The sequence below is a fragment of the Gossypium hirsutum genome, chromosome A08, assembly GCF_007990345.1.
Source record: "Gossypium hirsutum isolate 1008001.06 chromosome A08, Gossypium_hirsutum_v2.1, whole genome shotgun sequence".
NCBI lineage: Eukaryota > Viridiplantae > Streptophyta > Magnoliopsida > Malvales > Malvaceae > Gossypium > Gossypium hirsutum.
Window position 1 is genome coordinate 30,135,701 of NC_053431.1, and position 72,089 is coordinate 30,207,789.

General features: G+C 33.5%; 1 protein-coding gene and 3 long non-coding RNA genes across 6 annotated transcripts; 3 read left to right on the plus strand and 1 right to left on the minus strand.

Annotated features, from left to right (window-relative positions):
- Window positions 1-1,843: 1,843 nt before the first annotated feature.
- Window positions 1,844-2,998, minus strand: LOC107953156 (hydroxyproline O-galactosyltransferase GALT3). The gene has a single exon (XM_016888395.2). The coding sequence runs from the start codon at window positions 2,909-2,911 to the stop codon at window positions 1,952-1,954; it is 960 nt and encodes a 319-aa protein (XP_016743884.1). The 5' UTR covers window positions 2,912-2,998; the 3' UTR covers window positions 1,844-1,951.
- A 39,966-nt stretch (window positions 2,999-42,964) lies between these two features.
- On the plus strand, window positions 42,965-51,189 carry LOC107946149 (uncharacterized). 2 transcript variants are annotated; one of them, XR_005899553.1, is made up of 4 exons: window positions 42,965-43,150; window positions 45,340-45,460; window positions 45,533-45,679; window positions 49,604-50,974. It is a non-coding gene; the product is annotated as an uncharacterized lncRNA (long non-coding RNA). The 2 variants fall into 2 exon arrangements; XR_001696850.2 differs by having other exon boundaries at window positions 42,966-43,150; window positions 50,969-51,189.
- A 326-nt stretch (window positions 51,190-51,515) lies between these two features.
- LOC107953151 (uncharacterized) lies at window positions 51,516-52,796 on the plus strand. Its single transcript, XR_001699092.2, has 3 exons — window positions 51,516-51,718; window positions 51,787-51,879; window positions 51,956-52,796. It is a non-coding gene; the product is annotated as an uncharacterized lncRNA (long non-coding RNA).
- Window positions 52,797-54,223: 1,427 nt separating this feature from the next.
- On the plus strand, window positions 54,224-55,533 carry LOC107946141 (uncharacterized). Of its 2 annotated transcripts, none has more exons than XR_001696847.2 (4): window positions 54,224-54,486; window positions 54,629-54,929; window positions 55,050-55,110; window positions 55,193-55,533. It is a non-coding gene; the product is annotated as an uncharacterized lncRNA (long non-coding RNA). The 2 variants fall into 2 exon arrangements; XR_001696845.2 differs by having other exon boundaries at window positions 54,238-54,486; window positions 54,744-54,929.
- Window positions 55,534-72,089: the final 16,556 nt, after the last annotated feature.

Genomic DNA, 72,089 nt, shown 5'->3' on the forward strand with positions numbered 1-72,089 from the left:
ATATCTTTGTACGTATGTTAAGATTTGCTATATTTATTTATTTTTTTTATATATGTATGTATCTAATGCATGATCTTTATATTATTGCTATCATATTGTTTAAATTCATGCTTTTACTTACCTATTATGATAATATGCCATATTGTATGTCATCCATGCTCCTTCATGCGTCAGTTTTAAAAAACGAGACTTCAAAGTTTTCAAAAAAATAAAAAGGCAATGCTTGATGTTTGAAAACTTCGAGAAAAGTAGTGCCTTAACTTATTAGGTTGCAACTTCTCTCGTTGAGTTCGAATAGTCAAGTACCCTTCTAAAATTTTTTAGATTTTCAAAATACGAGCAACTATCTTGGAATTTCAAAGCGTTGTGTCCTAACTTATTGGATGCGGTGTTTTGTCATTTCGAGATAGGGATTTCAAAAAAAAAGGATAATTTAGTGTCAATATTTTGATACAAGTGAATCTCAATTTTCAAAAATCAAAATATTTTAAAGAGGATTGCATCTTAAAATTTTTTCCCAACCTTAAAGACATTTGATAATTAATTAGGTACCAATTTTTGGGCGTTACGAGGGTGCTAATCCTTCCTCGAACGTAACCGACTCCCGAACCCTTTCTTTTATTTCGTAGACCAAAAACTAATGATTTTAAAACAAAATGTTTTAAAGGTGATCCAATCACACCTAAAAAGGTTGGTGGCGACTCCCGTTTTTGTTTTTAAAGTCGATCCCCATTTTTCAAAATTCGATTTAAAAATGGTTTCGACATTTATTTCATTTCGATTTTCAATCGCATTTATATTAGTTTCTAATTATGTATTTATTTGTTCTTGGCCCCTTTTTTTGGCATATTCTTTTTACATTTCTATGTGTACATGTTTTTATTATTCCATTTCATCCATTATTTAGTTATTTGTTTATCTATTATTTTTTATGTTCTTTCAAAAACATAATTGTTTATAATCCTTATTGCGCCAAATTTTACTATTTTTTTTATCATTACCACTATTTTATTTTTTCTTTGTCACTTATTTTCTTTTTTACTTTCACGTTTATTATTATTACGATCATGCCATAAATCGTTTTTTAATACTTATTATCCTCTATGTCTTGAATAAATAAAAAACTGGTGTTCCCAACATTGTATTCGTTTTCACATAATCGCATAAATTTTTTCAAAACAAAAAAGATGATATTTCGTATTTTGGAAATTTGAAAAGTCGTTCATTAACTTACGGGGTTTTGATTTTCTCGATAAATCTAAATAAAAAAACTTTTAAAATGTGAATTCTAAATGTTCTCGGAAATTACGAAAAACCATGTTCTAACTTATAGAATATGGTTTCTCTCTAAAACCGAGATAATCAAATGTCTTTCAAAACCAAATAAATTTTTAGCGTTTATTCTCATTTCGGGGATTTAAGATGTTGTATCCTAACTTACGGGACGTAATTCTATTTTCCTCGATAAACGTGAAATATGCCCTTTTCTCAAAAAGTTTTCAATTAAGCGATATTTTAACAAAGGATCGTATTTTAAAATCTCTTCAAAATTCTCAACTTTCGGCATTAAGACATTTATTAATCAATTAGGTACCAATCATGGACGTTACGAGGGTGCTAATCATTCCTCGTGTGTAACTGACTCCTAAACCCATTTTCTGAATTTTGTAGACCAAAACTCGTTGTTTTAGTAAATCAAAATATTTTATTAAAACAATCAAATTACGAGGTGATCCAATCACACCTAAAAAAAAAGGATTGGTGGCGACTCTATTTTCGTTTTTAAAATAAAAGTCGACCCCTTTTTTAAAAAAAATAGTTTCAACAAGTGGCATTAATTCAACCAAACCTCGATAGACTTTATTTGAACCTGAAGAATGAATGAACAAAATCAAAATTTTGTGTGTGGGTGGACTTAGAATCAGAGAAATGAAAGAATAATAAAGAAGTTCTAGGGTATGTGATATAATTTAGAAGGTTTCAAATTGGTGGTAACATTGAAATACTTCAAGGTATGAATCCACTTCTCCTGATTCTTCAACAAATGCACAGCGATGGTGTCGGGCCATAGGTCATGCGTGCACCTTGTGGGCGGCTCAGGATAATTGTACATTGACCACTTAGCGTTGAACCTGTTTTTAGCCCGATGCCCATCTCGTAGCCACTCTCCAAAAACCTTATCCTCCGGTCCTTCCAAATGATTTTTAGGAATCTCCGAGTCTCTAATCCACTCAGCTATGTCCCATGATACCAAATATCCCATCCCAGACATGTAATGAACAAAAGGGTCCATGCTGGGGCATGGGATTACGTACCCGTAATACAAGTCTTCTCTTGGTAATGGCCTTAGTGACTCCACCAACTTGTCTAACCTCAAGTATGTATCATCGTCTCCTTTCATCACGTAATGGTAAGGAGGGTAAGGCCTATCCGAGGAGTTAAATATCTCCGGCAAGCTCGAAAAGAATGTGTAAGTCTTGCCCTTGTTCATATTTTCTTTACAGTTGAGGATTATGATATCATCGTATCGCATTATCTCAAGTGCAACCAATACCTTCTGGTCTTCTTTTGTGAGGTTACAAAACACGAACTTCACGTCCACTTGTGCCCCCACCGGAGTCTGCGTACCATATATGAGACGAAGGAAATGGCGGCGATGGTACTGATCGGGAAGTGTGAGGATTCCGATCAAAATCCGAATGTTATCGGATGAGGAATTGGGTACAAGTGTGGACATTTCTGAAGATGAGTTGAGAGGCAGAGGGGCGTTGGAAAGAGCACATCTTCCAAGCTTAAACAAGCTCTCGAATCTGATTTCGTTGATGGAAGCTAATGCACAGAGGAAGAAGATGAAAGTGAGAGATGAGAGAATGAATCGCTTCCCTTCTGATGGTTTTGATGAAGGCTTCATATTGTAATTTGATATTATGGAGTTAATTGGCTTCTTTAGACAGGGTTTAAGAGAGAGAGGGGGTGCGAGATTCAATAAAGTGTTTTCTTTAGATACAACGGATGTAGTAGTTGTGAGTTTCGTGCTATTTGGACTAACAAATTTGACTTTTCATCCCCTTAATGGCCTAAGAACGTGATTGAGAGAAGAAAGCTTGAATATTTTCAGGAAAAAGGCATGGGAAGCATGAAATTTACCCTTCTTTCCTTTCGACTTATCTCACAATATTGAAAAACTGAAACCGAGTCTATTTGAAGTTACAATTGACACAAATAATCCTAATCTAATTTTAATTAGAGGATACTTTATAGGTTTTACAATGAATAACAACACAACAAATTATTATTAAATTAAATAAAAAATATGAACAACTTGTAAATAAATGCTAATAATTTTATTTAAACATTCATCGTAACAATTATAAATAAACATTAATAACTCTTAGATTTAAGATCTCAAGCTTTTAGGATTTATTTATAATTTAATTATGTTTAAATAAAGTTATTAATATTTATTTATAAGTTCTCCACTATTTTTTTATTTTATTTAATGATGAGGTGTTATATTATTATTTACCGATGGTACACTAAATTTATCTACTGGCACTGCATCAAATGATTTATAATTAAAATCCAAACAATGAAAACTGAAATTTCATGTATAACTTGATTGTGAGCATGGAATTTGTTTAATAAAGTTAAGGGTAATATTTTCATTTTTGTTAGAAGTTAGGAAAAAGAATTCCAGTATCCTGGATTTGAACAGCTGTGAAGGTTCAACTATGTGTGTCTTTAACCCACTAGAGAGAGGAATGAGTTACAAATCTAAATCAGGGGCGGGGCCAATGGGTACGCAAATCTAATGCTTTCTCTTATAGTATGTGTCGACTACATTATCAACCACTAAAAGTGTATTCAAATTTGTTACTCTATCACAATAAATATATAATAATAAATAAAGCAAAACAATGTACTTACCTGCATTGTATATGAGTCAAATTAAGAATAGAAAGTTCCTTAGGTGGATTTGAGCCTAACGTTAGCTACGCAATTTTTGTTGGAGTCCTGTATGTAGCCCAAGTTTTGGTAATTAGGTGGAAATGCAATTTGCAAGAACATGGCAAACATCGATCCTTTTCTTGCGCTTATACTCACCGACCCATCCAATGCTTGGATCTAAAAGAAAGTGCTATTGACCCTGGAAGCATGCTGCTCAATACACACAGTCCCGGTGAGAATCTTGATTTATAGTGATCCAAGATGAACGGGAAACTGCTTTAATTGTTCATACTATATAGTCTCGGTTTTTTTTTCTTTTTTATATAATTCCTAGGATAGATAGAATTTTTTTTGTCTTTAAATAAGAAAATAAATATACTTTAGTGCGCTCGAACTTACATTCTTCTACTCTAACAATAAAATTGACGCTAACCGAGTTAAGAGTTAATCAACAATCTCGATTAAAAATTAAAATAATAGCAAGATTAAATATTGTTTTGCACATTTAATTGCAATTATAATTTATCTATTTTGTTAGTATATTTTAACAAGATTAAAAAGATTTTTTTTTTACATATTTTCGGAATTATTGATGAAGATATTCAATCAATGAAAAATATAACTGATGAAAATATCGGTCAAAACAAGAATAAAATATTTTAAGGAGTTCTACTATAATTTACCTATCTTTAATTAGATACTGAGATCAAAAAGTTTATATGAAGATCTCTTTTGATCTCATGTCAAGGAGTAATTAGGGGTGAAGCTATGTAAGGAGTAAATGGGGGTGAGACTTGTTTACTGCTTTTAGTATGCTAATTAGGAAGCTCAATTTGTTCATTTACGAGTAACATTCATGTGTTTTTATGTTTGTAAACAAACTTACTTATTAGTTTGGTCTAGGGAAAATTTTAATTGGAGAGTTTAATTTAAATAATTGTATGGGAGGAGGCTGCAATAAAATGAGTAAATTAAGCTCAAATCACATCTTATACAATAGAATTATACAGATTCTACAGGTGTAGGATTTGGATTCAAATTGCGTAACCAATTTATGTTTTTCCTCTTTATATTTCTAACTAATTTCTTATCACGTGTGACACACGAATTAATTGTATGTAATAATTATAATATATTAAACTTATTTATATATTTTCACAAATAATATAAAATAATATATCCTAAATGCTGTATAAAATATTATATGTTTTTCAACCCATCGATTGGTTGAATCAATAAATCTTTTGATAAATCTCCATAATATTTTTTTGCTCTTTAAATTTTTTATTGAATTTAAATTGCTCATTGTACAATGTCTTGTGCATGTCAATCTCGCACTACAGTTGTTCGATTATTCTCTCATCAAATTCATTCTTCAAATCCATAGTGAATGGATTCCTTCCATGATCTTAATGTCAAAAAATTAGAGAATAAATAATGTTAAAACAAATGATGCAAAGTTATCATATCCATTCTTCAAATCTTTAAATGATTCCCTTTCATGATTTTAATATAAAAAATTGTAGAATAAATTATGTTAAAACAAATTATTTAAAATCACATTAAAAGATATTAAGTAAAAATGAAAAAATATTTAAAATAGGAAAATAAGGTTAAAAATACCTTACACTGTTAGTGGTTTAATTTATATTTTTTTGTTGTGTTTCATCATCTTTTGAATCTATTTATATGCTTTTATACATACATAAAATTGAAGGAAGACAGGTGCATCGATTTTATTTCATATAAATTATTCCTTAATTGTTGTGATTTTATTTCTCATTTTTACCTTAATTTTCGTAATCACTATTAAAGAATTTTTTTAATTACCTTTTACATTAACATTAAAAAGTAGATATGTTTCAATGTATTTATTGTTGCATATTGGCATTAATGTACTTAAAAATGAATCTTTAACTGCTTTCAAAGATAGAGGTAGCAAATAAAGTTTAATATGAAATGAATTGTTGACATTATAAGTAATAAACATATTCACGATCTATTATTATGATAATTAATCTGCTTAGTTATAAATTGTGTTAGTAGTAAATTACAATTCAAAATAGATTATTAGAGATTAATAATGCAAATATGAAAAAGTCTATAGAGGAGTTATTCAAAATGTTTAATGATTTGGTATTTGTAATTAATGTAATAATACATCATTAATAATAGAAAGAAAATCATATTTAAAACTTAATTCTAAAAATGAGGCCCACTTTAAATATAACTAACAAAAACTAAAAAAGAAGCATTTTTAAAATTCGTATAGAAAGAAGAAAAAAAAAGAAGGTAAAAAAAAGGACGGGTGATGTTTGATGGTGGTAGACTTAAAATTGGTTCCAACATTATCATGAAAATAGAAATTGTTGGGAATTGATTGTGATTAGAGGAGGGAGATCTTTGGAATAGAATTGGATGAGGAAGATGACTTTGTTTTTGCAGAAGGGGATATCACGAGGTCTTTTGTCAATGGCATTCCCTCGATTATTTTCTTTGATAAAGTTAATCAATTCTTAATCAAGGACGTGGCTAACATCATGGTGATTAATCTTTTAGGTCAAAACTTTGGGTATGTTGCGCTTCAAAACAAAGTGTATTCTCTTTGGAAGCCATCTAAGCCTTTTCAAATGATGGACATCGAGAACGACTATTTTTTGGCTAAGTTCCAAAATTCTGAGGATTTTGAGAGAGTTTTCTCCCAGGTTCCTTGGATCATCTACGGACAATACTTGACCATGCAATCATGGTCCATAGAATTTGATCCTGCACAACCGTTCCCTAGTGTGGTTATGTCGTGGATCCATTTCCCAGGGCTTTCGAGATACATGTAGAAATGAAAAATTTTATAGGAGATTGGAGAGACGGTGGGAAAAGTCACTAAGCTAGATTTCAATATTGATAACCGAGCTCAAGGCAAATTTGCGCGTATGGTGGTTGTAATGGCCAATTTTGCCCCAGATGAATAAAACAATAAAACCCAAAACAATAAGTAAAAATCTAAATATTTATTAACAGTCCACTTACAAATTTATAACCCCAAATAAAATGGCCAAATATCAAACCCAAATTACCTAAACCAATTCCTAACTAAAACCCATTACATATTAAACCAAACAACCCAAAATTTGAAGGCCCAAGTGGCCCAGAATGTTTAAACATTTAGAAACCCTAACCCTAGCCCCAACTTTCAGCCACTACTCCTCACCAGTAGGGCCACCACATGCGCCGCTTCGTCGCACGCCGCACGCCATCTCCTCCACGCGTCATATAATACCTGCAACAAAATCAAATGCAACAGCAGAGAGAGAGCACGCAAGCAACAGAGAAGTAAATAGCAAAAAACAAAAAAACAGAAACAAAGGGTTGTGATTTCGGCTATAAGAGCCACATCGATTTCTCTGTCGTTTTTTTATGAATATTAAGCAATCAAAAAGCAATACACAAGAGAAAAGGTTGATTTCTAGTTCCATATCTCGTTTTCCTTTCGTTCTTTTCTATTTTTCTATTTTTATTATCTTTTTATTTTTATTATAAATCTATTTTAAACAAAAAATAACTAAAGAAATAAAAAAACTCACCTAGGATCTCTCACGGTCGCGATGTCGGAGAGCCCTCCTTTTTGCTGAAATCGGGTCCAAAGAGGGGCCGAGAGCCTCTCCTATATGGCGTTTGCAGATCTCAGCAGCGTGGCCTTCAGGGGTGCTCCAAAATGGGGCTAAAGAAGCCCATTTTTTGAGACGTCGGCCACTGGCCATAGCAGCGGTAGGGCAGACCTCCGAAGGAGCCCAGCCGTCGAGGAGAAGAGGGGAGTGAGAGCATGTGAGGGTTTTGAAAATTAAAAGAAAAGGGTAAAGGGTAGAATGAAAAAAGGAAGGGAAAATTTGGCTTTTGGTAACATGTGAAACGGTGCCGTTTAGGGCCTGTTTCAGTGGCCCTAAAAAGGCACCGTATAAGGCTTAGACCCGTGCGACCCAACCCGATTTAAAGGGGATCTGCGTGTTTTTAAGGCCCAATTGGGCTATTTGTGATTTTGGTCCCTCCTTTTTGCAGCACCATTCGATTAGGCCCTATTTTATTCTTTTTGACTTTTAATTTTACCCTAAAATTTTCGCATCATTTCATTTTGGCCCTAGAACAAAATGTTGAGCATAAAGAGCCTGGGACATTTTCTCTTTCGATCCCTGTTCTTTTGCGCTCACTCAAATATAGTCCCTAGTAGCTTTTATTTTTTTTATAATTTATACCCTAAATTTTAATTCTATTTCAACCTAATGCTTGGTCTGTTTAATTGATTTATTTATTTATTTTTTCATTTTTTATTAAAAACTGTTATTATCATTCATTTTAAGTTTCTATATTATTTATTTCAAATCATTTTTTTACATATTATATATTTAAACTATTACTCATTTTGAATTCTACCTATATTATTTATTTCAAACTATTATACCTTATTTATTTTGAAATTATTTATATACTTTAAACTTTTATATATTATTTATTTTGGATTAGTCATATACATATATTTTTCTATTTAAATATTTTTTATATATTATTTATTTCAAATTTCTTTTTTCATATTATTTATTCTAAATATTTTTATACGTTATTTATGTTAAACCATTTTATATATTATCTATTTTAAGTTTTTATATGTCATTCTGTTATACTATTTTATATGTAAACTATTTTAAATTCTTTTATTATTTATTGTAAACCTTTTATCATTTCATATATTACTTATATTAAATTGTTTTATATATTTTTATATATTATTTACTTTAAATTTATTTTTCACATATTATTTATTTTTGACTTTCTATGTTTTCTTTTAAATTGTTATATATACTATTCATTTTAAGTTGTATTATTTTATTTTAAATTATTATGTGTATTAATTATTTTAGATTGTATTATACTATTCCCTTTAAATTGTTTTTTTATAGTATCTATTTTAAACTTATTTTTTATGTATTACTTATTTAAAATTGTCTCATTATTTATTTTAAATGTCTTTGTGTTATTTATTTCATTCATTTGATTATTATTGTTGGTATCTAAATAATATGTGTTGTGTGATTTTTTCTATTGTGTTTTTTAATTCGTTCATTCGTATTTTCATATTATTGTCATTCTCTTGTATAATATTGTATTCGTGTGGTATTATTCCATGTTCTATGTTATATCTTTGTTTTATCTAGTTTAAATCATATCGTACATTAAGCTCCAACGTTTTAATTCAATATAGATCGCTTCGTTTTATTCCAAACAAAATAAATGCACATTGTTAAATATTGTACTCACTATTATTAAAAAAAAAAGAAGAAGATAAATTTTCAAAACAAGGCACTATTTTGTGTTTTGGGAAATTCGAGAAATTCTACCCTAACTTACAGGGTTTTGATTTTCTCGTTAAGCCTAAATAGCCAAATATCTTTTAGATTTCAAAAAACACGAAGTTTCAATAAAATCAAAGGCAAACTCGTTCCCGAGAATTCAAACATTGCATCCTAACTTACGGGATGTGACATTTTGTTCCATCGGGATAAGTAGGCCCTTGATGTTCGTCTCACTTAATTCAAGCTTGTTTTTATTAACGTTCATAAAAAGGGATCGTATTTTAAAATTTCTTTTAAAATGTTTTCAACTTTTGACATTAAGACGTTAATTAATCAATTAGGTACCAATTTTGGGCGTGACAAGGGTGCTAATCCTTCCTCGCACGTAATTGACCCCCGAACTCGTTTTCTCAATTTCCGTAGACCAAAATCATTTGTTTTAATAAATCAAAATATTTTATTAAAACGACCAAATTTATAGGTGATCCGATCACACCTAAATAAAAAAGATTGGTGGCGACTCCATTTTTATTTTTTAAAAATAAGTCGACGCCCTTTATTCAAAAAAATGGTTTCTGACAGTGGTTTATGTTAATTTGGATAGGCCATTGCTATCTCAGGTACTAATTAATGGTGCAATTCAAAGAATCAAATATCAATACCTGCCTACAGTTTATTTGTCGTGTGGATGCTACAAGCATGTGAAGGAAATCTGTACAAAAAAAAAAGAACCTGGTCTGAGTATAGAGGGAGGTGTTATGGGTTCTTATGGTTTCTTATTATTTTCGGTTGGAGGAAGAAGAAAAGATAGTGGATGATACTTTTTCTTTATTTTAATTATAACATATAATTTAATTTAGTTATAAAATAATATAAAAATCAATTTAATCAAGTGCACTAACTGTCCAAGCTATCATATTATTGTCTAAATGCCATAATAAGCCTCCCACCTTTACTATTTAAGCCACTTAACTAATAAAAATCAATAATAATTAACTTCTACAATTGTTACGATTTAGTCCTTTTTCCTTAATTAACTATCAGATCATCAAAATTTCCGGACCAATCTGTAAATATTTAATAAAAATATTTATGAGCTCAATTTATGAAAACGAGGTTTCGATACATCATTTTCTAAAACTATTAACTTTCTATACGAACCAATCGTACTTTGACTAACTGATCAATTAATAAAATTTATCAAATCAAATTCAAAATAACATTATATTTAACTCATAAATATTAAATAATATTATTTACGGACTCACTCATTGGAGTTGTGGTCCCGAACTACTATTTCTGGCACCACTTAAAAACGAATTGTTACAACTCTCCCTCTAAGGAAATTTCATCCTCGAAATCTTTACTTGAAAATAGGTTTGAATACTGTGATCTCATTAAATTTTCCATTTCTCAAGTAGCTCTTTCTATACCATGTCGATTTCACAATATTTTCACTAATGGTACTCATTAGTTTCATAGTTCTTTTATTTCCAAAGCTAAAATTTTGACTGGTTCTTCTGAATATAACAAGTCAGGTTGTATTTCTATCTCGTCAAAAGTAATCACGTAAGAGAAATCTGATCTATATCATCGTAACATCGGAACGTAGAAAACTTAATGAATCTTTTTGAGCTCTAAAAGAAATTCTAGTCTGTAAGTCACCAAACTAATTCTCTTGATAATTTCATTTTGCCAAACAAATCTCAGACTAAGGTTTCCTTTTCTACTAAAATGTAATGCTTAGTCCCACGGGGAGACTTTTGGAAATACTCTATCACCAGTCTAAACTTTACATCTTTTCTTCTCCAATCCACAATCAATTTCTAACGATCTAAAACAGATTTTAAAACAATCTTAGATCCCGATAAAAAAATAAACAATGGCACATCGTACAAGTTGACAATCTTAACAACATATAGTTCAGTTAATTTTCTTAAGTGAGTAATCAATCATGACTGGAATAAATGAGTTGACTTCATCCACCTATCCACAATTACCCAGATTGAATCTTCTTTTCGGAGTTAATGGAAGTCCTAATACAAGTCCATCGTATCACGTTCCCATTTCCACTTAGGAATCATAATAAGCTATAGTAAACCTAACGAAACCTGATGCTCGAATTTTACTTGCGGACATACAAATATCTCGATACAAACTCAAATATTTCTCATTTCATTCCCGACTACTAGTAACTTTGTTTCAAGTCATTATACATTTTGTTGCCTCCAAAATATATTGAATAAATGTTGCTATAGCTTCCTGTAAAATTTCTCTTTTAAACTCAAAATTGTTCAGTACACAAATTCGATTTCGAAAATACAAACTATCATTACTACTAACACTAAAATCAACAATCTAATCATTCTGAATTTGCTCCCATTTAGATAACAAATTCAGATCATTTCTTTGAAAATCTCAAATTTTCTAAGAAAGTAAATTAACTTTCAGTTCAATAACAATAAAACCATTAAATTCTCAAATCAAATGAATATTCATAGCTTTTAGAGATTTCTAACTCAACAAATCTGTCATTATATCAAATTTTACTCGGATGATAATATTTCAATAACTCTAACCATCTATGTTGTCTCAAACTCAATTTTGAAACTTTTGTTAACATAGCTTTCAACTGTTCGAAACTCTACTGACATTCATTCAATAAACAAAACTAACATTTATCTACAACAACTTTGATCTGCCACAATTCGTTGTAGTAAATTAAGGTCTTTTTGACACCTAGTGAACTTATTTTCCTATGTTTTCATATGTTTTTATTTCGGTTTTGGTTTTTATTTGCTTAGGTTTAATTTCGGTAAAATAAGTATTTTTACATAGTTTTTAGTGTTTTGATGTCCTATAAGGCCAAATCGAGCCTTGGGAATGACTAATGGGTATTTGAGTGTGTAGGGCATCAATTTGAGCTTAAGTATGTAAGGAACAATGGTCGTGTCGCGACATCAACATTTGGCGTCACGACACTAAACTTCAAAACATCAAATGCTGAAAACAGGGTTGATGTCATGATGTTGTGGCATCATTGTGAAAAATTGTTGAGTGGTCGCGTGATCAGAATTTTAAAGCTGAAATTTGGTTATTAAATCAGAGGTATTTTAGGAATAAATTACCTTAATGTTTCCCTAACTTTTGCCTATATATACACTATTATAATCTTATCATGGAGGAGGTTGTTGATAGCTAGACAATTAAATAGTTTTATTTGCTTTTCTTTGTAATTTATCTATGTTCACTTAGTCAGTATTTTTCCTATTCCGATGTGAAGACTATTGCGAGCGGGGATTGCTCCAGCACCGTGCCTCAATTAATTATCAACGAGCAATTTCTTCATTTATATTTTATTCTTTTATTTATATTTTGTTTCTCTGAACAATGAACATTTGTACGAATATAAGAATAAATATTGTGCTTATTTCATATCTGACATGTTTTTGTTGTAGATATGATTTATTAATTAAGTAATTATTTATCTAAAATTGAATGTTTATTCAAGAATTCTAAGTATATTAGGGAGTGACGTCCCTAATAGAATATCAAGATAGGTGAGATTGAGAAGGTATCCTATCGAGTATAACTTGTGCCAAGCGGTGAGATCAAGAGAGTATATGTATGTTTAGGAAGAGGCTGAGAGGGTGACTTAGGTGGTAATCGGTAGTGAATATGTGACTGAGAAGGTATTCTTAGCTAATGGTGATAAATAACTCAATTGAGGGTAATTAGAAACTTAGTTGTCCTTCCCCAGGCCGAGTTAGGCTATGGTGACCAAAGATTTTTTGGCCCAAATTTTCGAGTTTATCTTGCTTAATTTGAATCAAATACATGCTTAATTAATTAAGAACCCCAAACTAAAATGGCATAATAACATTTTTTACCCTTAACATTTCTTTAAAACATCAAAACAGCTCTTTAATTTTTTTCTGCTTCTTTATTCGTCAAATTAGTCTATTTTCAATGAAAATACTAACGGAGCTGTTAAAATTTGGCTTGGCATCCACATGGGTATTTCTTAATACAATAAAATCATGTGTTTTTTATGTTTTAAATTTTTTTTTCTTTTTTTCCTTTTCTCTCTTTATTTTTCCTTATTTTTCTTTCTTTCTTTTTCTATCTTATTTTTTTCCTATTCTTCTTCTTCTTATTTTTTTTCCACAAAAACTCGTAGCACCCTATTTCACTGCCATCACTTCTCCGGCGTTGTTACCTATTCTTTTCTCTACAAAATGTGCACTCTTCCCTCCTTCCTCTTTTTTTTCTCTCTTTTCTCCTCTTTTCCCTTCAGTTCTAGCCCTAGCTTCTTGTTGTGTCGTCACTGCTTCACTCTGATGATGAAACACTGTCTAAAACCACCTAAAGTAGAGCCCTAAACCCCCTCTCTTCCTTTCTCTAAATGTGATCAGAAACAACCTAGAAAATAGGAAAAGAACAATAGAATGGAAAGAGGCAAGAGAATAAGAAAGAAAAGAACCAATAGTTGTTTTCTACTACATATTTCATGCCCTGTATTGCAGTCATATAACCTGGTTTATAGAGAAAATAAAGAAAAACGACAAAAAGGGAAGTTGTGACAATAGTAACAAAAATAACAAACTTATTTGGATAAAACGCCCTGTTTCATTTAAGTTCATAGAAATTACTCTTTTGCCACTAAAAATTTTAGCTCGTATCAAATACCCTTCGCTCTAAATGTTCCTTGTCCTCAAAGATTCATATTAGGAAAAACTTACTTCAATTGTTACAGGGACTCTCAGGTAGCATATTTAGGAAGCGAATTTTCCCACTCTACCAACACTTTCGTTATGGCCTCATTCCCACGTTTCACCATTCATCTGTCCAAAATCTTAACATGTTCCTTTGACTATACTCCATGTTCGTCAACTAAAGGAAGAGTGGCCTAAATATATGTTGTTCCCACATGTATTTTGAGGTGTGACACGTGAAAAACAGGATGAATTTTTGAACCTAGAGGTAGTTGCAATTTGTAGGCTACCCTTCCCACTCGACTTTCAACTAGGAATGGACCAAAAAACTTAGGAGCAAGTTTCTGATTTATCACTCTTCTTACTAAAAATTGTTGATAAGGTTGCAACTTTAAATGCACCCAATCTCCTACCTTGAAAATTCTCTATGTTTGGTGTTTATTAGCCTGTTGACGCATTCGGTCTTGGGCTCTTTTGAGATGAAATATCAACATTTTCCTGGTAGCTTCTTATTGCTGTAAACTTTAATCTACCTTGGCCACCATTGAAACACTAGCAAATAGGGTATGTGATAAGGTAAAATCAGGCTATATAAGGCCTAATATGGGGTGGTTTTAATGGAAGTATGAAAACTGGTGTTGTACCACCATTCAGCCAACAGAAGCCAACTATTCCAATCTTGAGGTCATTCTCCAGTCATACAACACAAATAACTCTCAAAGCATCAGTTTAACATCTCTATTTTTCCATCTGTCTCGAGATGGTAAGTGATGGAAAGATGAAGTTTGGTGCCCACTATGTGAAAAAGGTCCTGCCAAAAGTTGCTGACAAACATCTTGTCCCTGTCAAACACAATGGAATCGGGTAATCTATGCAACCTATAGACATGTTCCATGAATAGTTTAGCTATAGTAACAGCAGTGAAAGGATGAGCTAAGCTGATGGAATGTCCATATATTGTTAAGCGATCTACAACCACCAAAATCACATTCTTACTATTGGAACAAGGAAAACCTTTAATGAAGTCCATATAAATGGAAGACCATGCCTTCTCAGGTAAAGGCAAGGGTTATAGTAATCCTGAAGAGGCCACAGTTTTATACTTATTTTTTTAGCAAACCAAACATTCCCCTACCCATTTCTTAACATCTTTCGATAATCCCTTCCAGTATATATGGCTGTGCATCCTCTTTCTAGTTGCCTGGATCCCTGAATGACCCCCCAAAGCACTAGCATGGAAGTGTTGAAATAGCTCCTGCTTAAGATTACTCACATTCCCCCACTACAATTTTTCCTTTTCGTCGAAGGAATTTGCCATCCCATATATATTTTGGGTGTTCGTCTAGTTACTGTTGAACCTCAATACAGATTTTTTACACCTTTGGTTCAGCTTGATAGGAAGCTTGGACTTGTGTTAGCAGATGGGAGCTGATAGAACTACTAGTGACTTGTAAGAGTTGCCCTTCTTTTAAGGTTTGAATCCTGGATAAAGCATCTGCTACAACATTATTTAGACCCCCTCCTATAGACCATCTCATAGTCATAGCCCAGCATCTTTATGACCTACTTTTGTTGGAAGGGTGTTACAGCAACTTGCTCACCCAAAAACCTTAAACTCTGGTGATCGGTCTGAATTTTAAAGTGCATTCCTATTAAGTATGAGTTCCACTTCTATACTACTAACAAAGCAACCATCATCTCCTTATCATAGATTGATAAAGCTTGATGTCAAGCGCCCAAACCTTTACCAAAACAAGCAATCGGTGGACCTTGTTGTTGAAGAACAACCCCTATTCCAAACCCAGATGCATCCTTATCAACACAAATTTCAGTTGGATGTTGGGTAAAACTAGAACTGGAGCTGTACAAAGAGCCTTCTTCAATTGCTCAAAGGCAACCGTTGTAACAACCCGATTTAGACCCTAATCAAAATGGTGGTTTCATGACCACGAATCCGAGTCAGAAAAATATTTAAAAATTATTTTTTGTATTTATTTTGTGTGAATTTATATCTGTGAAATTTTCGCGATTTAATTTTGTCGTTTAGGTGTCTGATTAAATAAAAGGGCTTAATTGCGTAAAATAAAAATTTGGTGGTTAAAGGTGAAAGTGCTTAATTGTTGTTGTTTTTATTAGTGGAGGCATTTATAATGCAATTAAACCATTATTAATTTTGGTAGACGGCAATGGACATAAAATAAGTGACAATAAAATGTTTAAACAAAGGTTAAATTTGTAATTAAGTAAAATTATATCATAAGTTATAATATAACATAAAATAAAGCCATATTTGTGTTATATTATGTTATTGACCGAAACAAAAAGAAAAGAAAAAGAAATAGAGAAAGCTAGGTTCGGCCATCCTTTCAAGCTTGATTCAAGGTTCGTTCTTACTCAATTTTTGATAATTTTTACGTTCTTGAGATTGTTGCTTTGAGTACTACAAAACCCATCCTTGAATTTTTTATTTTGATGAATATTTTGAGTTATGCCATTTTTGAGAGCTTGTGATTTTTGTTGTTTGATGATGAAATATGGAAGATATATTTTAGATTAACATATTTTGTATTGGAGTTTTTGGTGATTTTGAGTAATTAGGACTAAATTGCAAAAATAATAATCTGAGGGACTAAAATGTGAAATAAATGAAATATATGGACTTGTATAAGTATGGGTAAAATTTAGCCCAACATGGGTATAGGGAAATTTTACATATTTTGTGTTTTGTGCAATAGGGACTAAATTGTAAAAATTATAAATGTTAGGGGTAAAATGGTAATTTGCCCACTTTTGTGTTTTTAGACCAAATTGAATGAAAATATATTTGAATGAGCTTAATTTGAATATGTTTAGATCAAGAACCAAAGAATTCGGATTTGGATCGAGGAAAAACGAAAGTCGTCGACTAGCTGCCCTGTTCCGTTTTACATCGTCCGAGGTAAGTTTATAAGCAAATAAATGTTGTTAATTTTGTATATATATAAGTTTTATATGCTGAACTGAATTTTAAGATTTTATACACCTAATGACCGAATGTGTATATGCTTGGAAATTAAGTTTACAAGTTTGATTTAACCAAGTTACGACGTCTGAAAGCCCCGTATGAATCTTAGGAATAGCTAGGATACATATGTCATGACATAGGATTCCGATATGTGATGTGCGAGTAAGACCATGGCATCGATATATGTGTGTGAGTAAGACCAAGTTTAACACGTTGGCATCGATATGTGATTCCGTTATATGTGTACGAGTAAGACCCTGTCTGGGACAGTGGCATCGATATGTGATTACATGTAAGACCACGTCTAGGGCATTGGCATTGTACGATATATGTGATAATCTGAGTATCCTACCCAATTCCGAATGGTTAACGGGTAATGATAAGTTGTGAGCTTACATGTAGAATGAGCTGAATGACCAGGTATGAATTAGGTTATTACCTACTTGTAATAAGGTAAGTAAGTACTTAATGGTTGTTACAAATGACTTATGAGGTAAATAAAGAATGTGTATGAATATGCAAGTGTGTTCGGCCTTGAAATGTATATTGTGAAAATCTTTGAGATGATACTTGAACATGTGTAATTTTGACCAGTAATTATTTGATATGTGGTACAAACATATGTATGATGTTAGTTTGAATTTGTGAGTAATTGTGAAGTATATTCGGTTATAAGTTAAGTGTAATTATGTGGTATAAATGTTTGACACATGAGTATATGTAAACAAGTGTTTAAAGGTTTAGTTTTATGCTTTGATAATATGGTTTTAATAGTGTATGGTACCTTGGTATAGACATATGTATATTCAGCTACATGAAAGGTATAAGAATAGAATATTAAAGTTTATTTCAAGAACATATGCTTACGAATGTGTATATATATATTCGAATAGATAATGGTACTATGGTTTTGAAATTTGAATGTTACCATGATAATAGATATAGTACATTCGTCCAAAAGTTATGTATAGTGACATCATATTTGTGACTTATGTACAAACTTATATAAGTGGTTATGTACAGTTTTAAGAATAAAATAAGAATAATTATGAAATGATCCATGAATACTAGTTTATGGGTCTAAGTATAACCGGTTAAATAAAGATATTGTGGCTTTGAGTTTTGAATAATATTTTGATGCTGATTGTATGTGTACTTGGCAAAATGAAAGTATATTTATTATATGAAATTATAAGTTTGAAATTTTAAACGTGATTATAATAATATGAATTGGTTTGGAAATTCAATTGATATTATTATTAAGTTATTTATCTGCTTACAGCTTACTAAGCTTTAAAAGCTAACTCTGTGTATTTTTCCTATGTTTATAGAGTCACGAAGACCTGCTCGGGTTGGAATTCATGGGAGATCGTATCAACTATCCAATTTTCGGTTTGGTAAATAAATGTTTTGAAGTCTTGGTAATGTGGCATGTATAAGCTAGTCTCGATTTGGTTTATTTGATTTGTATTTTTATAGCCATGCGAAAATGGCTTAATTTCTTTGCTTGAATCCGGTTATGTTTGATTATGGTTTAAGTTCATTTTAGTTATAATGTTATGTGCCATGGATGAGTGGTATATATATAGTATGTGTTTTGTGCGTTGAAGCTGGTTAATAACTTTGGATGTGGTATGAATGAATTGGTCATAAAATATACAAAGGTATGTTTGGTTGATTTGGATGTGGTTCATGTTAAGATAAAGTATGTATGTGAATTTGGGTTATTATGCTTAGTTGGAGATATTTTATTATGTTTTCCCTATGATTTGTGAGATTTGGGTCTTGGATATATTTACCAATAATTGGTTAATGACATGAATATTATAAATAGCTTTAAGTAAGCTTATTAAATGGAAAATAGATGTATTTGAGTGGTGGTTTGTTAATGATGACAATTATTGTAACACCCCATACCCGAGACCGTTGCCGGAATCGAATACGAGGTATTTACAGATTTATTTCATTGATTCTCACAGTCCATTTTAAAAAAAATTTCCAGACAAGCTGGCTAACTGCGTCACTATTACCTTAAAAATCATATCTTGAGTTTCAAAACTCGAAAACCAGTTTCGTAAATTTTACCTGAAACTAGACTCATATATCCATCTACAATTTTTTTTCTAGAATTTTTGGTCGAGCCAATTAGTACAGTTTATTAGTTAAAGTCTCCCCTATTTCAAGGTTCGAATGCTCTGACCTTCATGCATTACGACTTGGATATCTCCCTGTACAAGGCTTCAATACTGATGTCGTTTGTTTCTATAGAAACTAGAATCGAAAAGGAATCTATACATATATGGAATGGCTTCTAATTATCTCTGGTTAATTTATAATGAATTTCCAATCGGAACAGGGAATCCAGAAACCGTTCTGGCCCTGTTTCGCGAAAACTTAAATATCTCTTAACATACGACTCATATGATCGTTTCGTATCTTCCATATGAAAGTAGATTCATCAAGGTTAGATTACATAATTTATTCACTATTTAATTCCACTCCTACTATTTTCTAGTGATTTTTCAAATTTACATCACTGCTACTGTCAGCATCTGCCTTTAAGGTAGACTTTACCTATTTCATAGTTTCCATGATTCAACTAGCCCTTTAGCATATATAGCACAAAGTATGATCATGATTAACCATTCCAATGGCTAATCATTTCCAAACATTTCCATACCTCTTAATGAACAACATACAAAACGATTATAATGCTATGCTCAAAGAGTATATAAGCCATTTTCGCATGGCTATCCAAATTTATACAAAACCAAGGGTACGTGACCAACAACAAAAAGGTTAGTCCTATACATGCCATTTTCAGAGTTCAACCAAAAGTGTACCAAAAGGGTTTTGATAGTGTGGACGACTTCGACTTCGACAATCCCGAGTCCGATAGCTGACGAACCAAAATCTATAAAACAGAGAATCAAAGAAACGGAGTAAGCATTTAATTCTTAGTAAGTTTTGAGCAATGAAATCATGCACAACTGAAGTATAGCATCCATACGACTAAACGAATAATTTCATATACACATATTCTCACAATCATACCTACTTCACATTTCCAACCCTTATATTCATACATAAGGAATCAACTTTGACTAAAAGCCGGAAGCTTGTTAATCGATTGAGCAAATACTATTTAGAAGGAATCAATTATCTCAATGCACATACGAAACATACCTCATCGTTGGGATTTCACGAGCATATTAATTGAAATTATTACAGCAAGATCGCTCATTCCCAAACCCAAGTATATTCGGGATTTAGCCGGATATAACCACTCGCACAAGGCCGTCGGGTCTTAGCCTGGATATGGTCACTAGCACAAATGCCTTCGGGACTTAGCCCGGATATAGTAACTCGCACAAATGCCTTCGGGACTTAGCCCGGAATTAGTAACTCGCACAAATGCCTTCGGGACTTAGCCCGGAATTAGTAACTCGCACAAATGCCTTCGGGACTTAGCCCGGAATTAATCACTAGCACAAATGTCTTCGGGACTTAACCCCGTTAGCATCCAAATATTCATGCACATATCAGTAAATCATGACACATCTTTATTTCATTTTCATAACTAGAATTCAAACACAAATTAATTATTAAGCATTCCCATTTTCGGCTCAATAGCCACGTACGAACAGCATGATTCGGTTTGCTTCATGACATGATTTCTATGCACATACGGCTACTCATCATACATATAGACTAATTAACTCAACACATAATTCAAGTAGAATCATTATATCACCGTATATTTGTTATGATTATACGTCATGACTTAATCAAATCGTAAACTAAGTTTCATTACTCGAAAACTTACCTCGGATGTTGTCGAACGATTTCGATGGCTATTCGATCACTTTTTCCTTCCCTTTATCGGATTTAATTCCCCTTTGCTCTTGAGCTTAATATTAACAAATAAATTGATTTAATCATTTTGAACATCAAAGAGGAATTTAAGGTACTTAGCCCTTATATATTAGGCATTAGAGTCATATATGTATGAAATCACGAATCAAATTCAACATATTAGCCAATATTCTCCTTAGCCGAATTTTCTAAGTCAAGATAAAGCCATCAATATGCTTACCTATGGCCGAACATACACATCAACCTATGTACTCATTCATGTGGCCGAATATGCATGTCTATGTTGAGGCCGATTGTATACTTAATACATTCTACAAATATGGTCACTTGTATTGACTAAATACCATTTTGTTTCAAGTTCAAAACTCGGCTAATACACATATATACACTAGAAATCAAATACTAACATTTGCACTTCACCTTAATAGCTAGCTTAGCAAACCTTGATTTAACACATAATTGTTCATAACACAATTTAAGCATACTCTCCATTCCATCAATTCCAAAACACATACATTACTCAATAATGTTCAAACTTATATTCGGCCTTAGCACACAACTTGCTAGCCGATTCTTCTCCATCTAGCAACTAATGCACATATGTGCTCATTTGTTAGACTCCACTTCATCTAACAACAACCATATTTCTCTTCTACCTCCTACCATGGCCGAATGCTCAAGATACCTCAATACCGAAACTTTTAACTTGGGTTGCTTAAAGAACTTGGTGATGAGTTAAAATTTATCTAACACCTCAAGCATCATAACACATCCATATAGCCAACATGCTAATAGTATCAAGGCTTCAACTAAAACTTTTGAAGCCTCTTAGTCGAATACTAACTCTCTAATAACCCCAAATTCCTCCATGAGATAGTTAGAATTTAGACTAATCATCCAAGGGATGTATGAACTTTCAAAGCAACATTAAACATACCTTAATCTAGTGAACCACCATAGCCGATTTTCTCCAAGCTCTTTCCCTTCCTTTCTTTCTTCTATTCGGCCAACTTGAACAACATGAGAGCTTTTTCTCTTCTTTTTTTTTCTTCAAGTCACGGCAATGGGGGGGTAAGGGGGAGACAACTTTGGTTTCATCACCCCTCCCTTTTCATTACTTAATTACTAACCCCTTTATTTTATTCTTTCTAACATAACACACTAACACAACATGTTCACAACATGTTTCACCCCATAGCATGGCCGGCCACTAGCTCAAATTTTGGGTAATTTGACATGCAAACCCATCATTTCCATAACATGCATTAATAGGCCACTTTACATTTGCCTAGCACATTTCTAAATTTTCTGACATAAGTCCTATTTAATAAAATTCACTTACAATTAACAAAATTCAAACATGAAATTTTCACACATGCATATATACATATAATAAGCATCAACTATGACGGTTAATTATTTTTATGACTCGGTTTAGTGGTCCTGAAACCACTTTCCGACTAGGGTCAATTTAGGGCTGTCACAATTATAGTGTCAATTCAGTTATGCTTAATATTATATTGAAAATATGTATTCATAGAATATCGTTTAATGCATGATTACTGATAAACCTAGTCAAAATATGACTGTATGCTCAAAACATGGTTACCATGAATTTGCTATTAAAGTTTGGCCTTGAATAACAATAAGTAAACTATAATTAAAAGTGACCGAATGTTGACTATTACTTTATTATTGAATATGAAATTTTAAATATATTAATTAGCATATATAATGAGTGTACTTTTTAGTAGTGTGTGTTTATAAAATGGTTTATTTTACTATGGCTAAATGCGTGTGATCTAGTGACTAAAAATAGGTATGTATAATCTCTAATGATTAATGCTAAAAATAAAGTATATGGAAATGCATGGTTATTGCTATATGGATGTTTTAACTTGTATCCAAGTGCAAAGCATGCAAGTTCGTATTGACCATGACCTAAGCCGCATATGTAAGTGATTTTAAGATGTATAATATGGCTTATCAAGTTATAAGAATGTTTATGTGATTAGGTGGTTATACGCATAATTACATAAGTGGTATTAGAAGTATGTTTGACCATGTTGATAAAAAAATTAATGCTGTGTGTATTAATGTATTTTATGTAGTAGGAAATACGTTGAAATTTGTTATAACTTGTGTATACAATGTGCAAATCAATGTACGTTCTGAAATGTAAATTAATTATATTTATAAATGAGTTTGACTTGTATGAATATATAAATGTCTGGAATGATGATTTCGATCGGTATGCCTCATAACCCCAATCCGGCGATGGATACGGGTCAAAAGTTTTACATTTTATTGGTATCAGAGCTATGGTTTAGTCTGTTCTAGGACTACCATAGCGTTATGAGTCTAGCTATACATGCCATATTTAACCTGCCATAGTGTGATATCTCTCGACTCTGACAAAAATTATTTTGATGAGACAGATAAGTTTTCCAACCGAGCTAATTCTGATAGTACAGAATGTGTACTCAAATGTTTGAATGGAATTTTGTTGATGATGTGTTGAAACTCATAAACGTATGGATCAAAATGTATGATATATATTGATGTTGACAAATGTTATAATTATATGAGTATATAGATTATGATATTTGAGTTGTGATTGCTATCTGAAATGTTTTGATTGTGAAATAATGATATGAGTTGGTATATCAATTAAATGCTAAGAACAAAAGTGATTAAAAGCAAATGTTTATTAAATGTTTGGACAAAGTGAAATTATTAATAAATTGATTATTTGTGAAAGTATGTGTTATGTGTATTTATGTGTAAATTAAATTTGAGGCTTTATTATCTTCACCCCCTTATCAGTGAAATATTACTGTGAAATGTGTAAGATTTGGTTGAATAAGTTCATAAGTCTGGAGTTACAGAAGTCTGTTTTTTGGAAGATTAATAATGTGGTCAGAAAAGTGAATGAATCAGCAAATGAAGATAGTATTAAAAGAGACATTGGATAGTCCTGAAGATTATTTAGATTATGTGACGTCACTGTTAAAGAAGAAGTTATCTCCAACTGAATGACCTATTCGGGCATGTTATCTAAAGAAAATATTAGCTAGAAGCTTTTCTAAATTGACTTCCATTAGTGAATGGATGATATGAAAATTTTTTATGACAGAATTAGACAATTGAATAATGTTTGAATTATATCGATGGCGGCTAAGTGCAGTAGTTATAGTCGGGCAATTACTATGACTTCTTTTGAGTATTCTACGTGTACATTTATTTTCAGAAATATTTCTAACTGTTTAAATTCAGAAGGAATTCTTACCGTATGAGAACATTAGCTAAATATGTTTATAGACGAAAGCATCGTTGGTCTGTTTGGCTTATGTTCGACATTGTTGTGTCTCTCTTTGATATTATTCCATTGTGTGGATATTAAAATTGATGGTAAAAATCTGTATGATGCTAATACTCCGTATCTGCTGGCTATTGTTCTGGTGAAAATATGAGAAGATTTTATTGCTTCTAATACCGTGGATTTTAGTATTTAAGAGTAAAATTGTTCTTTGTCGACATTTTCTGAAGTATCATCGGGGTTGATATCATTCTATATGGGTTGTAATTCTCAGATATTTTGTATAACATCAAATATTAAAATCTCGCTATTCTGGTTTTCTTATGATTCCATGTGATTATCCATAAGAGATTTCTATCTAACGGAAATAGCTATATCTATTATAATCATAATTTTTGTTTGAAATTTTGGAATACTGCACTACCGTTATCAGAATTATAAAGTTGTGCTTCTGAATTGGTTGCTGTTCAAATCACATCTGATTTTCTTTTGGGTTCAGATACTTTATTAACCGTTAGGATATTATCTATTGTTACGGGTAAAACGTCAGTCTTATTATGACATTATGATTTTTATTTGATAATTGTAGCCTCTGTATAATGATATGTCTGGGTTATCCTTTTTACTAAGAAGGAAAAAAGAATCTCTTTGAAAAGATTGATTCAGTGGTTTAGTCTGATTTGAATTATTTGATTGAAAAGTTAATTAGGTTATATGTGTTTGAATCTACTTATTAAACTGGAAATAAACTTTGAATGCACATATGTGAACCGAGGAATAATCTAGAAAAAGAGTTAATGTTCTTGAAGACTTGATACAGAGTTATATCTATTGGAACAATTCTATCTGAAAAATGTTGTGGTAAATAAAAGTTAGTTTAACTGTTAAAGCTTCTCTTTTTGCATGAAGATGTATAATGATCTGAAACAGCTTTATTGGTGGCATGGTATGAAATGAGACATTTCTGACTTTGTTGCAAGATGTTTAGTTTGTCAACAAGTAAAAGTCGAGTATCAGGTACCTTCCGGATTACTTCAGCAGATTATGATACCTGAGTGGAAATGGGACAGAGTTACTATAGATTTTGTATCTGGTTTACCGTTGACACCGAGCAAGAAAGATACAATCTGGGATATTGTGGATAAATTAATTAAGTCGGCTCATTTTGTCCCGATAGTACAGACTATTCACTTGATAAGCTGGCTGAATTATACATTTCTCAGATTGTGAGATTACATGGTGTGCCTATATCTATTGTTTTGGATAGAGATCTGAGGTTTACATCACGGTTTTGGAAGAAACTGCAAGACGCATTAGGTACAAAGTTTCATTTCAGCACTACTTTTCATCTGCAAACAGATGGCCAGTCTGAGTGAATTATTCAGATACTTGAGGATATGTTGAGATGTTGCATTCTCGAGTTTGAAGGTACATGGGAACGATACTTATCTCTAATTGAATTTGTGTATAATAGTAGCTTCCAATCGAGTATCAAAATGGCACCTTATGAGGCTTTGTATGGTTGTAAATGTCGTATACCATTGTACTGGACTGAGCTCAGTGAAAATGAGATACACGGGGTCGATTTGATCAGACAAACTGAACAGAAAGTGAAAGTGATCCGAGAAAGCCTGAAAGCAGCATCAGACCGTCAACAATCATATGCGGACTTGAAACGAAAAGATATAGAGTTTCAGATTGGAGATAAAGTTTTTTTGAAAGTCTTACCGTGGAAGAAAATACTTAGATTCGGTCGTAAAGGCAAATTGAGTCCGATTGATGCAAAAGGACTGGAGCTATCTTGAATTATACCTAATTGTAGCATTTCTTGTACCAATTTATCCAACTCATTCTTCTGAACCATGGGGTATTTATATGGTCATATTTTTACTACTGCCTTATCATATTTGAGAGAGATTCAATGGTCTTGGGATCTAGATGGAGGTAACCTTGTAGGAACTTTAAAAAGATTTGAAAACTCATCCAAGAACAGCTGTAGTTCTTCAAGTATTACAGCCTGTGTATCTGATGATAAGCGAACTTGTTCTGAACTAAAAATGAATAAAATTTAAGGATCCAAGCCTCTTGAAATTGTTGAAAGGAATTTATCTGCTTGTCATTGATTCATCAGTTTGATTTTTCCTAGAATAAGACCTTGTATAGAACAAAGAGACCCTTTGGTAGTAAACTACATGAGCATGGATTCAAAATTCCAGGTTATGGATCCTAGTGAAACCAACCATTGAATACCCAAAATTGCATCGCATCCTTTTGAAGGGAATACCGTAAAGCCAACACTGAAACTAACTCCCTGTACCTCCTGTGCAACATTTTTGCAACTACCACGATTATGCTCTACTGATAAACCTAGCTTGGCCACCAATTTGTTATCTAAGAAGTTGTGAGTGCTGCCTGAATCCAACATGAAAATATCCTTCATCTACCCTATGGTTGCTTCAAACCTCATGGCATGAGGACCGTGAGCTCCCTTTATAGCTTAGAGTGAAAGTATTGGTGTTTGCGCAAAATCATTCTCTATTATAATGTCCTCCAGTGCCACTATTTCCTCTTGTTCTATTTCCCCAACCTCCACAACTGATGAATCCAGTAGCATTTGGTATAAATGGCTCCGAACACATTTATGCCTTATGTGATACTTGGCCCCACACCAAAAGCAGAGGCCTTTTTGTTTTCTTTCAGCCATTAGTGTTGGACTTATTCCTTTGGTGGAACCCTTAGTGGTTGTTGGCCCAATTTAGGTCAATTGGGAAGTTTGAATATTCGAGTTAGCTTGGAACATCCCTATGGATCTGGCCGCCAGAGATGTTGGTCTGGAAAGACTATCACGAGTTAAAAACCCTCTTCTAGGTGGGTCACCTAGAAGACCTTCAACTTGATTCACGATATGGAAAGCCTCGATTAATGTTTGAGGTCTAAAAATTTGTAAATATTTGCTCAAATTGTCCTTCAAGTTATTGACAAAAATTCTGAGGGATACGATTCCGGCAAATGTAGTTGAGTGTGAAGACTTACAAATTGATCATGATATTCCTGCACCGTTCCCTTTTGCCTCAAGGTGACCAATTTAGCCATGGAATCCTTGAACATGTTAGAGCTGAAACGTTCTCTTAAGTCTTGGAAATAAGTTTGCTAGACCAACTGATCCAGGTTGTCACGCTTCTGTACGTAACAATGATGCCAATCCAAAGCTCGGCCTTCTAAATGCAACATCACAATTCGAACCTTATCACAGTCGAAACTAACTCTGATGCAAAATACTATTCGAGTTTTGACCACCATCCTCTGAAATCAAATCTATTGAAATGAGGACATTCCAATCTGGAAAATCGCTCAGTACAAATCTCGCTCTAGTCAGCTGAGTTGACGCTAAAACCAATGAGGGTTGGTTAGGTGCCATCGATTCCTTGGGGGGAAATCCTGGAGGTTTTCCTAAAGAGTGAATGCATCTCTCTATTTAAATCCTCATTAAAGTTTTGAAGCCTGCTGTCTAACTTAGAGTCCCATTTAGCATCTAGCTGAGACAGTTCCTCTTGGACCTTCAAAAGTTCTTGCCATAGAATCGAGGTATCCTTCTGCCTACGCATGGTCACATCGTTCCCAGCCATGAAAAATCACTGAAACTCTGATACCTTGATAATAATTGACCGAGAAAATAAGAAAAGAACAGTAAAATGGAAAAAAGACGAGAGAATAAGAAAGAAAAGAACCAAGAGTTGTTTTCTACTGCATATTTCATGCCCTGTATTACAGTCATACAACCTGGTTTAAAGAGAAAATAAAGAAAAATGATAAAAAGGGAAATTGTGACAGCAGTAACAAAAATAACAAAATTATTTGGTGAAAACGCCCCGTTTCATTTAAGTTCATAGAAATTACTCTTCTGCCACTAGAAATTCCAGCTCGTATCAAAATGCTTTTCTTGAAAAAATCACTAGAAATTTCCAAATATCCTATTACACTTTCGAGCTTGTTAAACCCGAATCTCTCTCATCAGCTGTTAGATCGACTCAATTTTGAGATATGTTACACTTTTCAACAGTGGCTATTTCTTTACTGTTGGGATTTGTGAACTGAAGGTCAGAGCTTCATAAAATGCCACTAACCCAAGATAAGTTCCCTTCTTTTTTCGATGCTTTCCTTCTAGTTTTGATAAAATTTGTACATGATTTGATTTATTTCACACTATTTTCAGACACTATAAGAAGGCATAATGACATTAATTATATATGATTCCGTAGCAATTTTGATTAAATTTTGTTTTTCCATTTGATACAAAGGCTTGAGAGTTAATGTTTCTAGTGTTTTTTCACTACAATTCATAGTGAATAGGGAAAAAATCCATGTTTTTTTTTCTAGTTATTTTGTTGCAGAGGAATTCAATGAAGACTCCGAGCTTAAATGATTAGAAGATTAGAAAACTCTTATTGTTAGAATGTTCAATTTGGTTGGAGAAAGGTAGGTTTTGGTTTTCAACTATTAATTCTAGTTTTTGGATTTGATGAAAAAGAAAAAATGAAAACTAAGACCCAACTTTTTTTGAATGTGGTGTTTGAAAACCAAGAGAATCTCTAAAAGAATAGTTCAGAAGGTTGAGAAATTTTTGAATTTCTATAATAAATTTAATATTTTTATTTTTAAAAGCTTTCTTAATGTTTTTAATTTTTTTAATTATTGATGTGACATTGCTAGATTAACAATTAATACATGTGGCATCCATGTTAGTACGCTGATGGCACCAAAATTTTCCCATCTGATTCTGATCAATTTAACAAAACAATAATAGTTGGAGATATAAAAGAGAGGGAAAAGAAGGCTTGATTTCTTGTTTAGAGGGAGGTTCATTAATTGATTGATTTAATTAATATACACAATTTAATTTTAATTTTATCAAAATCATAATGACTTTATTATATCAAAATTTATATGTAAACTCATTTAATTCCCTAAATAAGATTTAACTAGGACCAATTATTTAATTTATTCATCTAGTTAAATAATAATTTAAAATAAATTAATTAATTTTAAGTCGTTTATTGAAAAAAATGCAATTAGCATATAGTAATTTATACGATAAATTTCTCTTTATGATTTGTTTACTAATTCTAAGTTGTTACATGCAATTAATTCATAGTTACAATAAACTAGCATAGTAGTGGATTGAACATGTATAATTAAAGTATTAACTTTTAACTTTTCATTTATTAATTAAAAATATATTTATTCATGAAGTCAAACTACTAAAAGTAAAAATATCATGACTGAATTTTCCATTATATGAAATTTACTTATGTTTTTAACATTCAATATGTGTTACTTTCATAAGATATCTTCAATTCCTTAAATTTAACCACATCATTTGATCACTTTTATGTCATACACACTATTATATCTACCATAATAAAAATAATCCTTACTTATACAAGTAATGATTAAATTATTTGTCCTCATCAAATGACCCACACACTACAAGAAAATAGGGCTATAGCGGCGTTTTTAGTGGCGTTTGGCCAAAAAATGCCGCACAAATTATGCATTAGCGGCGTTTTTGTGAAAACGCCGCTAAAAAACTGAGTAATAGCAGCGTTTGAAGCAAAAACGCCGCTAAAACTGAGTAATAGCGGCGTTTCTTAAGAAAACGCCGCAAAAACACCGCAAATAGTTGATATATAGCGCCATTTTTTATCCAAACGCCATAAAAAGTTGAGCAGCCATTTTTGAGTACGATAACCGACACTCATTGTAACGCCCCGACCCGAGACTGTTGCCGGAGTCGAACACGAGGTATTTACGGACTTATTTCATTGATTAACACAGTTCATTTAAAATTTCCAGACAAGCTGGCTAACTGTGTCACTGTCACCTTAAAAACCATATCTTGAGTTCCAAAACTCGAAAACCAGTTTCGTAAATTTTACCTGAAACTAGACTCACATATCCTTCTACAAATTTTTTTCTAGAATTTTTGGTCCAGCCAATTAGTACAGTTTATTAGTTAAAGTCTCCCCTGTTACAGGGTTCAACTACTCTAACCTTCATGCAATACGACTTAGATATCTTCCTGTACAGGGCTTCAATACTTATGCCGTTTGTTTCTAACGAAACTAGACTCAAAAATAAATCTATAAATATATGGCACGACTTCTAATTTTCTCTGGTTAATTTATAGTGAATTTCCAAAGTAAGATCAGAGGATCCAGAAATCGCTCTGGCCCTGTTCCAAAAAAACTTAAATATCTCTTAAAATATGACTCATATGATCATTTCGTTTCTTCCATATGAAAGTAGACTCATAAAGGTTCGATTACATAATTTATTCACTATTTAATTCCAATCCTACTATTTTTAGTGATTTTTCAAATCCACATCACTGCTGCTGTCAGCATCTGTTTTTAAGGTAAACTTTACCTATTTCATGGTTTTCCATGAATCAACTGGAATTTGTCATACAAAGCACCAAAATGATCATGATTAACCATTCCAATGGCTAATCGTTACCAAACATTTCCATACCTCTCAAGGTACAACATACAAAACGATTATAATGCTATGCTCAAAGTATATATAAGCCATTTTCGCATGGCTATCCAAATTTATACAAAACCAAAGGGTACATGACCAACAACAAAGAGGGTAGTCCTATACACGCCATTTTCAAAGTTCAACCAAAAATGTACCAAAAGGGTTTTAATAGTGTGCACGACTTCGACTTCGACAATCCCGAGCCCGATAGCTGACGAACCAAAATCTATAAAACAGAGAATCAAAGAAACGGAGTAAGCATTTAATGCTTAGTAAGTTTTGAGCAATGAAATCGTGCACAACTGAAGTATAGCATTCATACGACTAAACGAATAATTTCATATACACATATTCTCACAATCATACCTACTTCACATTTCCAACCCATATATTCATACATAAGGAATCGACCTGACTAAAAGCCGGAAGCTTGTTAATCGATTGAGCAAATACTATTTAGAAGGAATCAATTATCTCAATGCACATACGAAACATACCTCATCGTTGGGATTTTACGAGCGTATTAATTGAAATCATTACAGCAAGATCGCTCATTCCCAAACCCAAGTATCTTCGGGATTTAGCTGGATATAACCACTCGCACAAGGCCTTCGGGTCTTGGCCCGGATATGGTCACTAGCATAAATGCCTTCGGGACTTAGCCCGGATATAATCGCTAGCACAAATGCCTTCGGGTCTTAGCCCGGATATAGCAACTCGCACAAATGCCTTCGGATCTTAGTCCGGATATAGTCACTAGCATAAAAGCCTTCGGGACTTAGCCCGGATATCATTCGAATAACCATGCACATATATCAATAATCATGACACATCCATATTTCATTTTCATTACCAAAGCTCAAACACAAGACACTTATCACACTTACTAATTTCGGCTCAATAGCCACATACAAAGAGCACGATTTTGATTTGCTTTATGACATGATCTCTATGCACATACGGCTACCCATCATACGTATAGACTAATTAATTCAACATATAATTCAAGTAGAATCATTATATCACCGTATTTTTGTTATGACTATACGTCATGACTTAATCAAATCGTAAACTAAGTTTCATTACTCGAAAACTTACCTCGGATGTTGTCGAACGATTTCGGCGGCTATTCGATCACTTTTTCGTTTCGCTTGTCCAACTTTGGTCCTCTAAGCTCTTGAGCTAATTCAAGCAAATTTAACTTATTAAGGTCTCATTATGCTAGCTTATGGCCGAATATGACAAGGAGTTGATAGGTCATATGGCCACCTTTAGCTCAAATACAAAGCGGTCATACGCATTTTTAATCATATTGAGCAATTTAGTACAATTAATCTAACATTTCCTCATGTGCACCTTCATGACCGAATACACACATCATTAACCTAATATCAATTAACTAAGCACTTTAACAAATTCTCCTTGAGCCGATTATCTAAGTCAAGATAAAAGCATCAATATGCTTGCCCCTAACCGAATACATGCAACACCAATCTATCTCATGTGGCCGAATATGCATGTCTATGTTGAGGCCAATTATATGCTTAATACTTCCTACAAATATGGTTACTTGTATTAACTACATACCATTTTGTTTCAAGTTCAAAACTCGGTTAATACACATATGTACACTAGTAATCAAATACTAATATTTGCACTTCACCTTACTACCATTTCTCATGCAAATAACATGAACAACAACCATATTTCCTACTATGGCCGAATGCATCAAGACACCATACCATTTCAATTTTGGTCATAGGTTAAACAAAGAACCTAATGTCTATCTCAAAAAATGCTAAAAAGAAAATCCAAGAGGCATCAATCCACCATCACATGTATCATTATAAAGCTTCACATTTAGCATGCAAATGACATCAACACAAATCCACCTTAGCCGAAACTTAACTCATCTTCATGCATCATCACCAACATCAAACACCACCCAAGAAGACAACACACATGGCCGAATATCATCTCCATCACATAGCAAAGACTTAAACCATGGGCTAGGTAGAACTCAAGCTAACAACTAAAACATGCATGCATCTCATGAAACATCATCAAACATACCTTAATCTAGATACAAGTATGGCCGAACCTCCTCAACCTTTTCTTCCCCTTCTTCCTTTGATTTTTCGGTCACGAAGAAACAAATGAGAACCTTTTCTTTTTTTTTTCATCATCCTACTAACCATTATTATTTTATCATTTCTAACATAAACCATTAACACAACATGTTTATGACATGTTTTACCCATCACACTTTGTCCACCCTTATTGTCATGGCCGGCCACTACTAATTAAATGGGGGAAATTGACATGCAAGTCCACCCCTTTGATTACATGCACTAATAGATCCTTATAGATTAACCTATCACATTTCAAAAGTGTCACACATAAGTCCTATTAACTAAATTCACATGCAATTAACTAAATCAAAGCTTAAAACTTTCACACATTCATATTCACATATTTTAGACAATAATTATTATATTCAAATAATTTGGTGACTCGGTTTAGCGGTCCCGAAACCGCTTTCCGACTAGGGTCACCTTAGGGCAGTCACAACTCTCCCCCACTTAAGAAATTTTCGTCCCCGAAAATCTTACCGGTAAATAGGTTTGGGTATCGTTCTCTCATAGAGTTCTCGGTTTCCTAAGTAGCTTCTTCGATTCCGTGTTTGAGCCATAACACCTTTACTAACGGAACCCTTTTGTTTCGCAACTCTTTCACTTCACGAGCTAGGATACGAATCGGTTCTTCTTCATAACTCAAGTCAGATTGAATTTCAACCTCTGATGGACTAATTATGTGCGAAGGATTAGATCTGTAACGTCGAAGCATCGAAACATGAAAAACGTTGTGGATCCTTTCAAGTTCAGGGGGCAAAATCAATCTATACGCAACTGGACCGACTCGTTCGGATATTTCATATGGCCCGATGAACCTCGGACTCAATTTGCCCTTACGCCCAAATCTGAGTATATTTTTCCAAGGTGAAACTTTAAGAAACACTTTATCTCCTACATGATACTCAATGTCCTTTCGTTTCAAATCCGCATAGGACTTCTGACGATCTGATGCTGCCTTCAGACTTTCACGAATTATTTTTACTTTCTGCTCAGCATCTTTAATCAAATCAACTCCGAAAATTTTAGTTTCACCGAGCTCGGTCCAAAACAATGGTGTACGGCATTTTCGACCGTACAAAGCCTCGTAAGGTGCCATCTTAATACTTGATTGAAAACTATTGTTGTAAGCGAATTCAATCAAAGGTAAATACCGTTCCCATGAACCACTAAACTCAAGGATGCAACATCTTAACATATCCTCGAGTATCTGAATTATCCGCTCGGATTGACCATCGGTTTGGGGATGAAAAGCGGTGCTAAAATGCAACTTGGTACCCAAAGCTTCTTGCAATTTCTTCCAAAATCGCGAGGTGAATCTCGGATCTCTATCCGACACAATGAAATAGGTACCCCGTGTAATCTCACAATTTGAGAAACATACAATTCAGCTAATTTATCCAATGAAAAATCCGTGCGTACGGGGATAAAGTGAGCCGATTTAGTCAGTCTATCAACAACAACCCAAATCGCATCTTTCTTACTTGCCGACACTGGCAACCCAGATACAAAATCCATCGTGACTCGATCCCATTTCCATTCAGGTATCATGATCGGTTGAAGTAAACCCGTAGGCACTTGATGTTCCGCCTTCACTTGCTGACATACTAAGCACTTCGAAACAAAATCGAAAATGTCTCGTTTCATACCATGCCACCAAAACTGGCGTCTCAGATCGTTGTACATTTTGGTACTCCCCGGGTGAATTGACATTCGGCTACAATGAGCTTCGTTCAGAATCATCAAAATAAGTTCTGAACTTCTTGGAACACACAAACGATTTCTGAACCTCAAACAATCGTCATCATCAATTTGAAACTCTGATTCCATATTCGAAACACATTTAGCCCGTTTTGCAACCAATTCATCATCGACTTTCTGAGCTTCACGAATTTGATGAATCAACAATGGTTTGGCCTTTAATTCTGCCACTAACACATTGTCGGGTAGAACAGACAAGTGTACATTCATCGCTCGTAAAGCAAACAGTGATTTTCGGCTTAAGGCGTCCGCAACCACATTAGCCTTTCCTGGGTGATAATCAATGACAAGCTCATAATCTTTCAACAACTCAAGCCAACGCCTTTGTCGCAGATTCAAGTCTCTTTGAGTCATCAAATATTTGACACTTTCGTGATCCGAATATACATGGCACTTCTCACCAAATAAGTAATGTCGCCATATTTTCAAAGCGAATACGATGGTAGCTAGTTTGAGATCATGGGTTGGATAATTTTTCTCATGTGGCTTCAGTTGCCTCGACGCATAAGCTACAACTCGACCTTCTTGCATCAATACACAACCCAACCCAAGTAAGGATGCATCACTGTAAATGACGAACTCCTTGCCTGATTCGGGCTGCACTAGTACTGGAGCTTCCGTCAAATGAGTTTTCAATTGATCGAAACTTTTCTGACACTTTTCTGTCCATTCAAACTTAACATCTTTCTAAAGTAGTTTAGTCATTGGTGTGGCTATCATCGAGAAACCTTTTACAAACCGTCGGTAGTAACCGGCAAGGCCCAAAAAGCTCCGAACCTCAGTAATATTTCTCGGAGGTTTCCAGTTAAGTATGGCTGAAATTTTGCTCGGATCAACTCGAATACCCGATGCGGATACCACATGACCCAAGAAGCTCACCTCTCTCAACCAGAACTCACACTTACTGAACTTAGCATATAATTGCTTATCTCGTAAAATCTGTAACACTAATCTCAGGTGCTCAGCATGCTCGGTTTCGTCTCTTGAGTAGACCAAGATGTCATCAATAAACACAACTACAAACCGGTCTAAATACGGTCTGAAGATCCGATTCATCAGATCCATAAATACCGCGGGGCATTAGTGAGCCCAAACGGCATCACTAAGAATTCGTAGTGACCGTATCTCGTTCTGAAAGCAGTTTTGGGTATGTCCGAATCTCGAATTCGCAACTAATAATAACCCGATCTCAAATCTATCTTTGAAAACACCGAGGCTCCCTTTAGTTGATCAAACAAATCATCAATACGCGGTAACGGATATTTATTCTTTATTTTCACTTTATTCAGCTGACGATAGTCGATGCACAACCTCATGGTTCCGTCCTTCTTTTTCACAAACAATACTGGTGCACCCCAAGGTGAGAAACTTGGTCGAGCGAAACCTCTATCCGTCAACTCTTGCAACTGAGCTTTCAACTCTTTTAACTCGGTTGGTGCCATACGATACAGAGCTATCAGAATCGGTGTAGTCCCAGGTACAAGCTCAATACCAAACTCTATCTCCCGAACAGGTGGTAAACCCGGTAATTCTTCGGGAAAAACATCCGGGTATTCACAAACCACCGGCACAGATTCAAGTTTCCTTTCTGGCTCTTTATTATCAAGTACATACGCAACGTATGCTTCACACCCCTTTCTTACATATTTCTGAGCCAACATTGATGATATTACAGCTGGCAACCTATTCAAGTCAGTAGACTCAACTCGGATTACCTTGTTATTTACACACCTTAAATCGATGGTTTTTTTTTGCAAGTTACAATTGCGTCATGTACGGTCAACCAATCCATACCGAGGATAACATCAAATTCGTCAAACGGTAAAAGCATCAAATCAGCCGGAAAATAGGAACCTCGGATTACTAGGGGACATTTCTTGCACACTTTATCGACAAGCACGTAACGACCCAAAGGATTTGACACCCGAATTACAAACTCAGTAGACTCAACAGGTAGAGTCTTACTGGATGCTAACGTTTCACATATATAAGAATGAGTAGAACCAGGGTCAATCAAAGCAATCACATTAGTATCAAAGAGAGTAAAAGTACCGGTAATAACATCTGGCGAAGAAGCATCCTCGCGTGCGCGTATGGCATAAGCTCTCGCAGGAGCACGAGCCTCAGATCTGGTTGTAGCATCTCTAGATCTTCTCTGACCACCACTAGTATTGCCCGGGTTTCTAGACGGTCTACCCCAAGCAGTAGTAGCACCTGGTTTCCCACTCTGATTCACATTTTGTTCAGACAGTCTCGGGCAATCCTTGATAAAATGGTCAACTGATCCGCATTTATAACAGGAGCGGTCATGGAATCTACAACTCCCTGAATGCCATTTACCACAATACTGGCACTTCGTTCTGTCTCGACGATCGTTTCCAACACTGGCGACCAAAGTGACTCGTGTACTCACAGGGGGTCGGCCGCGATCTCGTCTAGAAAAACCCGAAGTGTCTCTAGACCGGCCTAAGTCATCTCTAAATTTCTTCGATGACTGTTGGAAGGGCTTCCCCGAAGACCTCTTACGAAACTCCTTTGCTCCCACCTCAGCTTTTCTTTTCTCCATACTGAGCTCCTCGGCTTTGCAAGCTCGCTCGACAAGTACCACAAATTCTCGAATTTCCAAAATGCCAACATACAGCTTTATATCATCATTCAGCCCATCCTCGAAACGTTTACACATCACGGCTTCTGAAGAAATACATTCTCGAGCGTACCGGCTAAGCCTTACAAACTTTCGTTCATAGTCGGTAACCGACATGGAACCTTATTTAAGTTCAAGAAATTCCTTCCGTTTTTGATCCATGAATCTCTAACTAATATACTTTTTCCGAAACTCAGTTTGGAAAAACTCCCAAGTTACTTGCTCTCTGGGCACAACAGAAGTCAACGTATTCTACCAATAGTAGGCAGAATCACGTAGCAAGGAGATAGTACACTTTAGGCACTCATCGGGTGTGCAAGATAGCTCATCGAGTACCCGAATAGTGTTTTCCAACCAAAATTCAGCTTGCTCAGCATCATCGTTGTCCGTAGCTTTAAATTCAGTAGCCCCGTGTTTTCGGATTCTGTCAACTGGGGGCTTATTTGACCTTATTTGGTTAGTTGCTGGAGGTATTGTAGGTGCGGGGGTGGTATTAGTCGGGAATGGAGGTTGTGGAACAGCCATATTAGTTCGAATGTATTGGTTGAACCAATCATTCATCACGCTATAAAAAGCTTGTCTAGCCTCATCATTCGGATTACTAACAATAGGTTGAGAGTCCGCCGGTGCTGTCCCTTGTGCGGGAGCAGGTGCTACACTCTCAAGATCATCAGCTACCGCTCGGTTGGGATTGAGATCCATAACTATAAATAAACACATTTTCAATTGTTAGAAATCACCACACTATCAAATAATCACATAATGGCATGTATAGCTAGACCCAAACGTATTACGGCAGTCCTAGAATCGACTAAACCGTGCTCTAATACCAATAAAATTGTAACGCCCCAAGCCCGAGACCGTTGCCGGAGTCGAACACGAGGTATTTACGGACTTATTTCATTGATTAACACAGTTCATTTAAAATTTCCAGACAAGCTGGCTAACTGCGTCACTGTCACCTTAAAAACCATATCTTGAGTTCCAAAACTCGAAAACTAGTTTCGAAAATTTTACCTGAAAATAAACTCAAATATCCTTCTACAAATGTTTTTCTAGAATTTTTTGTCAAGCCAATTAGTACAGTTTATTAGTTAAAGTCTCCCCTATTACAGGGTTCGACTACTCTGACCTTCATGCAATACGACTTAGATATCTTCCTGTACAGGGCTTCAATACTTATGCTGTTTGTTTCTAACGAAACTAGACTTAAAAATAAATCTATAAATATATGGCACGACTTCTAATTTTCTCTGGTTAATTTATAGTGAATTTCCAAAGTCAGATTAGGGGATCCAGAAATCGCTCTAGTCCTATTCACAAAAAACTTAAATATCTCTTAAAATACGACTCATATGATCATTTCGTTTCTTCCATATGAAAGTAGATTCATCAATGTTCGATTACATAATTTATTCACTATTTAATTCCAATCCTACTATTTTTAGTGATTTTTCAAATCCACACCACTACTGCTGTCAGCATCTGTTTTTAAGGTAAACTTTACCTATTTCATGGTTTTCCATGAATCAACTGGAATTTGTCATACAAAGCACCAAAATGATCATGATTAACCATTCCAATGGCTAATCATTACCAAACATTTCCATACCTCTCAAGGTACAACATACAAAATGATTATAATGCTATGCTCAAAGTATATATAAGCCATTTTCGCATGGCTATCCAAATTTATACAAAACCAAAGGGTACATGACTAACAACAAAGAGGGTAGTCCTATACACGCCATTTTCAGAGTTCAACCAAAAACGTACCAAAAGGGTTTTGATAGTATGCACGACTTCGACTTTGACAATCCCGAGCCCGATAGCTGACGAACCAAAATCTATAAAACAGAGAATCAAAGAAACGGAGTAAGCATTTAATGCTTAGTAAGTTTTGAGCAATGAAATTGTGCACAACTGAAGTATAGCATTCATACGACTAAACGAATAATTTCATATACACATATTCTCACAATCATACCTACTTCACATTTCTAACCCTTATATTCATACATAAGGAATCGACCTGACTAAAAGCCAGAAGCTTGTTAATCGATTGAGCAAATACTATTTAGAAGGAATCAATTATCTCAATGCACATACGAAACATACCTTATCGTTGGGATTTTAGGAGCATATTAATTGAAATCATTACAGCAAGATCGCTCATTCCCAAACCCAAGTATCTTCGGGATTTAGCTGGATATAACCACTCGCACAAGGCCTTCGGGTCTTGGCCCGGATATGGTCACTAGCATAAATGCCTTCAGGACTTAGCCCGGATATAATCGCTAGCACAAATGCCTTCGGGTCTTAGCCCGGATATAGCAACTCGCACAAATGCCTTCGGATCTTAGTCCGGATATAGTCACTAGCATAAAAGCCTTCGGGACTTAGCCCGGATATCATTCGAATAACCATGCACATATATCAATAATCATGACACATCCATATTTCATTTTCATTACCAAAGCTCAAACACAAGACACTTATCACACTTACTAATTTCGGCTCAATAGCCACATACAAAGAGCACGATTTTGATTTGCTTTATGACATGATCTCTATGCACATACGGCTACCCATCATACGTATAGACTAATTAATTCAACATATAATTCAAGTAGAATCATTATATCACCGTATTTTTGTTATGACTATACGTCATGACTTAATCAAATCGTAAACTAAGTTTCATTACTCGAAAACTTACCTCGGATGTTGTCGAACAATTTCGACGGCTATTCGATCACTTTTTCGTTTCGCTTGTCCAACTTTGGTCCTCTAAGCTCTTGAGCTAATTCAAGCAAATTTAACTTATTAAGGTCTCATTATGCTAGCTTATGGCCGAATATGACAAGGAGTTGATAGGTCATATGGCCACCTTTAGCTCAAATACAAAGCGGTCATACGCATTTTTAATCACATTGAGCAATTTAGTACAATTAATCTAACATTTCCTCATGTGCACCTTCATGACCGAATACACACATCATTAACCTAATATCAATTAACTAAGCACTTTAACAAATTCTCCTTGAGCCGATTATCTAAGTCAAGATAAAAGCATCAATATGCTTGCCCCTAACCGAATACATGCAACACCAATCTATCTCATGTGGCCGAATATGCATGTCTATGTTGAGGCCAATTATCTGCTTAATACTTCCTACAAATATGGTTACTTGTATTAACTACATACCATTTTGTTTCAAGTTCAAAACTCGGCTAATACACATATGTACACTAGTAATCAAATACTAATATTTGCACTTCACCTTACTACCATTTCTCATGCAAATAACATGAACAACAACCATATTTCCTACTATGGCCGAATGCATCAAGACACCATACCATTTCAATTTTGGTCATGGGTTAAACAAAGAACCTAATGTCTATCTCAAAAAAATGCTAAAAAGAAAATCCAAGAGGCATCAATCCACCATCACATGTATCATTATAAAGCTTCACATTTAGCATGCAAATGACATCAACACAAATCCACCTTAGCCGAAACTTAACTCATCTTCATGCATCATCACCAACATCAAACACCACCCAAGAAGACAACACCCATGACCGAATATCATCTCCATCACATAGCAAAGATTTAAACCATGGGCTAGGTAGAACTCAAGCTAACAACTAAAACATGCATGCATCTCATGAAACATCATCAAACATACCTTAATCTAGATACAAGTATGGTCGAACCTCCTCAACCTTTTCTTCCCCTTCTTCCTTTGATTTTTCGGTCACGAAGAAACAAATGAGAACCTTTTCTTTTTTTTTTCATCATCCTACTAACCATTATTATTTTATCATTTCTAACATAAACCATTAACACAACATGTCTATGACATGTTTTACCCATCACACTTTGTCCACCCTTATTGTCATGGCCGGCCACTACTAATTAAATGGGGGAAATTGACATGCAAGTCCACCCCTTTGATTACATGCACTAATAGATCCTTATAGATTAACCTATCACATTTCAAAAGTGTCACACATAAGTCCTATTAACTAAATTCACATGCAATTAACTAAATCAAAGCTTAAAACTTTCACACATTCATATTCACATATTTTAGACAATAATTATCATATTCAAATAATTTGGTGACTCGGTTTAGCGGTCCCGAAACCGCTTTCCGACTAGGGTCACTTTAGGGCTGTCACACTCATTCCAATTTGATCCGATTTAATTTTCATATTATTTTCTTATTTTTGTTTTGAATTCGATTTTATTTTGATATTTGAAACTGACTTTATAAAAAATATAAACTACACACCATTTACTTAGCTATAAGAAAGTTTCATTTTAGTTACTTAACTATGAAAAGTTAGAAATTGATTACTAAACTATTTAGAAATTTTCATTTAAGTTATGAAGCTGTTAAAATCGACGCTGTGAGATCTAAACCCCTAAACCTTAACAAATTAAACCCCTAAATTGTAAAAACATATATATATAAACCCTAAATAGTACTAATTATCTATAGACCCCAAACTCTAAATCCCAAAAAAATATTCACACATGGATATTGATATGTATATACATAGATATTAATGTACAAGCGCTTATATTGTATTATAATAAATTGTGGAAGTAATACGTACTTAGTATTGATTAAATTTATTTTTGGGTTTAGGGTTGAATATGCATGTAAGGTTTAAGGTCTACGTACGGTTTAGGTTTTTTATTGTTTAGGGTTTAATGGTCATCATGTTAAGTTTATGGTTTGTTATTTTAGATTTGGGGTTTAGTAATTTAAATTTTATTGTTTGTGTGGTTTACCATTTAGGGTTTAAGGTCTTAGTACATGTTTAGAGTATTATATATGTTTATAGTATTATATATGGTTTTAGGGTAAGGAGTATTGATAAAAATAAGAAAAAATCAAATTATTTTAGGGTTTAAACAAGTAGTAAAAATCTTGACGTTTATGGTTTACGAATTTAGGGTATATAGAATTAGGGTTTAGAGTTTAAAATTTAAGTTTCAAGTTTAGGGTATTTGAATTTATGGTTTAGATTATAGGGTATTCAGGGGTTTACAAATTAAATATATTGTTAGAAGCAAAACAAAAATTAATTTAAAGTAATTTAATAAATAATTAAACTATAAATATTTATTACTATTTAAGGTATTAGCAGCGTTTTAGACAAAAACGCCGCAAAAAATCATATTACTTAAAACAAAACGGCACCGTTTGTTTAGAGGGATTAGCAGCGCTAATATGAAAAACGCCGCAATAGAGTAACATTAGCGGCGTTTACTTGAAAACGCTGCAAAAATCATATTTTCATTAATCGAAACGACGCCGTTTTACAATGCATCTTTAGTGGTGCAAGGGTACCAAACGCCGAAATAGATTAGCATTAGCGGCGTTTCTACTAAAACGCCACAAGAATCAATGTTAAACTTTAGCGGCGTTTTTCAAAAACGTCGCAAAAAACAACGTAAATTGACTAGAATAGACTAGAATTAGAGGCGTTTTTTCTTGAAAACGCCGCAAAAAATAATTTAGAATAGTTAATACGTCACTGTTTTAGTGTGCAGTTAAGTGGGTTTAGCGGCGGTTTTTGGAAACGCCACAAAAGGTCCAATTTTTTTAGCAAAACGCTGTCATTTTCCTCTCTTTGATTTTATCCTATTTCTTGCCCGATACTTGGCCATTCCCTCCTTCCAAAACAGATTTCCCCCAATTCCACAGATTTCCTAATCCCTAAAATTTCCCCAAAATCCATAGCCATCTCCTGCTGAAGACGCCGGCCGGACCACCTACTCAGCGTCGTCCGTTCTACTCTCTGCTGCGTCACCATAGCCGTCGCCCTCCTCTGCCGTAAGCAATCGGTAAATTTAGATTTCTTTTCATTGTTATCTCAACTGATTAAATATTGTTGGCCACTGTTTCAGTTAAAGGAAAGAGTAGGGTGAAGAGGTATATTGTTCTTGTTATGCGCTCAGAAGGTTTTTTGTCCTTCTTTTCTTGTATATATTTGAGGTTATGAGGATTTGAAGTTTTGAACCCCGACTACTGGAACTAAGTCGAACACTCTACCTTCGTAGTGCTTTTCTGACAACAATCAAGTACTTGCAATTTGTAACTAGTTCTTTCTTAGGTTTACACCTGTTTCTTTAGTTTGTTTTTCTTGAGTGATTTCTGTTCAAGTACTTGGAACTTGTGGTTGATTTGAAAACAAAGTCAACTCAAAGACTGCAATTTTGTTTTCATTATCTGCTGCATTGAATGAGGAGATGAAAGGAGTCACCTTTCTGCGTCTGTCAACTGGATAATTATGAGAGTTGGCAATGGTTTATATAAAAATAATTTATCAGTACCCTTACATTAATAGTTTCAATCTCACTCGTTCCCCTTGGAGCCTTAAGCGCTTCAGCTTGAACTACGCCATTATCATTGCTTATGGATTTGTTTGTTTACCCTTAAAGCAGATTATACAAGCTGGCATCACTTATGAAGCAACCATAGGAAATAATAAACATATTATTGTGGTTGATTAAAATCATATATACACCATTTTCATCAATGCCATACTATAGTTATTTGAACCCCAATTCTTTTACCAGGATATGGATCTGAGTATCTGACTCTTGTTTTATTTTCTTTGTCATGAAATTCTACAGTTGTATTTCAAAAATATTCCATGTTTGAAACAGAAGAGTTTGTGCCCTGCCTAATTCTAATCTTTGATCGAAAATGTAAAATAAAAAAGGGTGCACCGCTGAGAGTGATGATTTTAGGTTTTAGTTTTTTTTTAGATTAAATTAATTAGGTTATTTTATATTTAGAATTTAAATTAATTGATTGGATGGTTATTTAATATTTGGTTAATTAATTAAGTAAATTTAATTGTAATGAGATTTTTTTTACAAAAGAGAGATTAAATCAATGTAAATCTATAGAATATTACACTACACTAGGAAGGTCTTCATGTAGTACTTAAAAGATTTCCGATGGTTGCTTAAATATATTTTTATTCAAAGGTGTTGAAAATACCATTTTAGCTAAACCATCCGCTACTCAATTGCCCTCTTTGAACACGTGCTAATCTGTTGAAGTAGATTGCAATCCTGCTTCTTTCTAGTTATTTGAATTTATTGAATAGTTTCTTTACTATCTGTCTTAAGGATCACATTCTTCATGTTAAGACTTCATGCAATTTGAAATCTAACCAGTATACTTATAACTCCGCCATGGTTGTCTAGTAGTGCTAAACCCTATTTATATATGAATATTGTGTATTTGAAGGTTAAGTTTTATACATTATTTGGTTTCAAAATTCAAAACTGATAATTAACAGAATAAATAATTGAATTATTTGTGTTTATTTGGTTTAACAGACATCTTGTTCACAAATAAAAAAAATATAGTAAATCTGTAGCAATAGCAGTAATATAAAGACGGTATAAAAAACTGATTCTGACTTTTACAATTTGTAAATACGAATTTGTTCTGCATCTAAGATTTCTGGGTACTTGGTAGTTGTAGTTAGGCAAGCTGTTGAAATTTAGAACAAACATGGTGATGAGGATTCTTTGAAATTTAAGCTTCCATGTCTATGCATTTAGATGTTGTTATGTTTATTTTTTGGTCTGATAAAAGTTTAAGGTTGATAGCAATACCTTGTTAAATTTTGCATTTAAATGTCTATGCATTTAGATGTTGCCTGGTTATTTTTTGGTCTATCCATACTTCTTTTTAAATTTTGAGCAATTTACCTTATTTATTTCCTTTTCAAGGTTGATAGCAATACCTTGTTATTTTCTCATTATCCATGTTTTTAAGTACAAGTTAAGTCTGGGTATGGGAAGGAATCATTTTGTGACACTCCACATCTTATCCAAACAATAAATTTAAATGCCAAATGTTAGAGTAACTCAAATAATTAACCATCAAAACATGCAAGTTTTAAAATTAATAATAAAAAAAGGTTTATAGATTTGCTTTTTGCTTTTTGCGTTTATAAGTAACAATTGCTTTTTGCTTTTTGCTTTTTTAATCTGTTTTTTTTTAATAACAGATTTGCCAACTGCTTCAAACGGGGTGAGAAAGGTGTGGAGAATGATATAGATGTAGATGACAGCACTTCAGTAGAGGAAGTCTGAATCAATTTGGTTGCTGTACTAAAAGATTATCTTCAGGTCAGCTTTTTCTTCTTCATTTGGATAGCTATATGCTGAATAATTAATCATGTTTGTAATAATTGTAATCAGTTGGAATTGTTGGATTGGGCAAGATCGGATCAGCAATAGCAAAAAGAGCCGAAGCTTTCAACTGCTCTATCAGTTACCACTCGAGATCTAAGAAACCAAATACAAAGTACAAATACAACTCAAATACAAAGCCTAGATAACCAGAAGGTTAGCTACACTTTTATTTTCTTTTTTTTTTCGTTTTTTTAAATTACCATTCTTGTTTATCGTAAGATTAGTTTTTAATGGATAATTAATGGATTATGTTTTTAACTTATTTCAAGTCTGTCCTTTGATTATTTTTTTAATTTGCTTATGTTGTTTATCCTTAGAGACTTGTTATGCTGTCTTTAATTTTTCTAATTTGCTTATTCTGCTTATCTTTGGGATCTCTTTGCTACTGGTTGCAATGCGTATGTTCTTACTTACAATAATACTGTAAAATGAATCATTTCTGCTCAATTTCCAACCTTTTAATAATATAATACCTTTCGACATGTATGCTTGCCACGTTAATTTTTTCTACCATATTTTCGTAATTTGTGATTTAATATTTCTATATTTCTATCACGATTTTTAATAAATTTATTTATTGATATAATATGTCTCATCTAATAGACAAATATTTCTATCACGATTTTTGATAAATTTATTTATTAATATAATATGTCCCATCTAATATACAAATATTTAATAAAATATTTTATATAGTTTTTAACTTCAATTTAAATTATTATTGAAATATTCTCTTCCGTTTTATCACAAATTTTATTGTCCGTTTTATCACAAATATTATCGTCTGTTTTATCATTTAAGTTAAACTTTTTATTCAAAATAAATCATACCTTTTTAAGTTCTATCGAGCTCATTTACTATTGAATATTTATTACCATGTAGCTTGCTTATCCCTTAAAATTACAACAATAGCTGACATTCTCTCCAACCTTTTTTAAATATTTTAAAGATTCAAAGTATATAGGCTGGAAACCTAACGGGTTGCCTTATATCAAGCTGTAAGATATAATGGATCCTCCCTAGGTGTAACAACGCCACGTATGATGAATCTTAAAAAATTCAAAAAGACTTGAAAAAAGTTCTATCGAGCTCATTTACTATTGAATATTCATTACCATGTAGCTTGCTTGTCCATTAAAATTACAATAATAGCTGACCTTCTCTCCAACCTTTTTTTAAATATTTTAAAGATTCAAAGTATATAGGCTGGAAACCTGACGGGTTGCCTTATATCGAGCTGTAAGATATAATGGATCCTTCCTAAGTGTAACAACGCCACGTATGATGAATCTTAAAAAATTCAAAAAGACTTGAAAAAAGTTCTATCAAGCTCATTTACTATTGAATATTCATTACCATGTAGCTTGCTTGTCCATTAAAATTACAACAATAGCTGACCTTCTCTCCAACCTTTTTTTAAATATTTTAAAGATTCAAAGTATATAGGCTGGAAGCCTAACGGGTTGCCTTATATCGAGCTGTAAGATATAATGGATCAAATTTCATAACTTACATAATCTACATAACTTACATAAAACATAAAAATATATCATATCAAGACTTACATAATAAACAACTTACCTGTGTAATTTATTGTCAACTTTAGAATTCAAGAACTACGAAATGGATAAGAGTTGGATGAAATTGTCAAGGGTAAGCAACGCTTATAGAAATGGAGTACAAACTTTTCTGAATTTTTCATTTCAAAATGCAAGCCAAGAGAATATGATTCTTTGCTCGTGTAAGAAGTGTGGCAACATCAATTGGCATTCTCGTGAAGTTGTCTACGAACATCTAATTGTTGATGGCTTTATTCGGGGGTATAAAAAATGGATTTTCCATGGAGAGTGTACATCTAGTGGAACTTCTTCAACGATTAATCCGACTTATCCTGATATTGATTACCATTAGTATGTTAGACAAGATGACATGGAAGGTATGCTGCGGGATGCATTTAATATGCACAGTCATGGTGAGCAATCGTTTCCACCTGACTTTATTGCATCCGATGATTGTAATATTGGTGGAAATGTTTTCGGCGAAACGGGAACAAGTGCACCTTATGAGGAGCCAAATGAAGAAGCGGCGAAGTTCTACAATTTACTTAATGAAATGAACGAAGAACTTTACGAGGGATCAATTCAAAATTGTCCTTCTGCATTCGTTTATTTCACTTAAAATGTTTGGGAGGGTGGACTGGAAATTCTTTTACAATGCTGCTAGAGTTTCTAAGAGAGATGTTTCCTTTTGCAAAAATCCCCCAATCTTGTCAAGATATGAAGAGACTAATAAAAGATTTGGGTCTTGGGTACGATAAAATTCATAGTTGCCCAAATGACTGCATTTTGTACTAAGGTGATCAGAAGAACCAATAGTGTTGTAATGTTTGCGGCAAGTCTCGTTGGATGAATGGGAATACAGAAGATATGAATGCGGATGAAGGTGGGGCACAGTTAAGAAAAAAGCCAGTCAAGGTTTTGCGATACTTTCCCCTAATACCAAGACTTCAAAGGCTTTTCATGTCGTCAAAGACGGCCGAATCTATGAGGTGGCATAATGATCAATGGACCGATGATGGATTATTAAGACATCCTGCAGATTCTTTAGCTTGGAAATCATTTGACATGAAATTTTCAAGCTTTGCAAGCGATCTTCAAAATGTGAGGCTTGGGCTAGCAGCTGACGGCTTTAATCCATTTAAAATCATAAGTACTTCGTACAGTACTTGGCCTGTGGTGCTTGTTCCTTACAATTTGCCTCCATGGATTTGCATGAAGCAATCTTTGTTTATTTTATCAATGATTATTCCTAGAAAGAAAGGTTCCGGAAATGATATTGACATCTATTTGCAGGCACTTATTGAAGAGTTAAAACAATTATGGTCGGGTGTTGAGACATATGATGTATTAAGAAAAGAGAACTTTTATTTACGTGCAGCTTTATTGTGGACAATTAATGATTTCCCGGCTTATGCTAATTTATCGGGTTAGAGTACTAAAGGACGTTATGCTTGTCCTTGTTGTGCTGCGCAAACTTGTTCGAAGTGGTTGTACAATAGGAAGAAGTTCTCTTACATGGGCCATCGTCGGTGGTTAGATGAAAATTATAAATTTAGATTTCAGAGAACTCTATTTGACGGTACTGAAGAGTACAGAGGAGCTCCTCAGCAGATCGTTGGATCTGAAATCTTGTTTATGTTAAAAGATATCAACTTCAGTTATGGGAAGATGAATCAACCACCTAACATGCAATCAAAGAGAAGATCGAGGGATGAATCTGATGATGAATCTGACGAAGAGGATGATCCTAATGAGGCAGAGTTGTGGAAAAAAAAAGTATTTTTTTTGAGTTGCCTAATTGGGAGCATAATATTTTACGCTACAATCTTGATGTCATGCATATTGAGAAGAATGTCTGCGAGAACATAATTGGGACAATTTTGAATGTCGATAATCAAAAGACAATCTTCAGAGTCGACTTGATTTAGTTGACATGAGAATTCGGCGTGATATTCATCCTCAAGTACTTCCGAATGGGAAATATCGGTTGCCGCCTTCTATTTTTTCAATGTCAAAGGAAGAGAAAGAGGTGTTTTGTATGGTGTTGAAGGATATAAAGGTCCCAGATGCGTATGCGTCAAATATATCTCGATGTGTAAGTCTTAAAGATCGAAGATTATATTCATTAAAATCACATGATTACCACATCTTGATGCAAGATTTACTCCCAGTTGCTTTACAGTGCTGCATGTCAAAAAATGTGACGTCCTGTATAATTGAACTATCCAATATAATGAAAGCTATTTATGGCAAAGTTTTGGATGTTGAAGAACTTAAGAAAGTACAGGATCGAGCTGCTTTGACTTTATGCAATTTGGAGAAGATCTTTCCACCTTCCTTCTTCACTATTATGGTGCACTTGGTAATCCATCTCCCTTAGGAAGCAATACTTGGTGGACCGGTTTTTTATCGATGGATGTATCCAATAGAAATGTGCTAATTTATTTGTCAAGTATTTATTTATTCGCGTCTATACATTTAGTTACAACTTTTGATAAATATTGTATATTGTGTTTAGGTTCCTAAGCAAATTGAAATCTTATTGTCGCAATAAGCGTTATCCAGAAGGATCAATTGCTGAAGGCTACTTGGCAGAGGAGTGCATGACATTTTGTTCTAGATATTTGGAAGATGTTGAAACACGATTGAATAGACCAAATAGAAATGTTGGGCTCAATGATCATAACTTGGCCGAAACTTATTTATTCCAAAGTTATGGAGAACCAATTGGCAAAGTTGAAATTGCAGAATTAGATGATATATCGTGGATACAAGCACATCGATATGTACTTTTTCACCACGATTTAGTTGAACCGTTACGCAAGTAAGTTCTAAAATTTCCTCACATATTCGTCGTTTTGATTTGTTTATCTTCTAACCAATTACACTTGTTTTTAACATAGTGAGTACAAACAAATTTTGAGATCTCGTGCACGCTCTCGAAGATTGCAACATCGAGAGATTAATAAGTTATTCACAGAATCTTTTCATGAATGGTTAAGTCAAACAGTATGTAACTAAAGTTAATAAGTTACATATAATCCCGAAATTTAGTTAATTATTCAATTTACTTTCGATTCAATAGGTTTGGAGTGGAAAGAACGTCAATGATGAAGTTAAATGGCTTTCCCAAGGTCTGAACAGAATAATAAAAAGATATAGTGCCTTCCTCATCAATGGATACAGATTTCATACAAAGTATCGTGAGAGAATGAGGAGAACTCAAAATTGTGGAGTTGTTGTTAATTCTTCAATTACAAGTTATGCTAGTGCTAGGGACAGTAATCCAATTTAAGGGTAATATGGAGTATTGCGGACTTCTTACCGACATTATTGAGTTGGATTACTATGGCAGATGGAAAGTTGTCTTATTTCGGTGTGATTGGGCTGATGTTAATACTGCTCGAGGAATTAAAGAAGATCAATTTGGTTTTACAATGTTGAATTTCTCTCGCTTGATTCACACTGGACAACAATTGATGGACGAGTCATATGTATTTTCCTCTCAAGTGAAACAAGTTTTTTATTCGAAAGATCCAACTGATGAGGGTTGGTATGTTGTACTCCGGAACACCCCTAGAGACTTGTTTGACATGGGTAATGGAAGTAGAGATGACATCATCGAAAGATCAGAAACATTACCTTTTCCAGAACAAAACTTAGATGAAAATATCCCTACTACTAGTACACAACATCAATGGGTTTGACATGATGTGGATGAAGATATTTACGAATAATGATGTAGTAAGATTTTACAATTTTTTTAATTATATGTAATATTATCATTTTAATCTTTGTCATGTTATATAATTTAACTATTTTATATGTACTACTATTGTTGTAATTTGTTACTAAAACTTTAACTATTTTATGTGTATTGCAGGAAAAATGCGTAGAAGAAGATTACAAGATTTAAGTATTGTCCAGAATACTCCAAATTCGAAAGAAGGAAATAGTGAACAGCAGACAGTTGTTGGATCTTCGAATGTGCCGGAGACACTTGATGAGCCTGAAGAATTTCAAAGTAATATTATGTTCATTTTACATGTGTTGACTTTTATTATTGAATTATTTGTCAATTTTAATATATAGTATATCATTTTTTAGCTGAAAGTGGTGGGACGCGCAGAGTTCGAGGACGTACGCTGCTTAGAGATTTATACGACTTAGATCCTGTCGAGTGTGTTAAAGTAAGTAGAAATACTCATAGTCAGCCTGTTGGATCTAAAGCTCGACTTTTAGCAGGCTATTTGGGCATTTTAGCACGAAATGCAAATATGTTGCCCATCAACTACGAATCATGGCATCACATGCCTGATAGCAACAAAAATCAGGCTCTCGCTAATATTAAGGTAACAAAATGTGAATGTAATTTATAATACTTTGGTTTAAGTTTCATTTATATTTACATTCTAAACTTATGTTTTTTTAGGAGAGATTTGCTTTAGAAGTCTCCGATGATTATATCACGAAGGCATTAGGTAAAAGATGGAGAGACAATAAAAGCACTTTAAAGAAACAATATTTTAAGAAAGACATAAGCCTCGAGGAAAAATTGAGAAATGTCCCGCCGGGAATGCTGAGGTATCAATAGGAAGATGCGGTTAGATTTTGGAATTCAAAGAAAGGAGAGGTATTGCGTATTTCCAAACTCTTATATATAGTGTTTACTATATACGTAATAATAATTTTATTATGTAGGACCGTGAGCGAGTTGGAACAAGCAGCTGGCAAAAACAATAATTCACGCACAGGGCAGGGCCAAGAAGTTTTGCTTCTGTAGCTGAGGCCGAGGTATTATGAATTTATTAATTCTTTCAAATATTAATTACTTTCTATTATTAAATAATATTTTACTAATATATTGTAGGAAGTCAAATCCGGAGAAAAAGTTGGACGCCTTCAGCTTTTTGAGATTACGCATAGGAAGAAAGATGGATCTCCTATGACATCCGAAGCTGGAGAAATTATGGTATATTTACTTAATAATATTTGATTTATTCTAAATATTTATAATCTTTAATTATAATTGTTTAATTCAATTCATTATTAGTAGTTTTAAATAATGTTAAGTTATGTTGCATTCCTTTTTATTATATATTTCGTTTCTAACTCTTTAATTGATTTTTTAGGAGAAACTAAAGGAGAAGAAGGCGAAATATGAAGCGATTGCTTCGAGTGATAGTTCTGTTAATTTTGAGAACATTGATAATAGAATTATCACTGAAGTTTTGAGTCCTGAAAGGTACGGTCGGGTTCGATTTCAAGGATTTGGTGTTACCCCGACCCAATATTTTGGATCCGGCTCCCAGCAATACATGCCTTCCGAAAGTCAAGCTCAAGCTGAAGTTCAGAGGTTAAGAGACCAGATAGCTCAGATGCAAGTGAACACGGTTGAGCAAATTGCCGAGGTTCCACGAAAATATGAAGAACTCCAGCAACAACTTAGAGCGGAGGCAGCAGAGAGGGAGGCAATGGCTGCAGCGAGAGAGGCAGAGGCACGAGCGATGGTAGCAGAGCAGAGCAAAAAGTACGATGATCTCCAGCTATAGCTTCAGCAGATGATGCATATGTTTCAGCAATCGCAAAAGCCGCCATCTTAGACATTAGTTTTCTTATTGTAAGAATGTTTTTAAGTTTTGTCACGTTTAACATTTTTGTAAGAATATTTTAAATTATATTTTATTTATTAATTATATCATATATCTTTAGTTAAATTTGAAGTATCATTTAGAATTAATGTTTTTGGTTGTATTTTTTATGCTAAATTTGCTGTTTTTGGTTGCATTTTATACTATATTTGTTGTATTTGGTTGGATTTTAATGCAGGAAGGGCTGGATATTGGTGAAAAAAAATATTGCAAATCTGCCAAAATTAGCGGCGTTTGTGGGAAAAGCGCCGCTAAAAGCAGTGACTTTTAGCGGCGCTTTACCCACAAACGCTGTTAAAAGCCGTGACTTTTAGCAGCGCTTTGCCCAAAAACGCCGCTAAAATCCTTGACTTTTAGCGGCATTTTTTTCAATAAACGCCACAAATTTTTGTGACGTTACCTATAGCGGCGTTTTTTGCGACCTTTTTAAAAGCGCCGCTAAAAGTCTATTTTCTTGTAGTGATAGCCATGTACAAACACTTAATTTTATCTAAGCTTTTGGTTTTGATTAATTGACCTTTGAGAAAAGTGTTTATGTGAATTTATATGGTAAATTAATCTTATTTAATTTTAAATTTGGAAATCAAATTAAATATTAATTTAGTTTTTGAGTTAATTTTTAAATTTAAGGCAAAAAAATTCAAATTTATAAGTAGGGGCTAAATTAAAATTTTGACTTTGACTTATGAGGTCCGAATGCAATTTTTAAGGAATTTTTTGATGTTAAAATGGAATTTTGTAGAATGATAATTGAGAGCCAATTTAAATTTCTTGCTTCAAATTTTGGGGTCCAAAATGGAATTTTTTTTAAAAAAAATTTGGATTAAGGACTTAATTGAATACAATATAAGTTTTTAGGTTAATTTAAAAATTTTAATATGAATGAGAAATATTTAAATATCCACTTACGGGTCTTCAAAATTGCCAAAATGAAAATTAAATAAGCTAGGGATATTACAACGCTCTGTGTGGTTTAACTTTCTTTTTTTTTTAAATTATTTTTTAATTAATTGATTTCTAATTAATTTGACCTTTTAATCAATGCTTACAAATAAAGTTTATTTAATTTTTAATCATTTAACACATTACCTTTGACAAAATAGAAAAAGGTTATGATTATAAAAAATCACTATATTTAATTATTTCCTTTCCTTTTCAGCGTTTAACCAAACAAAAATACTTAAATTTACTTTACTTTACAAATTAATATGTAATAATTTCCTTTCTTTAACTTTTCTTATTTTACTTTCTTGTCCTTTACAATTATCAATCCAAATATAGTGTTAATCAAATTTAATAACTAACAAAAATATTTCATAAAATATAACTAACTAAAATTTAACACAAAAATATAAAAGAAAAAAAATTAATTTTAAATATTAATTTAAGACAAAACTTGTTTTTTGAAAGAAAGACTAGGCTTTATTCAGGAAAAAAAAAAAACCCTCCCACTGAGCCCAGACCCAATAAGTATCGAACGGTCCAAAACTGAACCTAACTAGCCTAGTAAATGAAATGACCGTCCCCATCCCTTGATAGGCATTACACTGACTTACGGTTTACATTTCCCAAAAAGTTTCCTATTTTGAAAGCCCCTATTATGCAGAGAAATCAGAATGCAATAAAGAAACTGAAAACATCTTTCTTCTTTTCCAGGACTTCAAATTTCTCTCTGATTTTCTCAGTCCGGCTGTCACGCCCATTCGTTTTCCATCGTCTGTCTTGCGTGGCTCGGAACATCGTCTTCCAGGTAAGAAACTTCTCCAGAACTCAAACATCCCTTTGCTAAAAGATGGGCTAATTGATTTTCCGAGCGATTGATATGTTGATTGAAATGAAAGAAAACCTGTTCATCTCCTGTTTAATGTTGCGAATATAACCGCTTATTACAGATCTGTCATGTATGTTGGTGTTGCATTTCTTTACTATTGAAAGGGAGTCTCCCTCTATGATTATTTCTGAAAAACCCATTTCTGAGCTTGTTCTTATTGCCCATAAACACGCAAGTGCTTTTGCTGCAAACGCGGTACCCACCTCAGGATGTTGGATCGTCCGTGAAAATAAGACTTTTCCTTGATTGTTTTTAGCAACAATTCCCGTTTCCGATCTGGAATTCCCCTCAACAAAGGCCGCGTCAAAATTGATTTTGATTCTTCCTTCGCTTGGCGGTACCCATCTCCTTACTTCTCTTCGGTTAGTGACTACCCTTTCTCCCCAATCTCTAGTTCTTTAATGTAGCAAGAAATAGAGTTGACAGTCTCTCTGCCTGATGTACTGACTCTTTCGTGCAACTTTTTATTTCTTTCTATCCAGTCTCTACAGTGCCACTCAGAGAACTCGTCCTCTAGTAGCGGAACAGCCGTTGAAAACCCGGGTAAGCCATTCAAAAAAATCCTGGTCTGTCGCTGATATGATATCATAAAAACCCAGTAACCCTCATAACTCTTTTGAAACAGGGCAGCCACGAAAGACGTGGTCAACATTCTCGACATCAATACTGCATCTTGGACATAATAGATTTGACACAAGTCGTTTATAATACAAATCTGAAAAAGTAGGACCTCTACGTCCATGATCTTTCTGCCACTTAAACCTCGCAACAATATTTTCCATCTCCCCGCATAAGGATTTTGGCAATAAGAAACATGCCATAAAATATGTCGGTATGGCTTGTAAAACTGATTTTATGAATATTTCCTTTCCCCCATGGGAGAGAAAACGAGTACTCCACCCGTCAATTTTCTTTTTCATTCTATCCTTCAAATCTCTTGAATGAGACATTTATTTATTCCCACCACATTTGGGAGGCCTAGGTAACTTTTTGGATTATTTGAGTAACGAACTACCGGTTGCATTGCTAATTGCGTCCTAATCCCCTTAGGAATATTTGCATTGTAAAAAATTGTAGATTTATTTAGATTAGCACATGAGTGCAAAAAATTGTAGATTTATCAAGATTAACACATTGGTTTGAACATGCTTTATATTCTTTTAAAACCTGTTTTAATACAAAAATCTCCCTGTCTGAGGCTTCCCCGAAAAGTAAATTTCCCCGAAAAGTACATAGTATATGCAAATAACAAATGTGAGAGGCCCAATCCTACTCGCCTTTACCCTTTTTATCCCTTTTGTAAGACCTTCACAAACTGTCAATTGCATGAGCGTTGATAATCCCTCACTACATATAAAGGGGTCTATAATCCCTCATTACATTTAACGGATAGTAAGGGACTCAACGAGTCTCATTGTCTTAAACCCTTGGTAGGTTTAAAAAATTATCCCAAAATCTTATTAATGCTAATTGAATAAGAGATCGTCGAGACACACTTCATTACTATCTCCACTTAGGTTTGTGCAAAACTCGTTTTTTCCATCATTGCTCTTAGGAATTCTCATTCGACACGATCTTATGTTTTACTCATGTCTAACTTTAAGGCCATAAAGCCTTTTCACCCCATTCGTTCGTTTATTCTTAAGAGTATGGAGTATCTTGTAGGCAACCAACACATTATCTGAAATCCGGCGTCCTAGTATAAACGCATTTTGCGCACTATCAATACAAACATTCATAGTGTTTTGAAATTGATTTGCCACCATTTTTGCGATAATCTTATATAAAACATTACACAAGTCAATGGGCATAAATTTTGACATGCTGGTGGTGTTAGGGACTTTTGGTATGAGAACATTATTTGTAATATTCACACGATTAAGTTTCTTATCGGCATTTAAAACCCCAAAACAAAAGTTGCTTATATCCATTCCTACAATGTGCTAGTAGCGTTGATAAAATAATGCCGGAAAGCCATCCAAACTTGGTGCCTTTGCTAGGCCTATATCATGCAAAGCCGCAGACTTCATCTGTGTAAGTCCCTGTTAACACTATATTTCATTAGAAATGCACTTTTCAATCCCGGATAATAAATGTGTGAAATCACTCAATCCTTTCGTCGTAAATAACTCTTCAAAGAAATCCCTTGCAACTTTTAACATCTCCGTCTTCTTTTTTGTAACCTTTCTATCCCCATACTCCAAACCATTTATTTTATTCGTCTTTCTTCTTTGAGAGGCATACTTGTGGAAAAAAGTCGTATTTTTGTCTCCAAACTTTATCCAATTAATTCGCGCTCTTTGTTCCCAAAAGGCCTTAACTTTATGAATCTCTCAGTTTAATAGGATTTTTGTGTCAATGAGATTTGCCAAATTGTTATCAGTCCGATCTGAAGCTAGTAATATTTCTAGTTTCCTTATCAAAGACTTTTTCAAACCATGCTTCATGCCTTGTATTCGACGAGCCAATTTCCCAACTCAACTTGAAGAGTTTCAAGTTTAACAAGAAGATCCCCTTTACACGATTCCCAGATACGCTTAATAACTTCTTCACAAGATTCCTTTCTTGTCCACCAAGCTTCAAAACGGAACTTTACATCACCTTTTAAATTTGTAATCGTATCTATATGGACTAATAAAGGACAATGATCTGAGAAAGCGTGGGATAAATGTTGAATACTAGCATTTAGAAAATGATCTAACCAACTAACATTTGTCACTCCTCTATCTAACTGTTCTCAAATGTTTGTCTTTGGTAGATTCCTCTCCCCCATGTAAACCAATTTTCAAAATATCCAATATCCATTAGTCGACAAATTTCTAATACATTCCGAAAAGTTTTCATTCGCCTTTCATCCCTTGGCACCCCTCTCTCATTGCAAGAGTACACGATTTCGTTGAAATCCCCACAGACAAGCCATGAAATATCCTGATAGATCTCCAGATTTCTAAGAATGTTCCATGAATCGCTTTTATCCTAAACAAACGGGGCTTCAAAAAAACTTGTAAATCTCTAATCTCCTTCTCCTCATCTCCTTTTATTACTACATCAACCTGGTTCATTGAGAAACTACGTAAACTGACAAATGCGTCTTCCTTACATGCTAAACATAGACCCTTTCGAGAACCATCAATCCTCACCTTAATCTGCATCTTCTCCTTATTGCTTCCATACTCCTACCATTCAGTTTGGTCTCCATAACCAATTGAGGATTTGATGTCTTTAGCGCATGCCGAAGTCGTGTAATAGCCCGTGAGCTCCCCAACCTACGAATGTTCCAACTTAGGAGTTTCATTGTGATCGGGGTGGTTTGCCCTCTGGTAGCTGCCGATAAATAGTTAGATTTTATGATTACCCTTCCATCACTTCCTTTTCTTGCGTCATTAGCCCCAAAACCTCTATGGGGATCACCTTCCCTGTGTGGCCCTTTTTTCCCTTCACCCTTCAAATATTGTTCCTCCGAGTCATGCTCTATGTCTACTTGGCCAAATACGTCTCTCAATTCTCCTTCCAAATTAATCCCTAAAATTAGGTTTACCAATTTTGCCATTATTCCTCCATTCCTGTTACCTCATCTTTTTAACAAAAAACTGTTCATTGCTAAAGCCCTTTTCGATTGGGCCTGCATGGATAGATCCCATCTTATATTGGTGACATCTGTTTTAGACTCCATCCTAATTTGGCAGAATGAATCACTATACCCAAACACCTACAATAGAAACAGAACAATGTTAGTCGTTCGTACTTAAAATTGATATAGGAGCAAATACTTGATGCAAACATCAATTTCTTTTTCCTTTTTAATGGTCGTCGCACGTTAATCCATACTCGAATTCTCATATAATTAATAAAACCCCGTTCTAGGCTTTTTGTATCATATTCCATAAAAGCACCTACGAAATCTCCCAATTGTCTTGCTAATTGCTCTGAGAAAAAACTCAAGGGTAACTCGTGGACTTGTACCCAGAAACAAACTGATAATAAAGGGACTTTTAATGGGTTTTCCCTGGTTACCATATGACGTAACACCAAGAGGTGGTTGTTAAAAGTCCATGGCGATCCACTTTGAACTCTTTCTAAACATATCTTATGAAAAAAATTGAACAAAAAATGTTTTTCCCTCAAATCTGAGATCTATACTCCTTTCACTGGATGCTATAAATTTTCCATTGTGCTCCTCATCATTGGGAAGTGGATTACACTTGCAATAAGAAAACACCCAACCAAACACATATCATAAACCTCTATCGGCGCATCTTTGTTGTTATTGACCGCTAAGATCTCATCCTCATCATCTTCTAGTGTGAGATTTGCCATGTCATTCTCCATATTTCTACAGTCGTTCTCCATGTGAAAACACTTTGATACCTTAAAAAAAACTTGCTAGAAAAGCAAACAGATATGTGTTAGAGAAGCAAACTTTTTTTTAGTTCTGAAAACAACTTTTTAGTTTAAGGTTATAACGATAAATTTAATAGATAAAGAAAATTTTAATTTAGATAAATTAGAATTCAAAGGAACAATGATGCTTATGTAATTCATTTGAATTATTATAGTAACTCTACATCCAACATCTTTCAAAAAAGACTTGATATGGAACATAGTATATACAATTTTATGTTTGAATTAATTTCAACAAAAATAATCAATATAAGCAATAAAAAATATATATATTTGAAAGAGGTAACTAAAAATTTAAAAAATATAAAAATTTTATATACTAAAAATCGCTCTTATTCATTAAAAAATTATATATTTTTTAAAAAACAATTGTTATATAATAATAATCATAATTAAAAGTGTCACACCTTAAAACTGGGCCTTGAAGTTTCAAGGGTAAATTAGAAATTTTGGCTCGAAAATTTTGAATTGTGGTAACTCAAAATTGTTTTCGTCTATGGCTTTATGAAAATTAAATCAAATTTTGAAAATAATATTAAAAAGACTTTCAATGTTAAAATAAGGATTATTTTGTATAAGAGTTTAACTTAGGAGTAGTTAAAAAGTAATTTTACCAAAATTTTAAAAATACCCTATTTCCCGCTCCATTTTTATAAAACCCAAGTTAGTTTCTACTCCATATTTTTATTGCCGTCTATTATTCTTCCTAAGCTTCTCCTTCTCAATTTTATTTTACAAATTTCATTCTTCTAGTTTCTATTATCAACCAAACCATAGATCTCCATAGAATTTCAAGAAAAATACCCAAAACACATTTGATTTTGTTATCTTTAAACTTGTGGGCTTTTAGAGTTTTCAACTGAAAGCTCGTTTCTCTTCCATTGAAGGTAACAATTCGATTTCTTATTAGTTGTTAATGTTATCTGGTCTTTTAAACTGAGTTTTTAGCCATTAAATTATAAGTTTTGAATAAAAGTTAAAAATTGGGTCGTTAATGGTGGATTTCGGGATTTTGGGTAAAAACATAGTTTCAAAGTATTTTTCAAATATTTTTGATGATATTAGAAGGTTTCTCAATTTACTTTAAAGTTTCATTAAGAATTTTTAAGGATTTAATAAATTTTCGTGAAAATTGCAAAACTTGTTGAAAAATTTTGATACTATGAATTTGGTAATTTTACGTAGTTTAAAGGTTGAGAATCAATCGTAAGCAAATAATTAAATGGATGGAATCAGTTTTAGGCAAAATGATTAAGTATAGAATGTCATAATTGAATTTAAAGTTTGCTATGTCAAAGGTTTCGGTTATAAGAAAATTTAGCTTAGTCTTGTGTTTTAAATGTTTGAAGTGAGTCTTTAGCTGATTGTTGATTGTGTTGTTGTGTGATTTAACTTGATGAAGCTTTGAAATTGTTAGGAATTTCAGTGAGTAAAGATAAAAGCAAGGAAAAACTAGTTTAAACTTTCGGCGATTAGGCGAAAATGCGAACAATGAGTGTTTGAAATCATTACTTGTAGACATGATTAATGGTGTTAATTGAGAGCTTAGGAATAACTGAAGTTTCGAGTGTAAGGTTTTTATTCCCTTTGGTTTATTTTGGCAAAATGTAATTATGTTAATAATTGTGGATTGAGTATTATGATGCGATATTGTGACATGAAATGTTTGTGATGTCTATTGGGAATTATGTTGTGTTGTGGGCTGTGTTGTGGGCATGATATACATGCCAAATAATAAGTGATAATGATATGATAATAATGCAAATATGTAACGACAGTGAGCAATATTTAGGTAAGTTCATATGTGTTGAATTGTGGAGTGTGATATTATTATGACAGGTACTATGTGAGAATAATTGTATGTGATATATGATGTATTGATTTTAATACACATATGTGGTCAGATATTGATGGCTTAGTAAGTATTATTGTGGCACTTAAAGTGCTATTAAATATGAATTTGATAAGCATGCAATGTGTACAAGCTTGTAATGAAAATTGATGAATATGAATAGAGATGATATGCATAAAATCAATAATTAAAATTCTATAATTGTGGATATTTTGTTCTTGTGATCTCTTGAAACAGTTGGATATAGTTGGCATGCCATAGGATTGCGAGTACTTATCCTTGTATTTTGTGATTTGGGTATTAGGGCCCCGAGACAGTTTGGAGAGATATGTTGGTGTGTTTGAGAGTGTTAGCTAAATGCTATGCTTTTGGGATATGTTCAACTTTACGAGTTATTTAGTGTGTTGGAGATCTGTGTATCAAATGTGTGGTAATATGGACCACTTTTATTTTAATAGTCCCAAGTGCCAAATTATCGTTTAAATGTGATCTTATATATTGTGATAATACGATGTAAGATAGATGCATAACCATGTGAATAATATGCTAAATGAGTTTATTTAAGTTTCATGAAAATGTTAGTATGATCTCATAGTAAATTGTGTATGTAATTGTAGTTTGGGTCATTTTCATTTAACTTATGAATGCATGTGAATATATCAGTTAGACTTGTGAGTTATTAAAGCGTGTATACTTTGTTAGTCTTAATGGATTATTATAAAATGAATTATTTGAATATGAGTTTAGTTATACATGAGAGTACATGCTAGTTTTATGATTTAATGAACTGTGAATATGTTATTGTGATTTGTTTTGAATATGGTTGTGAATGTGTTGTAACATGCTCTTGTATAACCTTTGATGTTGTGTATACATTGTGGTTGTTTCGACATTCATTGAGCTTGATTAAGATCACTCATTCCTTTTAAAATCATTGCAGATATTTAGTGTTTGTGATGTGAGCGGATACTAAGTAAGTGATCCAAGTTAGGTTTTAGTTTTTGTGTAGGTGATATTATTATTATTCTTTGAACTGTGATAATAAGACAATGTGGTGGATTTTTAGCTAATCGATGCTATAATGTTTTGGATGTTTACATGATTTTATTGCTATTAGGATTTATGGATATCAATTTCAATTATAGCATGTTACAACACATTATAGCCTCGACTGATATTCAAAACATTCAAAACTTTGATTATATCACAACCTCCTAAACAGCTCGCAGACTTATTCTCCCGACTGGTACCGTAAAGGTTCGATGATTTAAGATCACAGCCTCTAAAACAGCTCGCGGATCTACATTCCCAATTGATATTGTAAAGGTTCGCTGCTTTAAGATCGCAGCCTCTGAAATAGCTCATGGACCTACATTTTCAGCTGATGATTAAAGGTTAACTGAGTTAAGCTTGCGATGTCCAGATATTTGAGTTAGCTGAGTTAAGCTTGTGACCCCACATAGCTCACTGATTTAAGATCATAGCTGATATCGAACAATTTTCTCTGTGTCCGTTGATTTACAAAATATTTTCTTACGCGAAATATAGTTTGTAGTATTCTGCAATACAATTCTTGACTCCTGTATCATACTATCAAACATCAAAGCTTGCTCAATAAAACTTCAAGTTAAAATCTATATAGTAAGCCCCAAATTATACACTTCATAAATGTCAAATTGTCTCAGAAGCGTCACTTTATAACTTTTCTTCAACCAGATGGGGGACAAATTATTATATGATTATAATTATAATTAAAATAATCCAACTCGGATCCGACCTGACCCGAAAATTCATGATTTAAATAACTACAAGATGCTCCATTTGAAAGGGAGGCCAGACAACTATTTTTTTTTCGAGTTCTTCCTTTCTACTCCTAGAAAACTCCTCCATTCTCACCTCTGTTAATACTGTAAATCAATAGTAATCAAAATTTATAAATATACAAGGAATCATTTAAGTGTTTCAAAAAAAATTGCAAGCCGTAACTACCTCTCTTGCCCTTTCCCAAGAAAAAGAAAAGTTAATGTTGAAAACTACTTTAAATAATTTAGAGGTGATTTATTTAGATTTTATGAAATCGTTTATAAAGATGTGAAGGCATACAGTTAAAACTATTATATCTTTGTTTCAACATTTCTTTTTTCAAGTTATCCCTATTTACTCAACAACAATTATATATATTATTTGGCAGTATCCAGTTAGGAGGGAGAAATATACTTATTTTAAATTATAAAGATATATTTGTGTAGAATATCCTTTAGGTGTATGTTTTTTTAAATCCAAGAAAATCAGTATTATGGATTAGATTATTTTTCTTCTATTAATTCACGTGTTTTGAATAATATAGAGAAATATTTCATTACCAAAAATTGAAATTGTAAATTAATATTGCATATAAAAAAATTAAAGTTTACAATAAAAATAATATTTATAAAAAATAAAAAATTTAATTAATTTAATCAAATATGCAATAAAATTTTAAATATGTAATTAAATTAATTAAACCAAAATAGCATTCAAAACTTATTTAAATACATATAAAAGTATTGATACTGTAAAAAATTAAATTGAATTTACATAAAAAAGGGTAAACTAAAAAATTAGTTATCCAACTATTAGCGTGTTTTTTTTAGTCATTCAATAAAGAAAAATTTTAATTTAGTTACTAAATATCATTCCTATTTTGGTCACTCACATTTTGAATAGTTTCTATTTTGGTTACTCTCTGTTAAATGGTTAACAAAAGTGATGTATGTGATATTTTTCTAATTGGTATAATAACACATTTAATCCTCAATATTTATACATTCTATCAATTTGATCCTAATTCTAAATAATTCAATATATTTAACCATCCACATGTACAAATTTTATCAATTTGATCCTCAAACACATATAATTAAATATAAATTATATACTATGAAAAAGTACAAAATATAATATTATATGTTCTTATAGTTTATTATAATTATAAGGCTCAAATATGTTCTTATAGTTTATTATAATTATAAGGCTCAAATATGCATTTATTCCCCAAATTTGACACATTTTCTCAAGTTGGTACTTATGATTTTTTTCACAAGTTGGTTAATTTTCATTTCGTCAAGGGTTTTGGTACTTTTTTGTAACGGTGTTAATATAGTATACATAACAATCTTAGGTTGTGACACGAGGCATTGATGATGCCATAATCTATTTTTTTATAAAATATTTAGAAATTTAAAAGAACATATATAAAAAATACATAAAAAATTTAAAATATAAAATAAATTATAAATTATAAAAATATATGTGTCAAAATAGAATATCGATAATGGCAAAAAAGAGAGAAAAATAGAATATACAGATATTATGTGAAAACCCTTTCGGGAAGAAAAACCATAGACAGAGGAAAAGAAAATTCACTATGTTGAATTCGACTAATTATAAGGAGTACAGACTGCGTCTAATTATAGGTTTAGAAAAATATTAATTAATGAATGGTTATATCTAATCTAACACCCATTAGAAGGTTGTTAAAACAATTTAATTTCATTCTCATTGCTACAAGCAATTTTCGCAAGATAATTGTCTCGAGATGATTCGATTGAGGTGCAAGTATACACAATCATTAACAAGTAATAAAGTGATAAGTATATCGAGTATCGTTTCCATAGAGACTGTTTATGCGAATCAAATATTGCAAAATTAATTACTAACAAATTGGTTGGTGATGAAAATAAATTTAAGTGACGAGTTTGATTAAATTAAACTAACCTAAATATGCTTAAAATTAAATTAAATAAATCAAGGAATGAGTATGCAAGTCTTTCAGAGAAATCACAATATCATGCATCTGTTAGAATAATTCTCCTTCCTAACTTAGAAATATTTAAGTATTGATAATGATGTTTCGAAAAATTCCATGGCAACTCGGTATTTATCAATCCTATTTTAATTACGAGTACTTTAGCTTCTCTCGAAGTCCGAAGTTTAACCTCTTATCTGCATATATCTATGTCTGTTACGACTTCAAGGTTACCTTTTTAGGTATCGCCTAAGAATTCAACTTATTAAATTATTAAGTATAGCATATGTCAATGTCAACAACTTAGTAAAATTAATAAGCACAAAAACAGATTATTGTGAGTTAACAATAATGTTTCTATACTGAAACAATTTAATCACATGACTATTAAGATTATGCAAAGTAATAAGGTTCTCTCAAATTATTACAAACTTTAACCTAATTCTCTCAAATATAGATTAAACATGCACCATTTAGATAGTGTGTTAATTAATTACAGTTCGGTTAGGATTTAATAATTAATTCAGTTGCATTTCCCATTTTTATAATGCATGAATAACACAGTCATAATTTTATCTAAATGCATAAACAGTTGAGATGCATAACATCATTAACAACATAAATAATCTAAGCTATAAGAAAACAAGTCAAACTGATTAGGAGTCATTACACTATCACATGTTATAAAGTGACATGTATTTCTAGACTCAATACATGCTACTTTTAGTCCTAGAATCGGCTGAACCATAGGTTTGATACCACTAAATGTAACACCCTATACCCAATCCAGTCACCTGACTCGAGCTATAAGGTATTACAACTATTAAACATCAATATCATCCAATAATTCAACATAAATAATCAAAAAACCCATAATGCAATATAAATACAATTATTCAATAATCTTCAATCAAAATCGAACCTTAATCGAGCTTACAAAGCTCTTAAAATAACTCAAAAACAATTTAGGACTAATTTGAAACTTTAATGAAAAGATAGATAAAAAGTGAAACTATGAGTCACACGGTCGTGTGACAAGGTTAAGACCATGTCGTTCTATAACATGGTCGTGTTGCCTAACGGTGTAACAGATTATGGCTGTGTGGATCAGCATGCACCTAAATACAACAGTCCACATGGTCGTGCCATGCACCCATGTAAGGCGCACAGCCATGTGGTAAGCCGTGTCACAACCCGTGTGCACCTAAACATGCATTCTAAACCAAGAAATCACACCCATTTGGGCCGAGAATAGGCTTTAGGCCCATTCGTGTTGTTATCCATGTTTAGAATACTTTAGTTTACCAAATTACTAAAATGCCCTCAATTTGTAAAATTACTAAAATACCCCTGGTTTGTAAAATTACCAAAATACCCCTGGTTTGTAAAATTACCAAAATACCCCTAGTTTGTGAAATTACCAAAATACCTTTGATTTGTGAAATTACTGAAATACCCTCGACTTGTAAAATTACCAAAATACCCCTGATTTGTAAAATTACTGAAATACCCTCGACTTGTAAAATTACCAAAATACCCTTGGTTTACAAAATTACCAAAATACCCCTGGTTTGTAAAATTACCAAAATACCCCTAATTTGTAAAATTACCGAAATACCTTCAGTTTGTAAAATTACTGAAATGCCCTCAATTTGTAAAATTACTAACATGCCCTCGACTTGTAAAAATTACCAAAGTACCCCCAATTTATAGAATTACGATTTTACTCTCGATTTACAAAATTATTGAAATACCCATGTAGGATAGAATTACCGAAATACCCCTGTAGGATAGAATTACTAAAATACCCCTGTAGGGTAGAATTATCGAAATACCCTTGTAGGGTAGAATTATTGAAATACCCCTATAGGGTAAAATTACCGAGATACCCTTGTGGGGTAAAATTACTATTTTGCTCCTTGGGTGTTAAATGATTGTTTTGCCTTTGTGGGCAAGTGATTGACTTGGACTATGTGGTTGACGGATTTGATTGTGAATATATGTTGGTGATATGAATGACTTGACTGTGATTGTTTGATTCAAATATGGGTATGACATCCTGCATACATGACATGTTGCATGGGTTGGGTTTTATAAAAATGGAGGAAGTGCTAAAAGGGCTTTGCCCCAGTTTACCGAAAGGGCCTTTGCCCCAGTTTATCAAAAAGGGCTTTGCCCCAGTTATTAAAAGAGGCTAGGCCTCCAGTTATATGATAAAGTAGCTATGCTGCCAGTGGAGAGTTTGGTTGGGTGGGTTGAGTTATTCCCTACATGGAGAGCTTGGTTGGTATAGGTGGAGAGTAGCAGATGGTGGGTTGAGTAGTCTCCCCAAATGGGCTTGCATACATTCATTAGCATTTCATGTGATAGTGAAATGGGCCTATGGGCCATATCATTTACAGTAAAGGCTTCGGCCCAGTAAGCGTTAAACGAAAGGCTTCGGCCCAGTATATGTCGAGACTGAATAGGGCTTTGGCCCAAATTGTACTGATACCGTGTTATTCACTGTTTGTTTGTTATTGGGATTACACACTAAGTTTTCGTAAACTCACCTCGTTTATTAACCTTTCAGGTAATTTCCAGCCTTAGACGGATCGGAGCTGCGAGGGGCTCGGAGATGGCCACACTACTGTTTCTGTTTCTTTTAATTGCAATTAGATTTCGTTTTGGGTTTTTTATGTAATAAGGCCGTTGGTGGGTTTTAAGTTTTAATTTGGATTGTGATTTCTTATACTAAACTGCTAGTCTAGGAAAAGTCGAGATTTCAAAATGGCATGATTTTTCTAAGGAATACGAGCTTCCAACAACAAAGTTTTCAAAATGCTTCCACGAGTTTAAATGAGGTAATATACCAAACGCAAAAAAATTGGTAAACGTTTTGATGGGAACAGAGGTTTAATAAATTTAGATTCAGTAATGGATTTTCACCGGAAATATCAAATTTGAAAAATGGTTTGATGTGAAGCACCAAATTCGGCCATAACGTCTAGGCCAGGTTTGGGGTGTTACAATCGGAGATCGCATTACACTATCTACCTATCACTTGGTACCTTTGAACTTTAGTATATTAAGTATATGGCATGTATATGGACTTTGAATCATGTTGGTTATGTTTTGGTAATAATGTTGGCCAAATGAATTGGCATTGTAAATGTTTATATTTTGGTTTGTATATATAGCCATGAGTGATGGCTTAATTTTAGTATATTTGGTATGTTTGAATCATGTGCATATATATATGTTTATGTCTTGTATATATTGAGTTGGTTGTGATGATTGATGGTAATAGGTATTATGAGTGTTAAATGGATGATTAGTGATTGTTAGTATGTTTGTGAAATGAGGTCAAATAATGTACAATTGGGTTTGGTTATTTAGTATGTTTTGAATGAGTAAAACATGAGTTTATAAGTATGTTTGTGGTTGATATTGAAATGGTACAATTTAGTCTTGGTTTTGGTTGAGTTGGATGCCCTTAGATGCTATGAATTTGTACTATTTGGTTTGTGTAAATGATTGAAATTTGGGATGGCAAAATGGCTTGGAAAATAGCCTATTTTTGTCCACACAGGCAGAGACATGGGCGTGTGTCTCAGCCTTGTGTGACACATGGTCATGTTATATGGCCGTGTGTCCCTTAGTGTGGTTGTTGAAATGAAGTCAGTATGCTCTACATGGTTTCACACACAGACGTGTGATCGGCCGTGTGGCACAAGTCAGTATACCCCCTAATTGGCACATGGCCTAGCACACGGGCGTGTGTGGCCACTTCGAAGGGCACACGGGCTAGACACACGAGCATGTGGTTGGCCGTGTGACCCAAGTCAGTATGTAATCCTTGTTTCCACATGGCTAGAGACACAGGCGTGTCTAGAGTTGTATGAGGCGCACGGCCTGTTTACACAGGCGTGTGACCCTTGTATAGTTGAAATTGTTTTTAGGTTTCCAAAAATTTTCGTATGTCATCGGTTTAGTCCTGAACCACTTCTAAAGCATGTTTAAGGCCTAGGCTCATTTGAGGGGCATTATGATTGGTTGTGATTAAATTGTATTTGAATTGATGAATTATATGTGAAATGTGTATTTAAAAGTGTTGTAAGTCCGGTAATGCTCCGTAACCCTATTTTTACATTGAATACGGGTGAGGGGTGTTATATTTATTGGTATCAGAGCTACAATTTAGTCTATTCTAGGACTACCGTAGCGTATGTGAGTTTAGCTATGCATGCCATATATAAAAACTAAGATAGTGTGATGACTCCTGATGTTTTAAATTGTGTTTTCATATAGTAATGGATCCCAATCGAGCTATACCTGCTCTCGCGCAAGGGGTAACATCATCTGATTCTAGACCCGAGACGGGTAGTTAGGGAGGAGAGGCTAAAGAAGCCTTCTTCCAAATGATGAACGAATGGTTCACTCAATACATTCGTACGAATCTGGCTGCTTAGCAACCTCCACCCTACCTATTCCTCAATAAATCTCTATTATTCCTCAAGTTATAGATCCGATACGGTTGAACAAGCCTCTAGTTGAAAAGATCCGCAAACATAGGCTGAAGAGTTCAAAGCTAATACTGATGATGATGCTGAGAGAGTTGAGTTCTGGCTCAAAAATACGATTTGAGTATTCGATGAATTATCTTGTACTCCTGATAAATGTATTAAATATGTTGTATCTTTTCTGAGAGACACTGCATACCAATGGTGGAACACGTTGATATCTGTGGTTTCGAAAGAACGAGTTACTTGAGAGTTTTTTCAATCTGAATTTCGAAAGAAATACATCAGTCAAAGATTTCTCGATCAAAAGCACAAAGAGTTCTTATAATTAAAACAAGCCCGAATGACTGTAACCAAGTACGAGAGAGAATTTGTATGGTTGAGCAAGTATGCTGGGAGTATGTTTCTACCGATGAGATTATGTGCAAGCGATTTTTCGACGGGTTGAACAAAGATATTAAAATTCTGGTCGAGATATTAGATTTAAAAGAATTCGTTGTGTGAGTTGATTGGGCTTATAAAGCCGAAGACTATAGCTGAGAAAAGAAGAAAGCTGATTCAGAGGCTAGAGATTCGAGAAAAAGACCGATGAATAAACCTTATCGTTCTTCATCAAAGAAATTCCAAGATTCATATAGTTGATCGAATGCATCAGTGGGGTACCAGAATAGAGATCGTGGAAATCAACATGTGAATTCTAAAGCTCAAGCTACTTTTTTTTTGAGTGTTGGTAGTGTGAGAAATAACATACCTGAGTGTCAACAGTACGGGAGAAGAGATTTTGGTGAATGCTAGAATAAGAGTACTAAAGCTTATTTCAAATGTGGCTTACTGGATCATTTTATTAAAGACTGTCTTGAGATGATTGAGAAAGAGAGACCTTAGAATGTGAGATCAAGTAATATGTCGACTAGAGGAAGGCCAACAAGAATGATGGAAATGTGAGTGGTAGTCGAGGGGCGACAAAGGACTCCGCTGTGAGATCTGAGGCCAGAGCACCTGCTAGAGCCTACGCTATTCGCACTCGCAAAGAAGCGTCATCTCCAGATGTTATCACTGGTACTTTCACTCTCTATAATAATAATGTGATTGCGTTAATAGATCCAGGATTAACTAATTCTTATATATGTATGAATTTAGTATCTAGTAAGACTTTGCCTGTAGAGTCTACTAAATTTGTGATTAGAGTATCGAACGCCTTAGGCAAATGTGTTTTGGTTGACGAAGTCTTCAAGAATTGTCCATTAATGAATTAGGATTTCTGTTTTCCGGCTAATCTGATGTTGTTGCCATTCGATGAATTTGATGTGATTTTGGTTATGGATTGGCTCATGATGCATAATGCCATAGTGAATTGTAGACGAAAGACAATTGAACTAAAATGTCAGAATAATGAGACTATTAGAATTGAATCTGTTGATCTGAATGGTTTTCCAATTGTGATCTCGTCTATGTTAGCTCAGAGATTTGTGAGAAAGGGGTTTGAAGCTTATATTACTTATGTACTTGATAAGAAAGTGACAGGAACAAAGATTGAATTAGTACCAGTTATGTGTGAGTATCTAGATGTATTTCCCAAAGAGTTACCGGGTTTACCACCTATCAGAGAGGTTGAGTTTGGTATTGAATTAGTACCGAGAACAATTCCGACATCGATAGCTCCATACAGAATGGCTCCGACAAAGTTAAAAGACTTGAAAGCTCAGTTGCAAGAGTTAACAGATAGAGGTTTTCCTAAACCGAGTTTCTCTCCCTAGGGTGCACCGGTGTTATTTGTGAAAAAGAAAGATGGCACGATGAGAATGTGTATAGACTATCGACAGTTCAACAAAGTGACGATCAAGAATAAATATCCTATAACAGCCCGATTTTAGCTAAATCAGAACAGTGGTTTTGGAACCACAAATTTGAGGTCGTAAAATTATTTTAATATTATTTTTGGTGTTTATAGCATGTGAATATGTATGTGTGAAAATTTTGTGAAATAATTTTAGCGTTTGAGTGCTTAATTTGACGAAAGGACTTAATCGCGTAAAATGCAAAAGTAACATGCTATAAGTTAAAAGTGCTTAATTGCTATGGTTCATTACATAGAAGGTCCTTATGTTTTAAATAGAACATTGATAGTAGAGATAGACATTAATGACCTTATATTTGATGATTAAATGGTTTAATAACCAAGGGTAAAATGGTAAACTATGTATTAAGTTATAATAAATAAAAGAAAAAATAATTTTAAGCTTAAATTATCATCATCTTCATCGAAATTAGAACAGAAAGAATCCACGGATGTTGTTTTAGGGTTCGACCCTTGTTGTTCTTAATTGAGGTATGTTTCGAGCTCGATTTTTGATGATTTTTATGTTTTTGTGATCGTTGCTTTGAGAAATAGCTAGCCAGTGTCGTAATTTTTGAATCTGTTAAAGATTTTGAGAGTTTTCATTGATGAGTTATTGTGTTCTTTGGTATTTGATGATGAAATATGAATTTTTGATGATTGATTATTATGTTTTGTAAAGTGATTTTTAGTGAAATTGCATAAAAGAGATTAATTGTGAAAAGATGAAAATGTAAGGTTAAATGTGTAAAATAATGATAAATATAGGCTGTTAAGGAGCCTATAGAAATTCGACTAGCTTGGGTTTAATTGAAAATGTTGTAAATTGTGTTTTTATGAAATAAGGACTAAATTGTAAGAATTATAAAAGTTTAGGGCCAAAGTGCAAATTGGCTTAAATATGTGTTTGTGGATAAATTGATTGAGTTGGTGATTAAATGGATTAATTTTGAATATATATAGATCAAGAAAGAAAGAAATCGAACTCAGATCGAGGTAAGTTCATACATACCTGAACCTTCCCGTATTTATTCATTTTTCATTCTCATCTCTCGTCCAGATATTTTAAAACTTTTCGAAGATTATTCATGCTTTAAGCATCCGCACACTTAGTGCTTTAAGGTTTAGCCGAAGCTAGAATGA

Coding starts and splice junctions, on each gene's coding strand:
- LOC107953156 (XM_016888395.2), bottom strand. CDS start 2,911: ATGAAGCCTTCATCAAAACCATCAGAAGGGAAGCGATTCATTCTCTCA.